We start from the raw sequence: 59,380 nt of genomic DNA on the forward strand, positions 1-59,380 counted from the left end.
CAAGTGTCAAGTCTAATATTATTCCATATTAATCTTTTGCACAATTCAAAACACACCCTACACAAACTCAAACTTAACAAACTTAACTTGTAAACATCCTTTTTTCCTAAAGGTTTTGTTCGGTACCCGACAACTAGTTTCCAACAATTTACCAGCCAACCAAATTAAAATAAAACCCAATGTACAACACCAAGCATGCCATATACACTAGTCTAAGAGAGTTGGTGAAGAGCATGTGTTAGAAAATAGTAGTTTTTGTTTTTGGTATTAATTATTATTTAATGAGAAAGATTAGAGATGATTTTATATGAAAGCAGGAATGAGAGGGGAATAGTGGAGCGTAGCAGGTCACTGAAGTGGACTGACCACACAGAGACACGAAGGAAAATAACAATAAAAAAATAAAAATAAAAATAATGGCTTAGGCTTTTTCTTGGTGGCAGTCGCATGGCATAACTATTAATTAGTGCCACAAATGATGCCACGTCAGATGTGGCTTGTTGAAATGGAAGGTGCTTAGCTGGACATTAATGGGGTTGATCACTGCTTACATTTTCTAATTAAGATCCCCATGTATTAGCTAGGGTCTTATCTTCTTAATAATCAGCCACGCTGTTGTTGGGATCCGAGTTGGATTAGTCCTCGTCCTCTCCTTTATAAACCAATGGAATAGTACTTTAATTTCATGTCATTTAATATATTCAATATAATAGGGTGGTTTCGTAAAATCAATTTTTTAAAAAAATTAAGTTAGACAACATTTCAATTTTGTTTGTATTGATATGGAGAAATTTTTCCTCTCGGAATCCCACCAAATTCACACAAATTGTTAATAATGACGAGAACGGATGTCCACCTGTAAAACAAATAGCATTGAACACCGGTGTGGGTGCTAGCCACACAAGCTCCAATGTCTAAGTTTTTTTTATACAACACGTGGGGTGGGGATCGAACTCACAACCTCATGGTTGGAGGTATATGCTAATCACCGTTGAACTATGCTCACTTTGCTCCAATGCCTAAAAGTTGGAATAAGAAATTTGTCGAGTATTGAGAATAAGATTTTCAACATACTTTTAGGGTGCTAGCTAGCCACACAAAAAACCCTGGACCTAGCTAGTCATACCCTGAATCTGGTCATGTTTTAGGCCTGGTCATGCATTAAATCTAGTCATGTCTTGGATCTGGTCATGTTTTGGGACATGGACCCATAATGTAGCTCGTCTGTTCGGTCTAGTTTTGTCTTCCCATAACAATTAAGATAATTTTAAAAGTTTCAATTTGATTCTTAAGATTTTGATTTAGTTTCAATTTGATTCCTATAATTTATTCAAATCTCATAAATCATATTTTATGGATAAAAGATATTTTGAGAAATGATTCGTGAGATTTAACTAAACTGTACCTTGAACCTTAATTTGGCTCGAATCATATGAATCAAATTCCCAATCTAAAATTTTTTAAAGAGTAAAGTTATAATTAGGGATGACTGCAAATTTAGCATTCTTGCAAAATACGAAAGGTAGCCCAACAAATGGAATTATAAAGAACATTTATTCATGATTAAATCAAGAGAATACAATATTCGAGTTTATTTCTTCTGAATCATTTGTTTGAACCAATAAGCCGACATCTTAGGAATTCTCTTGAGATCGTCTTTATAATCAACATATATAATTCCGAATCTCGAAGTGTAACCTGATAGCCATTCAAAATTATCAACCAACGACCATGCAAAGTAACCCGTCACATTAGCTCCCTTATCAATAGCTTTCTTCATATTCTGCAAATAAGTTTTATAGTAATGTATTCTCGTTGTGTCATTTAATCCTTCTGGAAGAGGGATATCAGGAGTATCCATACCTATCATTTGAAAATAATTAAAAATTATTAAAATCACAACATAGAGTATTTAGATTGAGTAAATCAATTTAACAATGATAAATTTTACCATTTTCTGAAACAATTACGTTTGGGTTTCCATACTGCTCTTTCACATACATCAAAGCTTTGTACATTCCCCACCGTACTTGGTAGAGCCAACCAGAATGAGCCTGAAATAGAAGATAATTGTAAACTTGTCAACCATCAAAATTGATTAAAATTACAAGTTTAAGTTCATTCATTTTAGTATTGGTATCTATTTAGTCCCTTGAATTAAAAAAATTTCAATTACATTCTTAATCAAACTATAAATTTTATATAGTTTCTATCTTCAACATCGTTAACTGAATGATAATGTGATGTATCTTTTTAAACGAAGCGTTAGCTAATTTGACATGACTACAAAAGAAAGTTGACCGTTAGAGAAAACGTTAATTAAATTATTTGACATGACATGACTACTATCTTCCGTCGTATATATTTCCCGCATATAGTGCTAAATTAACCAAATATTATGCTCGTCTATTAGGGATCTCACATTGAAAAGAAAATGGACCTAACAAAAGTATTTATAATAAGATATGGGCTACTCCTCTCATTGCCAATTGGTTTTGAGATGGAACCCCACGAATATTAATATGGTATTAGAGTCAGAGCTCAAACGAGTATTCGATTCAAAAATGGGATCCAACCAAGATCGATTTGTCAAAAGAGCCACAACCTTGAAGGGGCATGTTAAGGATCACACATTGAGAAGAAAAGGGACCTAACAAAGTTTATAATAGACATGAGCTACTCCTCTCATTGTCAATTGGTTTTAAGATGAAACTCATGAATATTAATATTGTCTAGTTTAATGGACAGTATTAACAATGAGAACCTATATAAAATCACAATCCCAAGTCCAAAAAATGTAATTAAAACTTCTTAAAGTTGATAGCTTAAATAAACACCACCATCATATTCAAAAACTAAATTTGTAAGTTTAATCCGTCTTGAAACGCGCTTACCCGTGGACCAATTGGTTTTCCATTCTTCTCATCTGTAAGAATAAAAAACTTAAACACAATGAGAAACCATGTATAGTAAATTAACAGAGGAGAGAGATAAATTATTTGAAGTGAGAAATATGGTGAATCTTACAAGCATAGCCAACATTCCAATCTGATTGATAGCTAGGAATGGTAGGTTTTGGCCAAGTTGGATTGAACATATAGAATGTGGTGTATTGATTAACACCCACAAAATCCACTGACCCTTTTACCAATTTAACCTCTTCATCACTGAATTTTGGTAGCCTTTCTTTCACAATTTCTTGCATTGTTCTTGGATATTCACCGTATGTAAAAGGATGCAAAAACCTAATCAACAGCATTTTGGAAATTTAATTTGATAATGAGATTTTTTTTAGACCTTAATTAAACTTGAATAAATTGTGTTTGATTCTATGATACCAACCAGCCAATGTGAAAATCTCTTGCTCTTTGAGCTGCATAGTTGTCTTCTTTTCCTTTGGTAAGAGGCTCATAATATACAAAGTCCAATAGAATTCCAACTCTTCCTCCTTGTTTAGCCTGAAACGCTTCTATACTTGAGATAGTCAAAAGGCAAAATGAGATTTCGGTTCATAGCCGACTTACTTGAAACTTTTTTCGATATCTATCCACAGTTGTAGCGTGGGAGAGAATTAAATTGTGGGCTACAATGTAAGGTTCAGTTCCAGAGTTTCCAATTGTGCAATTTCCATATTCTTTCGAACACCTTGAAGGAGGCATTATACCGCTGTTGAAACCCACATCAGCGATATAACTCTTGGCTCGTTAAAGGTCATCCAATTCTTAACTCTATCTCCAAACTGTTTGAAACAGAATTCGGCATAATTTACAAAATCAATCCTGCATACGACCATATAAATATTATCTCATAAGTTTTAATAAAATTAAGAAAATATCTTCATCTATACAAAGTCCTTTGAACTAAAAGAAAAACATAAAAATATAGAGATAAAACATAGCCTAAAAACACAAATAAACCATCAATTTGATGTATGGATAAAAGTTCATCAAAAGTGATAAATTTATATCAACTATGAATACTAATTTGATCAAACTTACACAATTTGCTTGCCAAGTAACCCTCCATATCTCTCTTGAAGTGCCAAGGGAAGATCATAATGGTAAAGATTTGCATAGGGTATGATTCCTGCAAGTTTTTAATTAAATGGAAAAATAATCAATTTCATTTGAAAAGAAAAGGTAAATCATTCAACAGATCAAAGTAACAGTCAAAACAAGTATGGCTCAGCGGTAATTTGCATATACCTCATGCTAACTCGAGAATAGATTGAGGTTTTTTTAACAAATGTATCGAGTAAAACTGTAAAAGTGAAAAAAAAAATCTAATGAATTGGTGTAAATTGAATTACCTCGTTCGATCAGGTAGTCGATTAATCTATTATAGTAAGCAACTCCTTTCCAATTCACTTCTCCCGTTCCATCTATGAAAAAGAAGTTTTGAAACAAAGATTATATGCAACTATATATAGATTGATTTTTAATTAACTTAAAAAAGTAAAAGTAAGAGAGAATTTTAGATTGTACTTGGAAATATCCTCGACCAGGAAATTGAAAATCGATAAGCATCAAAATTTAACATTTCCATGTTATCAATGTCTTCCTATCACAAACAAGAAATCATATTACAAATAAGATGAAAATCTCATCACTGAAACATTAGCGTGACAATGTCTATTTGATAAATTTAATTAGCTCAATTAGTGTCATGTGACAGATGGATAATTAAACAACTTTCACTTTAATAATTTGATTCATTTGCCAATATTCAATACCCAAAAAAAAAAAAATTAATCTAATAGACATATTATATTAATAGTCTGTTAATTAAGAAAATGTCAAATTAAACGTAATAATGTCGTCCAAATTACACAATTCTTACATACCCTATATCGATGATATTGATCTACGGCAACATCTGCAGTACCATTGCCGGCAATCTTTCCTGTTCAAACACGTTTCATAGAAATTAAAAGAAAAAAAAAATGATGAAAGGTTAAAATTTTATTTTGATGCTGTCTATACACGTGTAGTACATTGGTCTACATAAGATGATATTTTTTGTAACATTATCGTTTTTTATTTTTATTTGAAATTTTTTAATATCCATTAATTCAATAATAATAAAATAATAATTTTATATTTACATCTAAGAACAAATTGGAAATGTAAAAAAGAAAAAAAAAACTTATTTTCAATTTTAAGAATGCATTTAAAAAAGAAACGATAACAGTAAATGTCTAGTACTTATTGAGATGTTTTGAAAGATTTAACCAACTGCGAGGAAAAAAATTGAACTTTTTGAAACTACGAGAATAAAATTAAAACTAATCGCAAATCAAAACACTGAAAATACCCGGGAGTTTAACGAAGGGATCCCAAATGCTTTGGCCTCGGCCATCTTTATCGGCCATTCCTTCTACTTGATAGGCCGAAGTTGCAGTGCCAAACACAAAGCCATCTGGAAATGCAGCTCTGCTGAGTCCTCCGGTGTCGAAACTGACACCGGAGAAATCGTAAGCTCCCGCCGAGCCAAGCCTGGGAATGAGACACAGCAGAAGGAAGAAGCAGTAGATTTTCATAGCTTTTTATGTTATGAGAAAGAAGAGAAGGGAAGGAAAATATTTGAAATTTGGATCTTACTTTCAAAAAGTAAGCACTACAAAAAATGTTGAAAGAAAAAGGAGTAGAGATAATGAATTTATTGAAAGTTGCAGTGGACAGAATCAGAAAGCTGTAGAAGAAAACAAATGGACCTTATCCGAAGTAAATTCACGGATGTCACTTTTTTTGTCACTTCAATTATTAGGCTTAATCCTACAAAATATCTTTTATATATATAATGAATTTTACCTTTGATCTGTTAATTTATTTATAAAAATTATTCATTAGGAGTTTTTTGTTAAAATACCTAACAAAATTAACAAATTTGGGGTAGAATCTACCATACTTAGAATATTAAAATGCAAAAATCGAAATTATACCAACTAAATTGTAGTTTGTTTCAATTTTACCTCTAAAGTTTTAAAACTTTGAATTTTACCTCCCATATTTTTAATTTCATTTAAGCATTTTAACAAAAGTAAAAATTTGCTTTTATTTTGATTTTTAATTCGAGGGTACCCACATATGAAAACTTAGAATTTGTTTGGAAGCTATATTCAAAGTAGACAAACGTTTTACTAGTTTATTTTATTTATTTATATTTGGAACAAGATAAGCAAGAATTTCTAGAGAAAAATTATTGGTGAGGACAAAAAATTTTACTATAGTTTTCTCCATTTCTCTCTGTATTTGTCTCTCTTTTTGTAGACATCTAACTAGAGTTGTTTTACTATAGTTAGCTACTTACTAGCTTTCTTCAAACAATTAATATATATGTACATATAGTAGCTACTTAACAGTAAAAATATACGGTAAAAATCAAAATAAAAGCAATTTTTTACTTTTGTTCACCGTTCCAAATCCATACTTTGACAAGGTGCACATCTTAGAATGGCACCAAAAATAGCAGCATTGTCATTATTGTAGCAGGTTAAAATACTATTTTAGTCTGTAATTTCAATTTCGGTCAAAGTGAGCATAACTTAACGGTTATTGATACATATCTCCAACCCGAGTCTGTAATTTCAATTTTGATTTATTTTGGTCCATATTCCTATAATTTTAGATTTTTGGACTCTTAAAATGTTCGCATGGGTTATTTTACTTTTAAAAAGTGATTATTTCTGTCTCTTTTTATAAAAATATAAAGTCATGATTATATTTCAAAAAATACATTGATTATAGTGTTGTGTTGAAATTATGATAGAAAAAAAATGAGATTAAAAATAAAATCAGTGGACAAAAATGGTTAGTATAAGGATGAACTAAAGTAGAAAGTATATGAATTAAAATGAACATTTTGAAAGTCGAAGAGACCAAAATGAATCAAAATTGAGATTGGGATTACAAATATCCATTGCAAGGAATTCAATTCTTACAAATAAATGCTTAATACCCAAGTCGGCTTGTAAAGTTGATCATGTTGAAGTGCTTTCTGGGTCATCTCAGACCTTGCGATTGGGTTTTAACCCCCAAAAATATTGATACTTTTTACCTCAAAAAGATTTATTTGTTACTAATAGAGTCTAACCTGTGTTCAATCTCTTCCATCTCTGCCTCACTCGTTGTCATCTATGTTGAAGAAAGGTGTCTATTACATTGACCAAAATAGTATTTTAACCTATTAATTATAAAATCCAAAATCTAAATCTTTTAACCTTATTTCGGATCATTTGTTTGAATCAATAGGTAGGCATCTTAGGAACTCTCTTGAGATTGTTTTTATAATCAACATTTATAATGTCGAATCTTGAAGTGTACCTTGATTTCCATGCGAAGCTATCGAACAGCGACCATGTGGAGTTAACATGTCACATATTGACATAGCTCCACTACCAGTAACATGTCTCATATTTTGTAAATAAATCTTCTAGCAATATAATATCGTCATATCATTTAATTCTTCAAGAAGCTTCGAATTTTCATTGCCTTTTTTTTTTTTTAACAATTCCTCGAATGAATACCTATTAGAAAGTAAAAATACTATATATATATTTATTTATTTATTTTGAATATTACAACATTTATTCAAATTTAGAGTTGAATTTCATAAAATAAAAAATTTAGGGTTGAAAATAAATATTTGCTAGTATAAAAATTTAATAGTATTATCAAAACAAATCGGATTCTTTCCATAATTAATAACAAATATTTATTATATTCATATTCTAATTTACTTCAGACTCGGAGCAGTCCGCCGAAACCTGGATTCTTCGCAAACTGTTCTCTGTGTGTTCTTCTGAAGCTGCTCTCCAATGGAGGGAACCGACAAAACCACCAAAAGAAAGCTGGTGAAGAAATCTGAAAACAAGGTCGACAAGAAACTCAAGAAGGAACTCGACGGTCCCGTTTCCCCCCTACAATTTCATCCACAAGACGACGGCTCCGACTCCGACTTGGAGGATCTTCCCAAACTTCTCGAGCCCTTCTCCAAGTCCCAACTAATCGAGTTCATTTGCTCCACCGCTCTCAAAGACCCCAATCTTCAAGCCCAAATTCGAGCCGCTGCCGACCGCGATGTCACGCACCGCAAAATCTTCGTCCATGGCCTCGGTTGGGACACCACGCGAGAAACCCTAACCTCGGTTTTTGAATCTTTTGGTGAAATTGAAGATTGCAATGTAGTTATGGACAAAAACACGGGCAAGGCTAAAGGGTACGGGTTTATTCTGTTCAAATCCCGGCAGGGCGCGACTAAGGCGTTGAAGGAACCTAGGAAGAAGATTAATAACCGGATGACTTCGTGTCAATTGGCTTCTCTGGGTTCAGTGCCGCCGCCGCAAAGCCAAGAGGTTGGGCCGCGGAAGATTTATGTGGCTAACGTGCAGCATAACGTGGATGCTGAGAGACTTAGGGCGTTCTTTGCGAAGTTCGGAGAGTTAGAGATGGGTCCGATTGGGTTCGATCAGGAAACAGGAAAATCGAGGGGTTATGCAATTTTTATTTATAAAACGAATGAAGGTGCGAAGAAGGTTCTTGAGGAACCATACAAGATGTTCGAAGGGAACAAATTGCATTGCCAGAGGGCGTCTGAGGGGAAGAACAAGAATCAAAATTCCACGCAGGCAGCGCAAAGCTTGGCGCAGACTCAGCAGCCGGTTATGACGGCCATGGCAGCAGCTCCTAATTTGCAGTTGTTCGCTCAACATCCGAGTCTTAACCCTGTCTATGGTGGATTTGGGAGTCCGGCTTTGGGAGCTGGAATATTGAACCAGGGAGTAGTTCCCATGAGTCAAGTCGGTCTGGTTGGTAGTTCAGTCGGGGCTGGGATAGGATTGAGCGGTTACAGTGGCGGGTCATATGGCTTAAGCCAATTAGGTGCCGGTGGTTCATCACTTCTAGGCTCTTACGGACCCGGTGCGTCATCATTGAAGGGTTTGCCGCATATGTACACGAGCACAATGCTTGGGAAGACAGTTTCTGACCAGGGTCAGGCGGCTGCTGGTGGGTCTCTCGGTGGATACACGTCACATTTGTGGTATGAGATATTTCATATTGTTTTTATTTACCGCACTTTAAGAAGTCTATCATTCCTCTGTTTTAACTTTTCATTCTCTTTTATATATTTAAGAATATAACCACATGTTCTATGTTAAAGACTTATGTGATTGGGAATTCAAATTACTAGCTGAAACTAGATGATTTTGCAGTGTTGAAGTAAATGTTGCTCTAGAGTCTAGATACCTCGATCATATCTTCTCTAACTGTGAATTTGCCCTCATATGGGGGAATTTTTGCTTAAAACATTTAGTAACCGATAGCGCTTTCCCGGAACAATCAAAGAAACACTTGATCAAGCCTGATGTGGGCACCTGTTAAAGGAAAGAAAAATATTAGGTGGACGGATGCTATTAAAGCTCTTCTTTGGGAACTTTGGCTTGAAAGAAGTAGCATAGGTTTTTAAGATTTATTTGTTGATAAATGATTTGTTTTGGAAAATGGGGAATGGTCTAGCTTATTGGTGTCAATTGGAGTGTTTTTATGTAAGCTCTAAGCATTTTGTGAGGATGTCTTATGGGATCCCCTCTTTTGAATTTTTTCATAGCTGCTGAAGAAAGGCTTTTCATCTTATCATGCTAGGTCAACTATTGGTGAGAGGGAATAGTTGGAAGAGATGAAGTTCACATTACTTATTTGTTGTTTGCAAATTACCGTACAATTTATTTTGACATATATCATGTCAAGATAAAAGAGTTCAGCTGAGGAATCCATAATCATTATTCGACTTGTTTGTTTTTTAGGATGATTCTGTAGAGTCTGTTAGGACTGAATAGCCAGGAGGAGATAAATTTGGTTGCCTGGGTGAATAATATTTATTTAGGTAATTGGTCTATAAAATATCTATGGCTGTCATTAGGTGGTTATTTCAAGAATTTATAATTATTGGAATTCTCTAATTCATTAGGTGGTTATCTTTAAAAATGGAAAAAGATGCCCTTTTCAAATGGCAGTCATGAACAGATGAACTTTGGCCAAGACAGTTTTATCTAATACTCCCTACATATTATCTCTATATTTAGGATGGCTAGTAGAACACCAAAGAAATTAGGATGGCTGTAGCAAATTCTTTTGTAATTACTCGCCCTCCACGATCCTTCTTAATTGGATGGCTTTCTTGTGTTAGTTCCTTGGGGGCTCTCTCTTCCCCTGCCCCTAGCTTGTACTTTTTGTGACTAATACAAGTCTTATGTTTCTTTATTAGAAAAAAAAAAAACTTCGACGGGTATAAAAACAATACTGTTCAAAGCTACTTTAATAATCTGCATGAAACTCATGAGCATCTAATTGTCTCAAGGGTCCTAGATTGGATGCTATAGCCAATATTTATATTTGGCTCACAATTCATTTAGAACACCAAAGAAATTAAGACATATAAGTCATAGGGTTTTCGTACTGATGATAGTGACTAGAGTAAAATTAAATGAATTTGAGATAAGGTTCTGTATTGTTACTGTATTAGTAGGCCAAATGATTTTTAGATCTTTAAAGACTTCGAGAGTGTTTTGAAGGAATAAGGTATCCTTAGTGAATTACTTTTTCCTTCCATAGCTAGAGTGATACTTTGTTGCAAGATGGTGGTTAGATGTCCGAGAAAAAACAATTCTTTGTGGCTTATAATCATCTTAACATGGGAGTCAAGATTTGGGATCGTTAAATAGTGCTCTTTTAGGACCTTGAATCGTTGGACTTTCTATTACAACATGCATTGCGATAATTTATTGATTGATCTAAACGTTGTGCTGGTAGTGGTACATCCATCAGATATACGAGGAAGATGTTTGATGTGGTGTTAGTACCTTTTGCCTTTTATTCCCTTGACTCAAAACCCTTTTCTTATTATCGGAAAGATACCATCAAAATTTGCTAGAAGAATAGTGAGTCTGAGAGTAGCAACGGCTTTACTTTTTTGATTACCAAAATAATGTGTACTTAAGGGAGCCCTTTGTCTTTATAGACTAGGGTCAAGGGAAACGGGCATTACTTGTATTAGTTGCCACCTAAGTAAGTAATAGATCACCTTAGGTAATATGAAACAACTAAGAAATAAAACAAAAGGTAATAACAATTTAATCCCCTAGGCCCTAACAACCTACATCAAGCTGAGAGAGTAGGGCTAGAGAGATATGTATTTGGGCCTTGCTGCTGTTGGGTGGTGAGCAACCGAGAATGAGTGAGAGGGTGGTTGGTTCTTGCTTTAAGTGCGGTGATGCAAACCGTTGAAACTGCTATGCCTGTGGTGAATCTGGACTCTTTTTTATTTTTATTTTATTTTCTTTTTAAGTTATTTTACAAAGTTAGATATCGATGGAGGCATCAACACGATCTTAGTATTAGCTGGAGAAAAGAGAAGGGGATGGCGTACTTTATACTACCTCATTATTAATCTTCCCCCTGCTATGAACCCCATTGCCCTTAAATACCTCCCCCTCAAAAACTGCCCCTACCATTAATGAATCACCAACCTCTTATCGCGAAATTCTTAACCACAAAGGTAATACTGCCCAACAAGCACCATCTTGTTTCTAGGGGTGTTTTATTTGGTGTTTCCTTCACTTTTGTTCTCAGTTTTAATCTAATGGGTCTGTAAGGCGGGCCTGTAAGGTGGTTCTGTTAGGTATTCTTAAAAAGGATTAAGTAACTCTCTTTATGGATTTATCTTGGGTTATGATGTCTGAATTAGGGATATTTTATCAGTGATCCTTAGAACAAGATGATTGATGGGGCTGAGAAACAAAAGGACGTTTCAAGATAGGAAGAGGTATTGGGAGGAGGTTCAAAGTTTTATCAACACTAATAAGTTGTTCCGCGAGCTTCCTCCTTTTGATTATCAACAATCGGAGCTCTTTTTTCCAGTGTTGTTTTGGTAGCCCCTTTTTTATTGGTTTGACCTTTTCGTTCTTTCCTTCTTTTTTTGATATTTTTTTAAAATTATTTTTGGGTCTTTACTGCCTCTCCTTGTTCTTTCAACTTCCTTACCGAAAGCCAGTTTCCAATCAAAAAGAAAAGAACAGTGGAAAATGGAAACAAGGGAATTCCAGTTTCTTCTCTTGTAAGTCAGCAGATTCCCAAAAGAGACATATTTTTTCTGTTTTTCAGAAAAATAAGGATCCGGCAAAGTTTTAGTGGGGTCCTTGATGAGCACCTAAGTTTTATTCGTTTTTTTTTACTTCTATCGGCCAGAAAGCAATTAATCAACTTTTATTTTTTATTTTATTTTTTTTGTTTTTATGTATTTCTCTGTGGTCACCAATACTTAAATCGATCTCATTACATGTTGGTTTTCTTTTAATTTTGAGCCAGCTTGATTTCGTCTTTTTATTGCTTGACTTAGTCGCTGCCCATCTTTTCAATTATTTCTCTCGGATTATTTTCAACACACTTCATCAACCTTTGTTTTTATGCTTTCCTTTGATGATCGTTCTTTTGTTATGCTTCTTTTGATTGTAACTATTTGGGGAACTGTTTATTTTTTCCTGTATTTCAGGTCATAATAGTGTTCTTGATGTAATTTTGCCCATTTGATTTTCGATTTTTTTTCGCGAATTTCTTTATTTCGATTTTCTTATTTGAATCTTCAACTTCATTGTTTTGATGAGTGTATTCATTTGACAGGCCAGATTATTAGTTTCCATTATCTTATTTCTTTTTAGATGCTTGGGAATCCATATTTCCGTTTGAGGTGCTGCTGAACTTGTGGATGAATGATCCTGTACTTTGGGAGAGTTTATGTTAAGAGCTTCGTTTGGGCTGATTTGGATTTGACATCTTTTTCCTACAAACTCTTTTCGTTTCCTTTTACTTCTTTTTTTCCCCTTTTCTTCTTTGCTCGTTCCTCTTTCTTTTTATTTTATTTTAAATTTCATGTAGTAAGAACCTGATGGGCAACCGTATGATTTACCTCACCTTTGTTGATATTATCACTTTTACTTTTTTAAGTTTTTAAATATTTTTATTATTATATATAATTTTTTGTTGTAATGTTCTTTTTTTTCCCCTCAAGAACCTCCATTTTAATCGTGGGCTCCCCACTTATAATCTTTCCTCACCCATTAGGTGATTTTGGAGGTAATGTTTTAAAAGGCTTTTTAGGCTCGAGGTTCGTCTCGAGACAAGACTCTAATTTTGTTGCCTGAAGACTTAGCGCCTTGTTTGGACTATAAGATGTTTATGCCTCTCCTAGGGGATGAAGCTTAGTCTTCACACATCACGAATGATTAGAACAATAATATTAATTTTTCTCAATTCTTAAAAAATATAAAAGTTTCTTTTGTGTATGAAATGCTAATACATCAGTTGTGACAAAATAATCTATTACTATTTTACAACATGGGCTTTAAAAACATTGAAGACAAAAATTTAAAGAACAAGTCAATCTTTATTAGTGATAATAGTAGGGATGTAAAACGTCCTTATTTAAGTGGCAAGATGGTTTTTATACTTTCATATAACTATCATGTTTAGCAATACTTGATCACACAAATTTAGGTTTGGTATACTTTTTTAATCAAATTGAGGCTTACGCCTCATACAGAGGTTCACGCCAAAAAGCCTAAGACCGCTTTTGGCCTTTTAAAATATTTTGCTTGGAGGTTGCTAGTGCAAGCGATCATTCTGTTCCTTTTAACATGGGTTTAATCTTTAGGATCTGCTAATCTTATCAAAGAATCCAAGGTTCGGAAGGGCAATGATAAGATACTCATTATTCTTCTGCTAATTTTCTAGAATGTAAAATAATCTTTCTGTGATGCCAGTTCAGAATTTGCAGTGGAAGATCTTTTGTAACGCAGGTCTATTTCTTCCTTTGCTTTGATAGCTGCAACATTTTGTCATCTTCATCATTTTTGCCTCTACCCCATTCTCATCTTATCCCCCATTCGGTTTTTTGCCTTCGTAATTCTTGTATTCATATTCTCCATTTTCATCTTTCCCAACCATTTCATTGAATCGCTTCTTACAACTGTCGGGGTTGTCAATATACTATAATCCTTGCCTGCTCCGTTTTTCATCTCGGAGTCGTGACATTCATTTGCTTGTTTGATTCTCCAAGTTTTTCAGTTGGGAACAAGTGATTGTGAAATGGTAGTTCACAAGATTGTGTAGGTCTACAGAAGCAGGTGAAGGACGCAGCCGTAATGAGCCAACATGGGATATTATTATATTGGCCTCATTCTCATTTAAAGGATGCGTAAGGTATGGCCATAAATATTTTGCGTTCTTTCAAATTAACCCTCTTGATGCTTCCATTAAAAATAAATAAGTTTGAAAGCTGTTGTGGTTTATGAATCTGCAAATCATGTCATTCTCTAAAGGAAGTGATTGCTTGATTTTGTAAAATGTCTAAATCCTATTTTGGTTTTTAGAATTTTTATGTATAATTTGATTTAGTCTTTGAACTTGAGAACAAAATTATGACTTTGGCCTTTACCATTATTTTTGGATAGCATAACTTCAATGCGGGTAAGTATTATAGAGTTCAAGGATTAGAATTAAACTTTTTGAAAGTTCAGGGACCAAAATGAAATATTTTTTAAAAAACGAATTGGGGTGTCATTTGAAAAAAAAAAAGAAGGAAAAGTTAGTGGGTGTAAGTCGCAGTTTTGACTTTATCGTCTGGGCTTCATAGTGAGTCCAAACATCATTCTGGGCCTCCGGCAAGCCCAACCAGTATCAAGGGTAGATAGAACGACATGTCGGACGTCATCTTCTTATGGAATGTATGTATATACTCTTTTTTTTTTTTTTCTTTTGGGTGATTCATTTTTTAAAAGAATGTTAATAATTGTGGCTACATTTTCATGTTAATTATTGACTTTCTGTTGAAGATGTTAGGATTTTCTTTATGCTGAGAATGAGGCTGGTGAAAGAAAGAGTTCAAGTTTTTGTTTTTGTTGTGCATAAATTTTTATCTACATGTCACCAATTCAATTGACATTTTCGTATCTCCATAGGCTCGATGTTGATAAAAAGGTTAAATCAACTTTTTATAGTATTGCAAAGAATAAATTAAATATAAAAAATACAAACTAAATATCACATTACTTTTAATTTATTTGAAAAATGGTAAAATGTTGATTTGTTTATTGAAATACTTTTAACAATTTTTTTTTTAATTTTTATAACTTATCTAGAAATATTCATTGACATTTTATTATATTTTTATCTGTATTTCCACAAAATTAATGTCTATTGATTTTCGTGTACTAAAACTTCGAATACTTCCAAGATTCTTACACGAGTAGAAATAGAAGTAAAATTCAGTAGGACAACAAATTTTTGATTCAAACAAGCCTACCTGAAATATCCATTTTCAGAGAGCTTGTGTAAAATTCATTTTTAAAAGCAAAGTAAAAACGGAAAGTAAATTGTGCTTCATTTTCTTTTTCTCTTAAACTAGCTCACTGCTCCAAACCTTTGGAGAAAAAAAAAAAAATCAGTGCTTGATAAATCTTGTATCATCCTACATATATAAATATGAAGACGGCATGCAACCAAGTATTGGATATTCAAATTTCCCCACTCCTCAAAAAATAAAAATAAAATAAAATAAAAAATAAAACATAAACAAAGTATTATACTTTTTGTTTATACTTTTATAGTTGAACTTAGAAGTTAGAAGTCAACATGGACGTAACTTAACGAGTAAGGACTCTTTCATTAAGATTGAAAGTTTGATCTTTCATTCCTATATTTATTTTATTAATAATTATCAGTGATAAAAATTAAAATCCTATGTAAGATGGAAGTAGCATAGAATTTTCATAAAGAATTCTTCTCTAAACATTACAAATTTTCTCTAAACAAATTACCTCCACACCAAACATGAATTCCACTATATATATATATATATATAATCTATAATAAAAATTGATAAATATTTGTACGGAATATTCGAAAAATGAAAATGTCATGTAATGACATCTATGGCCATTGGCCTCCATAGTCTTTTCACCACCTCTCCTCTCTCTATCGTCAACTTTTTTTTCCATTATATTGGAATTTGTCTCACCAGAACGGAACTCAAATTGCCTTAAATAGAAATCCATATTTCCCCTCTAAAATCCGAATATTTGCCGACCAACGCAACGAATTTTCTTTTAAAAATACAAAATTTCTTAATTAATGAACTGCTCTTTTTGACCACTATTTATAAATCCTACATGTTTCTAGAAATTCTTTTATCATATATATTTCTGCCAAACGTCGGTTGAGGTTGATCCAACACTCTGACACACAAACTAATTTAATTTGATCTTAGAATTGGAATTGAGTTAGAATGCAGTAAATAGTTGCAGAATAGTGCCCTCTATTTACAGGTTTCGATATTCGATAGGGACCTGATTGATGGTTGAGAGTGTCGGGTTGAAGGTCTACCTATCGGGTGTGTACGCCTGGTTAAGTAGCGCACATCGTTCCCTGGATGGGAACGAACATCTGAGACTGACTTGATGGTCTGTCCACTCTCTATCCTCCACATGGGAGTGTCAATACTCCAACAATATAGACAATTCGATTTTTTTCTTTTTTACTTATGTATTTAACTAATTATAGAATTCCCAACTTTTGAGAAAACTATTGAGAAAAGATGATTGAAATTTGATGAATAGAAAGTTATTAAGGATAATTGATGTTGCATCAGAAAGAGTTTAATTGGTAAGATGGATCATTAGTATAACTTTTTTGAATTAAGTTCTCCTGTACTTAATTGTACGATTGTCAAAGTGAAAAAGAAAAGGAAGGAAATATATTTTAAAATATAAATAAATAAATAAAGCTAAACAGCGCATGTTAGCGTCGGGGTACGCGTGACGCTAACTGAAGCGTGGCTTGTCTCCATCTCTGCCCACCGTTGGATCTGTATCCAAAAGTTTCGACAGCCGTTGATTAGTTTAATGCGCACTGATTTGGACTAGGAAATAGGGGTGTTCTCAAATGACGGAAAATCTGCAAATTCTTTTATGAAATTAAAAGTTTTAAATTCTTTATTAATTTCTTGTTTTTCCAACACTCCCTCACCCATTCTCTTTTTCATATAGTATAAATACTAATTTTTTATATATAAAATAAAACTTTAATACAAGTATTGATATTTAATTATTTTTATATATTTTTAAAAATATAATGAACCTAGAATTTTACCTTGGAATCTCCTCTATCCAACTTCTTTTTCACTTTAAGTCCCTAGATTAACAAATGGGGTAGAATATCCCCATGAAGTTAGAGACAAGAAAAATGTTGTTTGGATTCGCAAGGGCACGAATGGTCACACTTAATATAATAATAGTAGATTATCATAGGAATGAAAAGTTTCTAATTACCAACTCCAGTACTTCAATTTTATCTAAACGTCGAAAGTTTAATAGAAGCATAGATAAAAAAAAAAATTTAAGATTAAGTCAATAAAAGATGAAAACAACCCAACTATCAATAAGCAAGAGTAAATTTATAGAGATCAAACTCTAGAGCACAACTTTATTGGTATAGCCTTTTAACTCTTCGGCCTACAATTTTAATTGAAACTTTTCTCAATCAAAGTTGTCTGCGGATTCTACCTTATTGAATAGAAATTCTTTCTCAAGCAATAATGACTTTATTTGAAAAGTAGAATATCTATATCTATATGACTACTCTAACAATTCAAAATAATTAAGCACATAGAACCAAAAAATGCCACAAAACTTACAAAATATCTCTATCTCTTTGCTTTAATTAGGGAATAGTCTAGTCAATAAAATCATGTTTCTCAACCTAAATTTATGACAAAGAATCAATCCAAAGATTGATCAGATTCAAACATTACATTGAGAGCAGAAAAGTTCTCACAAACAACACAAATTTAGAAGAGAAATTGACTAAAACGAAAGAGTATAGTTAGATAGACAGTTACATGAATGCTCTAGAAACAACTATTTAGCTCATACTTGAATCTAAATTGAAAATCTTAATCAACAACATTGAATAAAGTTAAAGAAAAGTAATCGAAACTAGGCATAATAGGTGAGCATAAATTTCACTTATTGGAAAAGCACTCTCAATTCTGCCCTACCTTATTGTTATCCCCAATGAGAAAATAGAGCTTAAAACATGTGTTGATGCTACAACAAGCCACGATGCTAAGATGGTAGTGTAGCTATTCTGTTTCAAATCAAGAAACGTTAAATTTTTGTAGCATTGAGACACTGAAAAAGGCGTGTCAATCTTGGTCCTTTTATCAACCATCTTTTTTATTCAAGTGTAAAAGAGCAGCTATTGCCCAACCTCTCCATTTAAGAGTTTTGAAAGAGCATGTAGAGTAATTCATGAATCTTTTCATTCATAAGAGAAATGAGAGACTGTACAGAGATTGTAAGCTTTGGTAATAATTCTTTCTAATATTTTAGTAGATTCTTCAACAGTAGTAGAGAATTAGAATAATTCACATTAAGTGAACCAGTATAAACCCGATTCGGTCTCCTATATATTACTTTAATTTTATTATTCTTATTGCTTAAAAGTTTAGGTTAGTTTATCTATCCTTTCTAAGTTTGATGTGATTGGAATCGAAATCTGAGTCATGCATGACATAATATATAATATTAATAATATATTTTACATTTAGTATTAGATAACATACCGCGATTCCTACTATAAATACAACTCATTACCCCTTTTGTCTCCTTTTCCTCAACCACTAATGATGGTGTCAACTTTATTGAGATTTTGAAAAACTCCAAATAAAAATACAAAACATTTTTATTATTTTTGCCTAAATTTGTTAAGCTTGAAATTAAGAGATCTAGAAGTTCGAGTTGGTTAACTTTAGAAAAATAATAAGTTTTAAAAAAATTTAATTGGTTTGACATGTGCTTAGATTGTTAGATATTCATCATTTAACATAAAAATAATTAAGTTAAAATTACTATAATAATTTGCTTATAAATTTAGTAGGTAATATATTCTTTTCATTCCTACATTTTAAAACACAACAATTTTATTTCTAACATTAGTCACAGTAGAAGCAAAATAATCATATCACAAGCAAAATAAATATTTCCTTAATCAATAAATTCATTCTTTTCTAATAAACTAAACTAATTTAAATAAACTTATGATCCAACCAATTTACATAATTTAGATTGGATCGATACGATTAGATAGGTCATCTTTTTTTTTTTTGGTTAATAAATAACTCATTTCCTCGAACAATGTACTTCTTGTGATATTTATATAAAGTAGATAATAAAATCTTAATAAGATTCAAAGTTACTCTACATAACTTAGATATGAGTATTTAAAAAGAAAGCAAAAAGGCTGACAAAATATCAAAATTGCACATTTTTTTGGTAGAACAACAGAAAAAAAATTTAAGAGAGAGAAAAAAGAGTAGCAGCTTTACACCTATGTGATTGATCTATTTTATCCAAATAATGAAATATCAAAAGAAAAAAAAAACAATTTTCTTTAATCTAAAAAAAAAGTAAATAAATTTGTTTAAACCTATTTTGGATCTTGTTTTATTTTTGTCATTAAATTTTTAAATGTTTTGTACCTCTGAATCAAAATATAAGATTACATTAGTTTTTAAAAATAGAAAGATAAAATTATTATGAAATGAGTGCAAGATTTAGAAAGGCAAAGCAATTTTGGTAGTTAGTTAATTCTAAAATTTTATTCATTGGAATTTTGGTAGCTACAAATAATAAGTAAGCTATTTCAAACTATAAATTAATTATATATATTTAATTCAAACTCTTGAAACTATAAAGAATGTCATATCATTTCGATATTCCAACTTTGCAACTTCTTTCAAGAAACAATTATGTCATCTTACCCATAAACTAATTAATTGTCACATCATGATCATATTAGATAAACAAACACACTATATATTATATTATTTATAATAACAACTGTGATGGTGGTATTATAATAGTAGAGCATTAAATTAGATTTATTTGACATGTCATTATTTTATTTGTGAGATTATAAATTGAATTACTTTTAGAAAGCCTTTCACTCAAGGCTACAACAAATACTTAAATATTGATATCGACACAGCTGTCAAAACTCTCAAATGTGTAGAAATACGAATCAAATCTTGATATCAAATAAATTATAAACTTATGAAAAAAAAAATGTAAAAGTATTTAAATTATACATTTTTCATTCTACTTTCAACGATGTGTATATTTAGTTTATAAATTTTAAAATGTTATAGAATTATGTTTCCATTTAATTTTTCACTTAACCCCCTTTAACTTATTCACTTACACTGAAATTTTATCTCACAGACATGTTACATGAACATTATGTTAATCAACATAGATTAAATATAAGCATAATCGACACTTTTATAAGATTTAAAAATTATAAAAATATAAGATTAAAATACTATTTTAGCCTATGTACTTTCAAAATGTTCATTTTGATTAATGCACTTTCAACTTTTATCTATTTTAGTCCATATAGTTTCAAAAATTTCTTTTTTCCCTTGATCTTATTCTTTATCCCATTTCTCGATCAGAATTTAAATACGACACTACACTCAATATATTTCTTGAAATGTAGCCATAACTTTATATTAAATAGTTTCCATTGTGTATATAATTATTGAAATTTTGCAAACGGAAACTAAAATTGTCACTTTTTAAAAGTACAGGTACCAAAATGAATCTCTAAAAAGTATAGAAAATAAAACGAACCAAAGTTAATCAACCTGAACATATAGCTCAACAGGTTTATTGGGAAAATTTTCTCACAATTTGTCAATGAAAACTAAATCACACAATACTAAGAAAAATAGGGAAAGTACAGAAAACGACACAAGCAATTTATATTTCCTTCACCCCAACTATGGGCTACGTCCAGTTTTTGACAACATGGTTAAAACACCAATGTCCGACCAAAAGGCCGTGAATTCGATCCCCCACCCCCATATGTTGTACTTTATAAAAAAATTAACCAAAGTTTGAAATACAGAGATCATAATGAAATCTATAATAGCTTATGTGAGTTTAATTCTACTGTTATCACATTTTACCGATTCTCTAAATATCATAGATTCAATTCCTCATCCCACATATATATATATATATATATATATAAAAATGTGACTATATGGATGAAAAGCTTAGAGATCCATTTGGTTAATAAAGAATTAAAGGATAAAGTGAAGAAATATTTTAAGGTTAGTTTCATTTTCCAACAGCCATGTTTTGAAGTGGCTTTTGGAAGTCACAAAACGACCTCAAAAAGAAAACAAATCTTGCCCAATATTTTTATGGAATAGTTTAAGAAGCACCACGTCAAAATTGTTAATTTACAACTCCAATGCACTATTTTTGGATAATTATATTTATGACCCAATTTTTTTATGTGTCGAAATCCTATTGGATCGAAGAAGGAAACGAAATCTTATTGGTAGACAAGCATATAGGCTTTTTTAATTTTTATCATATAATAATAATAATTAGCTTGAGTTATGGCTTCCTTGTATTGTAACCCCAAAGGGCCTCAACTTTCTCTCTCTCTTTTCTTTTGGAAAAATCCTTTTTTTTTAATTGTTAACTTAATTATATTTCTTCATTTTTTTTATTGTTCATACAAACATAAAAAAAAAAAAAAAGTAAAAACTGATATTGTAAAAAAAGAAAAAAAAAAATCTTAACTACCATCACCATGCAAATGAGAATATATTCATTAGCTAAGTCTTTTTTTCTCTTTAGATATTTTTAAATGGAGGGCTTCTCTCAGCTCTCCTCCCTCACATCAAGCATAATTATATATGAATCTTGCTTTAATATATTCTTATTTTAGATGTATTTGAATATCTTTCTTTTTTTCCATTTTTAATATTCTAAATTGTGTAATTGTTTAAGTTGATTTAGATTTTCGATTAAAAAGGTATTTGGATAAAATTGGTATATCATACTACGCCTGATTTATTTGAATAACACATGCTATAGAGATTAAGCTAATTTCAATTTTTAACTTAGTGAGTTAAAAATGATTGTCACATGCTCATTTATTGATAAAATTCATTAACTCAATAATTATATGAGATTACTTAATGTTTTGACTAGATGACCACCTCTAACAACTTACTTGACTTTGAAAATGATTGCTTTAACGTAGAAAATACACTCATTAAAAATATAATTCTTACCATTTAAGCCACCTCATCTAGTAACATACCATTTTCAAATTCACACCGAAAAACTTAATACATAATAAATGAATCTGAGCATAACATAGCTCAACTGACACCTATATTTGACCAAAAAGTCGTAAGTTTGAATCCTCACAACTTATATATTGTACTCAAATAATATATATATTTGAATACAACAAAATATACGCGTTGAGGTGGAGATTTGAACTTACGACCTTTTAATCATATATATATATATATACTTTAATTATACTACAAAAAAGGGCATTCAGCACTGAAGCAGTATTTTACGTGGTTTGTCACTGAAGAGATATCGTTAGTAGTCTTCACTGACGAAAATTGCACATCAGTTAAACTAAACTATGCTCAAGTTGACTCGAGAGAAAGTAATATATATAGTTTAGAATTAATATACATTGAAAATGGCATCCTAGCCGAGTTGAAAATGACTTGGAATCTAAATTCTCATTATTGTTTATGAATCTCAGAGAGAGAGAGAGAGAGAGAGAGAGAGAGAGGCCACTGTAAGTGGGAAGGCACTTTATAAACGCACTTAGAGAGTAATAAGAGAGAGAAAAATAGGTGACGTTCCATACAAATTTTAATAACTAAGAGAATATAATAAAGGAAAAAAAATACCACTATAGAATCCGATCACCCAACCCAACCATGCATTAAAATAAATCCCAATTGCCTCCCACTTTCCTCCCTTTACTTTATACACATACCATTCCTCCATCACGCCTAATTATTCATTTTTTTCTTTTATGCTTATCCCATTTCTTTCCCTCCTTTTAATACATTATCCATCACGCTCTTTTCATTTCCGTGCGAAGAACTACTTTCATTCTAAGATACAAGTCGTCTTAAAAACAACACTTATCGAACCGTTCTTAAAGACATGCTTGTGAAACTGCCTTTTAAGAACTAATTACGAGTGAACGATCTATAAAGATGTTGAATATTGAAAAGGCATTTAGTTGCCTAAAAATATTTTTCAAAAATGACATGTTTAGTTGTGATGAAGTTCAGAATCTTAAAAAGTATTTTTCGACGAATCACTTAATTGGTACTTCTTTCGCAGTGTTAAAAGAAAGCATTATTATAAAAGAAAAAAAAAGTAATTCTAAGGTCGCTTTAAAATTAATCTCATAAGCTCATATGATTTGAGTTTATTATTATTATAATGAGTTTTTTTTTTTTTTTTTTTTTGAGAAATATTATTATAATGAGTTATTAAGCACTGGAAGTCTCTTCAGAAAAACACTATGGGAAGCATGAAAGTGGGAGATGCTATTTGGGGAATTGGTTGGCCCCAATCTCCACATACACATTCCCCCCACATTCTTGCACAAGTTTGGAAAATAAATTTGGGAGTTTCTGTTCCCTGTCTCTCTCTCTTAGGATGATGTGCTACAATTGCTTATAAAAAAAAAAAAAAAAAAAAGGAAGAAGAATATTTTGATCTTTTTCTATTATTCATGACCAATAGTATTCGAAATTTTTGAACGAGAAGTTGACGTGGTAGAATCTGAAACGACGTGACATTTAACGTTCTAATTTTACCATACAAATATTCTTCATCCATTGCTATGCAATAAATACTACCTACCCAATTTTGAAAAGTATAGGTTCTTCTACCTTTTCTCTCTTCTCAGACTTAATTTAATTCAAACAAACTTCCACGCTAATATTTATGTCTTCCTAGATTCTTCCGCCTCAACTTTCAACGGATGCTTGTTCAAAGGTATTTTTGAAACGTTTATAAAAGATATCAAATGTATTATTGAAACTTTTTAAGAGGATGACAAAATTTGTTGGTATTTTTTGTAATTTAGTCATTTCCCCTCATCTTTATATATAAAAATGAAATAAAATCATTCTTATTAATTATCATACATAAAATTAATAAACCCTTAATTAATTTAGCAAAACGACATCTAATTTGCTAAAATAAAGTAGGATCCAGGTAGTTTTTCCATTCTATTGGTTATTTTAATTGCAAAGTTTGAAATAAGGAAGCAAATCTACACGATCAATCAGATAAGGATAGACTTTATATACATCAAAAAAATTAATCAGAGACATTGATTACGGCAAAAATGTTTGATATCATCAAGTAGTAATAAAAATGTATATATAAATACAATTCCAATTTCTAATCACCAATGGATTGAGAGAGAGACAGAACTTTAATCAACCAAATTATCATAAACAATAAAAAATATGACATCATATAATAATCAAATTAAAACCACAGCCATGAAAACCCAATCATATTGAACCTTGACCCACTTCAAAACTAAGCCTATCCCATATATAAAATGAAAAGAAAAAAAAAGAAAAATTTTTCAGCTTAGAGAGAAGGAGGAAGGGAGAGAAAAATTGGTGGGACCAAAAATTCTAAGGGGACAAAATTTTGGCTACTAACTTATATATATAATATTTGTTAAATTAAAAAAAGAAAGAAAAAAATCTATCATTTAAAAAATTTTAATATAGAAACTTGTTTGAATTAAGTCTGGAAAGAGAAAAAATGTGGAAGAATTTATCGTTTTTAATAGAGTAATTAAGACAAAATTGAGTAGATAACGAGAAGAGCAAACTTTCTTAACCATCGAAGAATTCGAAGACTTTTAAAGTAAAATTAGGAGGTTAATTGCAAAGTTAAAAATAAATTTCAGGATTCTTTTTATTTTAAATTAGTCTATAATATTTAACGAAAAAGCTTTAAAATCTTAATTTTTATATAATATTTTGAATATAAAACAAATTAGAGATAAATGTCCTTTCCTCTCTTATCAACATTCTTCAAAATTATTGGAGTAGATCACTACCAAATAACTGATAATTTTACACTGAGAAAACGTGAAGATTTTCAAATATACATAATCTCACAATTAATAAATAATCTTGCAACAGCCACCAAATAACCGATAGTTTTACACCGATCAATAAATGAGAAAAAACATGAAGATTTTCAAATATACATTATTCCCCTATTAATAAATAACCTTACCACAATCTCATTCAATAATTTTTCAGTTTCAAAATTGGATTGGAAGATTGAGAGACAGGAGAGAGAAAGTACAAAAAGAAGAAATAAGAGGGGAGAGAGAGAAAGAGAGAGATACAAAATCAGAAATCAGAGAGAGAGAGAGAGAGAGAGAGAGAAAAGGCAGAAAGAAAAGAAAAAAGCAGAGGTCAGTTAGGATGGTGGCTGGCAAGTATATGGGAAACAGAAGTTGAATTTCATGGCAACTGATCCAAGAAATTGATCAAACAAAATCTCCATGGAGGATGTTTAAAGCCACTTTTGCCCCTCCAGAACTCCCAACGGCCACCGATTCCATCAATTTCTTCTCCTCTCTCCAGGTTCACCTTCCTTCCTCTAACTTTCTCTTCCATCCATTTTCCCGGAAAATTTCAAATCCAATTCTTCCTCTGCGTTGATTTTTACTTTTCTACTCCGATTCGTTCATCGGCGCTGCGTTTTTCACCGTTTTGTTCCAGTTAATCGCCGGTTTCGGCTGTTTGGTTGCGGGGAAAATTCCAACACGATTTTCCGGGAAAATAACCAATGCCCTTGTTGATTTTGATGAGTTGCTGTTAGCTTTTTCCCACTTGACAAGAATATCTGGTGGGATTTGGAAATTGGGATTTTTTAAAAAAATAAAAATAAAGAAATTAGTGCCAGCTTATTAGCATTATTTTTTTTTAATTTTTATTGGTTTATTTGTATTGTATTGCACTTAGTTTTCAATCCCATCTTATTGTTATATCTCTTTTGTTTTATTGATTTTGATTTATTTTTATGTTAATTCCATCCTAACGTATGAGTTAATATGTCCCTTTCCTTCTCTATCTCCAAAGTTTCAAATGGAAAATCAGATTAGAAATATTCTAAGTCCAATATGTTTTAATGAAAAATAGAAGTAGTAGGCCTTTGTTTATTTCTAATACCCATTTATTTCTTCTTTTCTTCCTTTTGTCAATTACTACGAAATTAAAAACTGTTAAAAAAAATTACTGTGAACAAAACTCGTTTTTGTATAAAAGAAACGAACTCAAATCAATATGTAATCTTTTCCATTATTTTTTTCTTTGAGATATAATATTTTCTTGTAAATAGCCTTTTTGGTATAGAAATTTAAAAATATGATTGATTTTAGTCAATACACTAGTTAACAAATCATATTAAAAAAATCATCCATAAATCAAATTCACTGCCAATTTGAACATAGTTTAATAGGTTAAAAATATTTGTACAAAATCGGGAGGTCGTGAGTAAAAATTTAATACTATAAATAATATATGCAGTAAATATTTGAATTAATGAATAATTAAGTAGTGCATGAAGTATTATTTAGATTTCAATGCAATCATTGATGGTATTTTGTAATTGGGTCACAATTTTCTAGCATTGTTATTATTTTGATTGTTATTGTTGATGTTAATATTATTATTATTATTATGGCTTTTATATTAAAAGGGTTAGGTGGGGAAGATAGCAATGAACTCATCATCCACTAAATTTTACAATCCAGGAAGGATGGGATTGTATGAACCGATCCATCAGATTGGAATGTGGGGAGAAACCTTTAAAATCAATGCCAATTTAGATACACCACCATCTCTCGTTATCCAAGCTGAAACCAAGCTAGAAAATCAGGTTACCATTTCGTAACGTTTTCGTTTTTTTTTTCTTTTGATTTTTGGTGTCGAGAAAACAAGTTCAAATTCGCTCACTTCAGCCTTTACTCTTTTATATTTTTCAGTCAGATGATGCCTCTCTCGGCTCACTCGGAGATCCTCACATGTATGACCAAGAAGATACCAGACGCATTGATAAGGTACATATGGTTAAAGTTTTTTTTTTTTTTTTGTTTTCTTTTCAAATGTATTCAATAGAACTATGAATATTTGAAATAGTAATATATACTTTATCCACTTAAATTAGGCTGAATTGACATTAGAATATTTTATTTTGTATAAATTAAAAATCTAATTCGAAATTCCAAATCTTTACCTTTACCTTTTTAATGACATAACCTAATAGTTTTTTACCACCTATAATTTTTTAAAATACTATTTCAATTAAAAATTTTCATTATTTTCTTTACTTTTCTAACCACCTTTGTCACTATTGTATATTTAAGTATGTCTCGCTTGGAGTATTAATAAATTTAGGTTTGTTAAGCTTAAAGTTGAGAAATTTGAATTTGTCTAAATATTTAGATACTTTTAAATTAAATAAAACAAATAGTTATATAAAATTTAATTTGTGTATCTATGTTTGGCCCTTTTTTTTTTTTTGAAGCATCAATGTTTGCCTTGTGATCTACAATTTAAAAAAAAAATTAGCATGTAATATAAATATAAAGTATCATGGGTTTGAATTTTTGCAACTTCAATTTTATAACCATTCAAATTATCAAACTCGTCTCTTTTTTTTTCTTTTTTTAGGAAAAGCAAATTCGTTAAGTGTACATCATTATAGCTTAAATAATTTAAAATAAGTAATTAAAAAATAATTAAAATAAAAGATTAGTTATATTATATTAGGTTAGATATATCAAACTCATCCACTTAAGCTTCTTAAGTGAGGGTTTCATCTTTTACATATTCTTTTATTAAATATTCTCTTTAATCCTATAGCAGCATTGTTTAAATAAGAGGTTTTGCCCTATTTTTCCTTATTTGTAAGGTAATATTCTAAAAATCTATAAAGATTTCAATATATATAAATAAAAGTAAGTCTAGCTTTTATTAAATAATTTAATTTTAAATACTATTTTTGTATATTTTGATCGAATGTTCAATCTTCATCTCCTTATTTGTTGTAATAATTGGAAAAAAAAAACTTTAGTTCATTATTTTCTATGTGTTTGTAAAAGGTTCATTTTAAATTTCAACTTTTGTTCATATTTTTAGAACGTCTATTTTGATTACTTTTTAAAAAAGGATCAATTTAGTCTCAATATAAACAAATTTTATACACAAAACTTCTTTAATACACAGTTGTAAGTGTACAATTTGAAATTAGTAAATAGTATTTTGACCAATAATTTTTTAAAAAAATGGTTCATGACTAAAATTAATTACTTGTTTTAATGCAAATTTGAAGAACTATGACTGATAAACTGATAAGTAGTTTCATTTTCTCCCTCAAGAACCATTATACTCAAAAACTCAATTGCAGATTCAAAGACGTCTCGCCCAAAATCGGGAAGCAGCTCGTAAAAGTCGCCTACGAAAGAAGGTAATGAGGCAGAAATTTTACTTTCTAAGCAAAAAAGTTTTTCAATTGCAACCACAGAACAGTGTAATGAACAACTAACGCAAATTCCTTTCAGGCCTATATCAAGCAATTGGAAACAAGCCGCTTGAAACTCATTCAATTAGAGCAAGAGCTTGAAAAAGCGCGACATCAAGTACGAACAATACTTGCCTCTATTCGAATCTTTTTAGCCCTTATTGAGCTTAATCCAATGTTTCACCCTGTCTTTTCTTCAGGGTCTGTTTTCTGGCTCCCGATTTGATGCTAACCAGTTGGGTTTCTCTGGAACCACAAATTCAGGTTGGTTTTTGCTTTTTAGTGACTATCGCTCTTTCTTTTTGACCATTTTTTTTCTCTTTGATGCTCCACTGTCTTGTCAATAGTATGGAATCCTCAGTTTTTGGTATGGTAATTGAATGCTAAGCCACAGGATGTGAAATTAATCGGAATCGTGTTCTTATGGGAAGTGATCAGTGGCTAAAATTTTTGCAGGTCATGTGTTTGTCGTATTGTCAACTATGAATTTAACGTCTAAAGTCTTTTAACCCAACATGTGGGCCATCCTAAACTTTTGTCGGAACATTTTTTTAGAATGATATAAATATTCGCAAAGATTATCCAAATACCTGATGTGTGGTAAAGGCAGTTTCTCCCATTGGAGGTTACATTATCTCATCATTGCTTTAACAAAAGTTGAACTTTTATTTCTTTTTCCTCTTGTTAGTCTTCATATTTTTTTCGTTTAGATTGACAAGTCCTCCCAACAACTTATCATTGGTTTTGTTGATGTGATCTATTTTCATCTATTTTGTACAATTTTCCGTCTCTTTGGAGATAGATCTTATATTTGTAGGAGATGGTGACAAATAATTGGTGCCTAAAATGCTAGTGAGGTAGGGGACGAGGGGTGCCCGTAAGAGTTTGGGATATTTGAAGATATCCTCTAAGGTATAAGTTTAAGCCCTCGAGTTAAGAACTCAATGACTTAGTGCCCTTGTTGTCTCCCGAAGCTAGCTTTGGATGGGTAAAACCTCCTGGGAAATAAGTAGAGTGAGGCTTTCCATACCACAATTATTAAAAAAAAATGTTTAGAAGACTGTTTTCTTTTTTAGTACATGTGGAGGTGGGGCTTCGAACTTTTAACCTCATGGTTGGATACATGTGCCTTAATCTGTTGAGTGAATGTTATGGAAGTTGTAAGGAAGAGAACACTTGTGAATTTGGCTACCCATATGAAATTCTTTTTGTCTACTTGTATCATTCTGCAAATCTGTTTCTTGGGCTTTTATTGGCTAAATCTCAATACCCATTTACATTCATTTAATCATCAGGTCTTTCTTCTTTTTACTTGCAATTACCTTCATCTTTAGTATTCTTATCTTCTGAATATATCCCCACTATTTGTTTTGTAGGCATCTCTGCCTTTGAATCAGAGTACGAGCAATGGGTAGAAGAGCAGAACAGGCAGATTAGTGATCTGAAGACTGCTGTGCATGCTAATATTACCGATATCGAGCTTCGAATACTTGTAGAGAATGCAATGAGACACTACTTTAAATTTTTTCGCATGAAAACGAAAGCTGCAAAAGCCGACGTCTCTTACATAATGTCAGGCATGTGGAAATCATCAGCCGAAAGACTTTTCTTATGGATCGGAGGATTTCGCCCTTCAGAACTGCTTAAGGTATGTTGTTATTTGATATGTTTGGTGAATCACAGTAAAACGTTTACATCAAAGAAATCGACAATCTCCCAATCAGACTTGAAGTTGGCTCTATTTTTCAATTATAAATCTCCATACACAGAGCCTCAACTGCGTGGCTTAATATAGAGTTCATAAGATCTTGAATTGACCTCCGTTAATAATTGTACATAGCTCCATGGACCACCCCCTTGAAGGAATTAGAGCTTTATATAAGCTCTTACAATGTTCTTGTTTATTTCATGTATTGTAGTGGATTTTATTGACATTTACCCGTACTATGTTCTTGCAAATTATCTTCTCTCAAATATCCTGCACTTTTATTTTTTATATGGTAAAATCACTTGCTTTCTTTGAACCAAAATTTCAATATTCAAGGACAAGAACACTGAGAGGATATATATGAACGCATAACCACTTTTGTTTAATGTTGATCACAGAGTTACGATATATGATGCAGGTTTTAATACCTCAGCTGGACACGTTAACTGAACAACAAATTTCAGAAACTGGTAGTCTTAGGAAATCGTGTCTACAAGCAGAAGATGCTCTAAGACAAGGTATGGAAAAACTCCAGCAAAATCTATTTGAGAGCGTGGTGGCTGGTCAGCTGGCTGAAGGAAGTTATCCCCTACAGATGACTGCTGCAATGGAGAGATTAGAAGCACTCGTTAGCTTTGTGAACCAGGTAAGAGCTCAAGTTCACAAGTCAAATGAGATATAGTGTGTTCTTTTAACATCTCCAGTCTCCTTACCTCCCATGTCCTAAGTCGGGGCGTTAGAGAGCGGAGAGTTAACTTTCTTGCCTCTTGATGTCTATGGAGTTGGGTTTAGGGTCGGTAGGTCTACCTTGAGATGGAGTTTTGTACTGGGAATACGATTAAAGTTTCTCATGTGCTAGTAAAGAGAAAGATGTATGATATATAAGTGAAAAACAACATTTCTATGGATACAAAGCTTTTTGAGTGAACCAAAATCAAATGCATGGAGGTGTAGGCTCACAGTGGCAACAACATACCATTTAAAAAATATGGGGAGAGTTGGTTGTCCTGAGAAGTTGGACCCAAATATCTCGATTACTAGAAGTAAAAAGTTAATCTCTTTGATAACATTGGTCATTCATCCTCTAAGCATAGAACTTGATCAATGAATTCCTTTGGACCAGTAGCATTTAGATTATAATTTATCTACTTGTGATCCAGAGTTATATTTGTTTTCTAGAGAATTTCATCAACATCATCAATCTCTTTTCCGTTGTCTCTCTTTTCTAATGCCCAAATAGGCTGACCATCTACGACAGGAAACATTGCAACAGATGTACAAAATTCTAACGACTCGGCAGTCTGCTCAAGGGCTTCTTACACTAGGAGAGTTTTTCCAACGACTCCGAGCATTGAGCTCGCTTTGGGGCAACCGTCCTTGTGAGCCTGCATAGTCCACCATCAACAATTGCCAAGCTCAAAGTTGCTTCAACCCATCATGTCTATTATCCTCGAGATCTGCAAGGTGCTTATGTTGGTAGTATACTGGTAAAGCATTTATAATCAAAGATGCATAGTCTCTTTTACCACTGTGCAAGCGCCCTACAACACCCGTTTGTAAATACCGAGAAAATTTGTAAGTATGATTAATTTTTGAAATCTATTGTAACGCCAAAGTTGTCTTGAAAGTAATCCTATTTAGGGTCGATATAATCAATCCTCAGATTGAACATTTTTGTGATGTGATGTAAAATTATTTTGGTGAACTGATTACACTCATAAATGTTTGTGCATATTGTAGTCTCTTTAGTTTCTAGTAGTTGGTTCAAATTGGAACTGTTTTTCTTAATGGTTTTTTAAACTTACATTTCTGCTTGGATCATAAGCAATGGGTTGGTGGTATTGTAATATTTCAACTCTCAATTTTGCTACTGTTTCAGAAGTAGAATAGTTTAATTCCATGGACTCGACCATCAAATTAGCTATTTTCCTAATTTTATTTGTGTGAGAGATCGTTTTAGTTATGATAAATGTGGTTCTAAATAATGGAATGTACCATCAGTCATACAATGATTTGCATAATAGAAAAAATCTTCGAGATGTTTGATTAATGTTGATATTTTCGGGTCTTAGGTAAGGTTTCAGAAAATGTCGAGATCTGAAGACAAATTGAGTGAAAAGAGATCAGAAATAGTAAGCGCAGTATCTATCCATGCCATATTGCACTCAAAGCATCTCGTAAGGAGCTAAAACCTTTCATTGTAGCGGATATCGAGTTTCATGAAAATATCATAAAATATCATACGTGTTTGAGAGTTTAAAAATGAATAATGATATTATGTTCGTATTGATATTTTGTAGTAGATATTTCTTATATTTTATGAATTTAATGAACAACTTGTGAGAAAATATGCTTCAGAGAATTTATATTTTTGAAAATAAAACAATATATTTTGACATATATTCCTTAAATATTCGTATTCTTGTGCACAAATGAGTTAATTTTAACTGTGAGTTCCATCTACCTCGACTAGATTGTGAATTATTATTTGTGAGAATCAAACAAATTTTTTGGAGAAAACTTCGTCCTCACCATTCATGAGCATTGTATTCCTTACCCTCGCGTGGTCCTATAGTAAAATGACAAGGATTAATTATTCCTTTATTTTAATTATTTTATCAAAACTCATAATCTCATCAAAATATCTTCTAGATTTTTTAAAAAGTGTTTCATTCTTCCATTTTTCTCTTATAAAAAATACATATCTACAATTTAAAGTTACAAACACACACATGTCCACATTGATTTTTAATTTTCATAGTTTTAAATAATTGTGGACATTATATCATTTTTTTCTCTGTTCTATTATTTTGCTTCGCATCTCATGGTCTTCTGATTTAAATGAGACGCTGCATAAGTGAAAAAATGCATACCAATAAGTGAGAAAATGAAGGATACCAATAAGTGAGAAAAAAGAGTCGAGATGGTGTAGGGAGAGAAAAATGGTAGAATGAATCGTTTTAAAAAATCTAAAAGATATTTTGATGGGATTATGAATTTTGATAAAATAATTAAAATAAAGGAATAACCCTCCCTTGTCATTTTACTATAGGACCACCTTGTCATTTTACTATAGGACCACATGAGGGTAAAGAGTACAATGCTCCTGAACAGTGAAAGTTTTCTCCAAAAAATTTGTTTGATTCTCACAAATAATACCGAGAATTGGTCGAGGTAGATGTAACTCGCAGTTAAAACTAACTCACTTGTGCACAAGAATACCAATATTTAAGGAATATATTGTCAAAATATATTGTTTTATTTTTAAAAATATAAATTCTCTAAAGCATGTTTTCCTCACAAGTTGTTCCTTTTTTTCTTTTTTTTTTTGGTGCTCACAAATCACATATTACAACCAAAAAAAAATCCTTTCAAAATTTGTGAATCCCGATTTTGATGGGCATGATCTACTAACTTCTATATAGTATTTTCTTTTCAGAAAAAAAAAAACTTCTATAAGTATTTCCATCAAAATTTCGAAAAACGACTTTGGAAGGAAAAAAAAAACAATAATTTTCAAAATAGTTCCGAAGAACCACTCCATAATTTTCAAAAGAAAAACAAAGTAGAAAACTATTTTCCAAAGAATCCTCTAATCCCCTAAATTTTAGACATTTGACAGAGGCATAGACTTAAGCTACATGTGGAGCTTCTAATAGTTTAGTTTGTTCTTGGAAGTTTTGAAAGTGTCTTTGTACAAGCAAACTTCTAACATTGAATAATAATACACCAAGTGAGAGCTGCTACTACAAACCAGAATTACATAATTTATTTGAAATACATAGAAGTGAAAGAACACTGCATATGGCTTCCTTACCAGACTAAAGCTTTACATCTTTGACATGGCATAGTCCAAAGCATCAACAAGAAAATCTGCACATAACAGAGGGAAAGGAGTATCTCAGTAAAACACATCTTCCTTAGAAACTCCTAAAATCTTCTTCATTTTCGGAACAGACTGTGTATAAGATGTTGCTTTATTATTTTCAATGGGAAATTTACAGTATACCTGCATCGTCTTTGGTGAAACACATAGGAGGCTTTATTCGAAATACGTTGCCGTGGAGACCCCCTTTCCCGACGAGAACGCCCAGTTCTTTGATCAGGAAGAAACGAGTTGTTAGAACAGAAGCCATAAGTTACTTTCAATTGAACTTTATTTTCTTTGGAAATCAGAGAATAGCGGTGTACCTCTTAGTTTCTCAAACAATACTGCAGTTTCGGTCTTTGCTGGGGTCTTGTCTTTACGGTCGGTCACAAGTTCTACTCCTACCATTAATCCCCTTCCTCGGACATCTCCTATGACTGGAAAAAAAATACATTGATCAGATGAGGTGATGATTTCTTGCTTCGTGTGGTTCAAAAGACCAGGAATTGGAAGGAATGCAAAGATATAGATTAAATTAGTTTTGATGCTGTTCCAAAGCTTTGAAAAATTCCATTGTAAGAAGTATTAGAGGGAAGTGGACTTGTGAAGGTAAAGCCATAAAGAGACCAAATCAAAGAGAACTTACTTTCGTATTTTTCCTGGAGAGCTCTCAATCGTTCCAACAAGTGTGAACCGACATTTGCACAATGTGCTTGACGCTTCTCTTTGTCAATAACTCTTAGAACTGCAAGTCCCCCAGCAGAGCAAACTGGGTTCCCCCCAAAAGTGTTGAACTGAATTTTTTGAGCCATTGTGCTTGCTATTTCAGGCGTTGTCACCACTGCTCCCAATGGTAAACCATTTCCAATACCCTGAAAAGTTCATTACTTAAGAATTGCTGGGAATAAGTTTCAAGGTATAAACCAACGAGAAGAATGATTTTCTTGAAAGAATCGTTTGAATTTAGGAATTTAAACATTTTCCAATAGGGACTCCATGATAGCGATAAATACATTATGCCGAAGGCCAAGTATATTTCATGTAGACAACTATTAGAAATCCTAACAGGAGAAATACCTTTGCCATGGTTACTATATCCGGAATGACACCCTGTGTTTCAAAGCCCCAATAGTGGCTTCCTGTACGACCAAAGCCAGTTTGAACTTCATCGGCAATGCAAACACCACCAGCCTTGCGAACAATGTCATAAACAAGTTTCAAGTATCCAGGTGCCAATTCAACAGCTCCTCCAACACCCTGAGATAAACGTAAACCAAATGTACCTTCAATTTTGTTGTAGAATAAGTATCGTGATATCATGTTAAATTTCAGACATCAGAAAAACAAACCTGAATTGTTTCAGCTATAAATCCAGCAACTCTTCCTGAACTACCATAATCTATGTGATCCTGAACATCTTTGACATAACTGCCAGCATCTGACCCAAATATTCCACGATATGGATCTGGATTAATAACATGATGAATTTCACCCTGCACAGCACCACGAGAATTTTACAGATGAGCCAAAATATTTGGATCGAACTGCCCTGCCAATCACAGAAAATGTAGCTGCAGACTAGAACCAGCAATGTATTGCATATGTCGAACAATTACATCACATGTGAAAGCTCTGTCTTGCAACATAGATCAGATGCACCCTTGATTTTACAATTAGCAATTGCAAAAGAAAAAACAGTAGATATGTATACTTCAAGTAGTTACTTGATCCGTGTTTATAATATTGCTGAAGTGATTCATTTAAATTCAAAGATGCTGCAAGACTAGATCAAACTAATAGTAAACCAGACGGCAATGTTGGTTCTATCTCTAACATACAGGCAACCAAACGAACAATTACACCGGAGATTAAGTTCTGGGTAGGAAAACCTGAGGTATAGGGTACTTCCACGTGTTCAAAGCTGTCAGACCAATTGTGTTGGAACTTCCTCCATGGTATGCATTTCTCAATGAAATCATACCTAGGTTACCACTGTATAGACGGGCCATAAGCATTGCTAGTTCATTTGCTTCTGTCCCAGAGTTCACAAAATACACAACCTGCATAATCAAGCGAAATAAGCAAAAGTTTGAGGCAATACAAAAGTAGGATGTTGATTAAAAAGGGGTAATAAGAAGAATCAAGAGTGATGAGGTGACAATTCAACCACAACAAAGATCCTCCAGTTCTAGGAGATCAGTATCTTATCCCACAACAAAGAAATATGCACCGCTATCTCTAAATGAATGTCCAAATACAAGTTCAATGTTGTACAGAGCCTAAGTTTAGAAAGGAAAAAACACCTTCAAGTTTCCAGGCATTTTGGCTGCCAATGCTTCGGCAAAATCAGCTATTGCATGGTGTAGGTATATAGTTGTGGCATGCTGTAGAAGCTTGTTCTGCTCATTAACTGCAGCTAAAACATCAGGATGGCAATGCCCACAAGATACTGTAACTATTCCAGCAAAAGCATCAAGGTAGCGCCTTCCATTCTCATCAAATAAATATTGCATTTTTCCTTCTACAATGTTGAGCTGTTAAAATAAGAAAGTAAGATCAACAAATCAGTTTCTGAAGAATATCCGGAATTGAAGGGCTTCCATCAAAAACACATAATAGTTACTTTAAATCAAATTTCTCTGACAATGGACATGTGACAGCTTAAATCAAAGTACCAAAATGGCAAGGCAATAATCATATTTAATTACCAGTGAGAATAGTTTCAACTCTCAAGCTTAAGTGAAAAGCTGTACAGAGTTCTGATTCATTTCAAAATCTCGAAGATTGGATCACATTTACTTTTCCATACCAAAGTAATCTGATAAAAAGATTGATAATATTTTAGATTGCACGAATATTTCTATAAAAGTAACTAAAACAACACGATTCTCCCATGGCTTGAAAACTTGGTATGTAAACCTTCCAGACCTGGATTGCAGCAAGAGAGTACTTTTTTTTTTCCTAAATAACTTTTCACGAAAATGATGCGTGCTCTCCTACTCAATTCCGATTAAGAGTATCCTAAATTTTTCATAAAGTAGAAAATCTTCATTTCCAAAATTGTAGAGGAATTTTCCATGCAAAACTTTTTTCGCCGCTGATAAAGTCGACATGCACATACCATTAGAAGTAGAAATTCAATTTAATGACCAATGTTTAAACAAAAAGAGAGAGAGAGAGAGAGAGAGAGAGAGAGAGAGAGAGAATCATGCTTAATTGCAAAAACAATCAACAGTTTCGCCTGTGTCTGTCATATCACAAAGCAATCGAACAGGAAAAGCGGCAAAATTAACCAAAATCATACTTAATTGCAGACAAAACACTAGAGAAACGAACAGCTAGAATTTCCTTGCAATCTCTAACACAACACCACATCAAAATCAACAATGCAGAAAAACCAATCTCTCGAGTGAAGAAAAAGTGGAGATCAGAGAGATTACAGGCTTCTGATAGTAGTGGAAAAGCGAAGGGCCAAGAAACTTCTTCCGCTTCTGGAAAATTTCATCGGCAAGAGGTCCTTTGTAAGGCTTCGGCTCGTAATCAAACGGCGGAAGCACAGGTTTGGCATCGGCATCGGACGCAGCCGCAGCAGCAGTAGAAGGAGAAGAAATCGAAGAAAAGGAACTGCAAAATGCTAGCCTATAACGGCCATTTTTAGCCTCTGGTAGAGCCTTCTTCAGAAGTTGCCTCTGCAACGCCATGGCCGATTACTCTCTGCTCCGAAGAGACGGCGGCTCTGTCACAGCTGTGTACAAAATTTTATGCAGATTTTGGAATTTGGAAAGAATCAAGGAGTTCATAAGAAATTCTAGGAATCTGCTGACGTGGCTTTTCAAAATTCTATATATATATTTTTTTCTTAATGGATGTTGATGACTAGATGCTGATCATGCTGATCTATACGGTTTAATCAACTTGATACTGATGAAATGATGGCGGTTCCAGAAAAAAGGAATAACAACTGGGAAAATTAATTATAAAACATTTCTGGTGGGCCCACCATAATAATCTAAGTGAGAGAAGAGATTCGAAGCCATTAGATAAAAAAAAAAAATCGAACTCACCATTTCTAGTAGGAAATAGGTGCAAATGTTTGTTTTTTTTAATAATATTTTGATCGGAAATAAGTGCTATCTTCAAATAGACAGATGCTCAAGTTGCCAACTATAAAAATTAGATACTATCTTTAAAATCTTTTTTAATTTTATCCCTATTCTTTTAAAACATTTAATTTTACTTTTAAAAAATATATATTTGAAAAAATAGGATACAAAATTGTGATTTATTTTTCTAAACAATGTACTCATTGAGGGACCAAAGAACTAACTCCCATGGAGAATATTTGATGAATAATCTACCGTAGGTGAAAAACACGATACATTTAGTATAATAATATCGATTATTCTATTGATAATCTAACATAAACTTTTTGATAATATAAATTCATCTTATTTTGGCAATCCATTTTAATTCTATCTCACCATAGATTTGATTGTATTTTAAGTCCCCACATATTACAATGAAGAGATAAAGTAAAGGAAATTTTTGAAAATTCTAAAAAATGGGGATGAAATTTAAAATTTTCTAAAAGAGATAATCTAATTTATTATTTTTGCAAATTTTGTAGTTACTGTACCTTTAAGTTTGTCCATTTGATATAATTTAATTTTACTGTTTAAGTATAATTCATTATTCAACTAATTAAGTTTTTGATAACTCATCTTTAAAATTGTAATTCAATTTTCTTTTTTAGTCTCTAAAAACAAAAGAAAAATCATAATTAATGGGTTCAATAAGATAGTAATTGAAATATTATTTCAAAATTAATCTAAACTATTCACTTCATATATATAAAAAGATAAAAGAGAGTCAATTACGTCATATCCAAAATGGCGCCATGAAAATTATTTTCCAAGCTTATGTTGTTTTCTTTTGACGAAAATTACAAATAAGAAACTTAGAAAAATGGAAAAATGCAGCTAAGAATCCTCTTTAATAATTGTACTTTTTAGCCAGCCCCTCTGAAAAATAAATATTACAAGTACATAATAATAATAATATAAATTAAGTACACATTTAAGTCAATTAATATATTTGTCATTTTTTAACTTCGTTGTTAATATTTTTTCTTTTATGTATTAAAAATTTTCATTCAAGTATATTAAAGAACATAGTGTAAAATTGTCAAAACGAACATATGTCAGTGGTAATGAGAGGTGGTAAGTTCCATCCTCACTCCACATGTTGTACTTAAAAAAAGAATATAATGTAAAAATAGCACATATATATTAATACTAAATTATTATTTTATAATCCTAGCAGTTGATTCTAAAATTTACATAAATGACATAATAGAAAATAATTTCTTTTTAGTACAAATAGGGTGGGAATTCGAACCCACCATATTTTGATCGAAGATATATACCTTAATCGGTAAATTTATGTGATTGAGAATAAAAAATAAATTTTATAACAACTCACATATCATGTTTGAAACGGAAATAAATGTTTTTAATTATTCTGTTTTGGTTTTCTACTCTAGATTCAATCAAGTCAATAAAAATATTTTTTTAAAAGTGAGAAATTTAGGAGAAAAAAAAAGTAAAATTCAAATCAAAAGGAAATGAAACTCGCGAAAATTAAATGCTACTAAACCAACTTAAATTTTAAAAAAATATAAAACTAATATCAAAACCATAAAATAATGTACTTACAAATACCTTTTAATTTACTTTTTTCTAGTAAAATCATCCATTCATCCTACAATTTACCTAAATAACATAAAATAAATACGTATTTTCAAATATAACATGAAGTTTAATATTTTAAAAAACAATATAATTCAAATCAAAGTCAAGTTCAAAAGTAATATAAACCTGTCAAGAAAAAAAAAATCTATGCTATATTTAAAAAAAATGAAAAGCTGCTACATTTGAAAAAATCATATTTTGGCTAAGAGTAAAATCTCTCTAAAATTCATTTAAATAATCTATCCAATTGACACAACCCTTATAAAAAATTAATAGTAATGTTTGCTTTAAAAAGCCTGGTAAACCCTATTATAACTATTCAAATCCTTTTGTCATAATAATTGGTAGTTGGGTAATAAATTATTTTTCATACACTATTCCATTTTAATAAATTTATATGTTCGTGAATCGGAGCATAATTCAACATATTAAGACACATGTATTAAACGATGAAATTAAGAGTTCGAATTCTCACCACACATGTTACACTCAAAAGAAAAAAAGGTTCATATGTTCCAAAAATCAATATATGGGTTGCATTCACCTCCACATGAAAAATGTATTTTAAAATTTTGGAAAAATATTTGTAAAGTACTTTTAATATTTATAATATTAATTATTAATTATAATATCAAACGGAGATAAGAAAACATAAAATACAATGTGAAATAATCAAAAAAGAAAAAGCCACAATTAAATATTACTGATTTAAAGAAAATTTTTAAGAAGATCCATAGAAAAATGGTTTATCTAATGAATTTAAAAAAAAATAAAATGCACTTTGAAATAATCGAGAAAGAAAAAAGCTGTAATTAAATATGACTGATTTAAAGAAAAAAATTAAAAAAATATATATCCATATAAAAATGGGACTTATCTAATGAATAAAAAGAGAAATAAAATACACTTTGAAATAATCGAGAAAGAAAATCGGACGCGCTAAAAAAATGAAAGAAAAAAGATTTTTGAACCCGACGTGAATCGATCACGCGATCTGGAGTCAAACGCACTACGGATCCACTTGTTTAATAAGAGTCATATGATTTTATTTATATTATAATAGAAATATACAGGAGAAGGAAATTGGGAATATACATGTGAAAAACAGAAAAGAGAACCCGACGTGAATCGAACACGCAACCTTCTGATTTAGAGTCAGACGAACTACCATTGCACCACGGATCCAATTCATGTTACTCAAATAAAAATAAGAGTTTTAAAGCTAATTATTTGTTTACTTTCTTATGCAATTCGTTATTTACTTCTTCTATTATCGAATTTATTATTTTATATTGTCCTCAAGATGGAATATATATATATTCAGAAACCTATTTTTTGGACCTTTTTCCAGGGAAATTTTAACTTTTAGTTATACCCGAATCGAGACTATTTTAACTTCAAAATTTTGAAATTATCACTTTGAATCCTAAATTGAAATAAATGATAAAAGTAATACTTATATTTAGTCAACAATGTCAACGAGGATAACTACATATAGTTATGATTCGAAGTTTGAAAGCATAATTAAAAATTTGAAAGTAAAGGGATAAAGAGATGCAAATCAAAGTTGCAGTCACTAAGATTTTATTTTACTTTTGAAATAGTGAGTTATTGTATAAAAAGCTTGAAATTAGAAATTAAATTAAAGAGGCGAAATTTTAATGTAACTATTCAAATGGCGAGGTCCCAATTGGCATACTTCTAATAGTATTAAAAGTGCAACACAGCTAAAAGTGAAGACAAATGATAACGATGGTAATGAAGCATTTGTGGTAAGGCATACATGGTCTGGTCCTCTTTAGGAATATGTTTTCTTGCAAACCTTTATTTATATTAACGTTATAATTAGTAAAGAAACACGTTCAAGTCAATTTGACCAAGATATTACTTATCTCTGCTAAAATTCAACGATTCAAATCCCTCCTGTTCGTTGAACTGAAAAAACAAGAAGAGACATGTTCAGCTATTTCCATGTTTAGTGCCATATTATGAATGTCATCCTACTGTAAGAGAGGAACAACAAGAATCACCTGCCAAAATCCAGTCATTTGGCCCAATTGAGACCCTGCAACTGCAAAGTAACCTCAAAAACTCAAAACATGGAACTAAAAGATGAAGAGTTGGAAAAATGTAATTGAATTTGAGGCTATGCTACCATAGTCAAGAATAAAACATGAACATAAAAACATGTCCTACACAAAATCTCTCTACCAAAGATGGAGAGAACCCCTAAAACAAAAGTCCACAAAACGTCTAATAAATATCAAGAGCGTCTTGATACATGTCGGATAGGAACACGTTACGCAAATTAAAATGCTGGTGGTCATTGTTATTGTGTATATCTTCGAAGGAATTTGATCTTCTCACTGTCAAATAAACAAGCCAAAGTCTTAAGAAGTGCTATGTCACACAAGTACAAAGCTATGTCTCATGTAACAACGTACATTATTTGGAGTGTCCCTCTTTGAAAGAAACCAAAGTTCATATGGCAAAAGGCCATACAACTTGGTTCAAATCCGGTGCACAAAGCCCGAACAAAGCACATCGAAAATCGATACACACTTCATACAGGCAACCAGATGTTAGATCAAATTAGCTCTCTGATTCTGGCCCGTCTTTGTGCTGCTAACTCTTTACGTCGCAATGCATCCACACATTGGCCACTATACGCCACCAACAGATCTTCCACATTATCTGGAAACCTATACACGAATTTATCAAAGAAATCCTCTTCAGAAATCCCCAATGTATCAACCAATTCTGGGTTCTTCCTCGTTAGCCTCTTCGACTTCACAACTTGTAAAACTCTATACCGAGGGAGCACCCTCCCCTGCATGCTGTGCATCAAACTAGTGGGTCTTCGAACAATAAGTGATCTGCTAACTTTTGCCTCATTCATAAAGAATTCTATACCAGTCTTTAGCTTAGCAATGGAGGTTCTTATCAAAACAGGAGCAGAAGTGAACATTTTCATACATTCTTTCTCAGTAAATCCAAAGCTGCAAATCAGCTCCACTTTTTTCTTAAAGGTTGCATTACTTACACTACTGATGGCATGAAGTCCGTGAACAAACATTTTGGTATTCGTAGAAAAACCAGTCTCCACAGCCATGGAGACAAGATCTCTAACTCGAGATTCTCGCCTACCAAAAAGTACAGGTTGCCTCTTCAGTAACATAGAGAGTTGAGAATCAACAATCCCACAACTTCGAAAGTAATTAATGTTTACAAGCAACCTAGACTCCGGGCATCTCATAAGAATATCAGAACATCGCCTCATAACTTGCAGGAGGTTGCTATTATCCTCATCCTTGGGGAAAACATTCTTGAGAATCTCAACACTAGGCCTCAATTTATTCTTCAAACTAACAGTCAAAAGCGAAGAATGGTTGGAAATGAACTTACCCAAATCGGAGCCGACCAGGCCAAGATTCTGGAAGAACTCGATCTTCGGCTTCAGAGTCTTTTCAACGCTAGAAAACGCGATTTGCGGCGAGATGCGGATCGCGGATTGAATGTGGGCGTCGGAGAATCCGAGCTCTGAAAGATATTTGCAAACGGATCGAGGCTTTTCGGTTGATTCAACGCCCTTGCGGCAGCTCATAATCGCCAGCGCTCTGGCTGTGGACAAATTAAAGTTGTCGACAAGGTATTGAACGACGATGGCATTTGCAGCAGAGGCTTCGCGGCGGGAAGAAGAAGAAGAGAAAAAATAGCACAAGGGCGGATCGATTGGATGGCAATGGCGAGCAGAAAGAGAGAAAATTGATCTCAGAGCGTACATTTAAAACCTCAGAGACATAGAAATTCTAGGGTTTATGAGCTGATTTCAGACGGCGGCGTCTCTGAGCAATTGAAGATAATTTCTGACCGCCCGCGCTCCGGCTTCGGCGGTTCAACATTTTCTATTACATCAACCCCGGACGGAATAATTGTCAAAAAAAGAAGAAAAAAAAAAAAAACCAGACGCACTAAAAAAATGAAAGAAAAAAAGGATTTTTGAACCCGACGTGAATCGAACACGCAACCTTCTGATCTGGAGTCAGACGCGCTACCGTTGCGCCACGGATCCAATCGATAATGCACTTATTTATTAATATAAATAACTAGAAGAAGCAAATTAAGAAAAATACATGTAAAAATAGAAAACTTGAACCCGACGTGAATCGAACACGCAACCTTCCGATCTGGAGTCAGACGCGCTACCATTGCGCCACGGATCCATTTGTTGACAACGGTTACCGAGTAAATTAATATAATTTAACATTATAATTTTGATATTTACTTATTTAATTTTTTGATGCACTTCATTTTTCATTTCTTTTATTATCGATTTTATTATTTTATGTTGCCCTTAAAACTGAAATAATAAATAACGAATTTATATTTTAGTTTTCAAATAACAAATTATTGTAATAGAAGGTTGAAATTAGGAATTAGATTAGAGAAGGAACTTTTATTGTAGTGTAACTACTGAAAAGAGTATGGCAAGATCCCAATTGCCACAATTCTTATAGTGGCAAGACATACATCATCTTTAGGAATATATTTTCCAGCAAAATTTCATTTATATTAATGTTATAATTGGTAAAGAAATATGTTCAAGTCAAATATGAGTATATAGCTTAATTCACCAAGGTATTATTTATTTAAATTATATTATTTTTAATACAATAATATGTAAGGATGAGAATTTGAACCTATTACCTTTTGTTAGAGATATATGTCTTAATCAGTTAAAAAAAAATCGATCAGTTAAAAAAAAATCAATAAAAATCAATTATGATTTATTCGGAGTTTGCATGAGTGTTTGAAAAAATTCAGTCACGATTTTAAAAAGGAACTCTTTTACGTAATATTGTAAACTATAAATAACTTTGACTATTACTCTTATTCTCTAGGCATAGTCTCATCGACCAAATTGAGAAATCAAACCACGTTGAAAAAATGTGTTTTTGGAAACTCAGCTATGTATACGCTACATATTTTGCTCAAAGAAGGTTCCTATACACATGTTTTGTGAAGCAAATCAAGAAGTGAGCACTCTAAATCAAAGAAGAAAAAAAAGTTCTGTGTATGAAACTGTAATTCACCTAGGACCCGATAATTCAAAAGCACGAACATTTTCTGTAGAATCGATCATCCATTCAGAAGTTTGAGAAGAAGCCAATTCTGTTTCATGGTACACCACCTCCACTCTCTGCCATTCCTCCCATCTCTCCGTCAGCCCGTCTCCGTCGAGCATTCTCACGACATCCGACATCTTCGGCCGCTCCATGGGCGAGCTCTGCGTGCAGAGAAGAGCTACTTGGATTATTTGCTCAACTTCAATTTCGTCGTAATTTTCCTTCAGATCAGGATCAACCAACATCTCCAACTTCTTCTCTTTCAGAAGCCCTTTCACCTGCAATGTAATCAAAATGAGAGAGGAGCAAGAAACAAGAAATAAGATTTTGCAAAAGACTGCTGAGTCCATACCCAATCAAGCAGCATTACGTCTTCATCGTTTGCTAGTCGAGCGAGATCGAAAGCTCTCTGTCCAGTTATGAGCTCCAACAGCATAATGCCATAACCAAAAACATCGGTCTTTTCCGACGACTTCCCAGTGGAGAGATACTCCGGGGCTATATGCCCAATGGTACCCCGTACCGCTGTTGTAACGTGTGTATCCTTGTAGTCCATTAGTTTTGCCAGACCAAAATCGCCAACGATTGCCTCGAACTCCTCATCCAATAGAATGTTTGCAGCTTTCACATCGCGATGGATGATTTTCGGATCACATCCGTCATGTAGATAAGATAGCCCCCTTGCAGAGCCTAGTGCAACTTTCTTTCGAGTTGGCCAGTCGAGAGGAGGTTCGGATTGCGGACGCTCTATGAAAACATACCAGTTTCCTTGTGAGTTCATCATAATACAAGTGCCTTTTCCAGTTAGAAAAGAGGTGCATTGGAGTAAATGGCATGATGAAACGAGATTCACTTGAAGAGTTATAAACTTGAACTCGGCATGGTTAACATTTACGATGAAAGAAAAAGAAACTGTACCCCTTAAACATGAAGCAACACTTCCATTAGCCATATAGGGATAAACAAGAAGGCGTTCGGTTGATGTTGTACAAAATCCGTGTAGTCGCAGAAGATTCCGATGCACAGCCATGCTAATCATCTCTACTTCGGTTTGGAACTGCAACTCTCCACCTGGTGTACGCTCTTCTTTGAGCCTTTTTACTGCTACTAATGAGCCATCAGCCAGGCGTCCCCTGTACACTTTACCAAATCCACCTCGGCCGAGAATGTTTTTGTTACTGAAGTTATCTGTGGCAACTTGCAAGTCTCTAAGAGGAAACCTTTTGAGCTGCCCCAAGCTGATCTCTGAATCTTCTTCAGCTGCATAAACGAAAGCCATGGTATGATGACTTAAGCTAAAAAAGGTAGAAGTCTGTGAATCTTTTGCAACAGAAACAAACCGGGGACATCGAAGAATAGTTCTTGTGATCTCCTCCGATGCCAATAGGCAAATATAATTGCTGGAGTCGCGAAAAGTAATGCAGCACCGGCAGCCACTCCTCCAACAATCACTCCGTTTGAATTGTTTACTTCTGTAGAGTAATCACACATGTTTCAAACTTGCTTAAATATATGCCGAGTGCCACAATGGCGAAGTTACCTTATGCAACCAAAAAGACAAAAAAAGTTGAGGGTCTGTACATGATTTCAATTTCGTTCTTATGGTTTTAAAAGTCCCACTTTGGTTCTTATAGTTTAATTAATCTTAAAACCATCTCCGTTGTTACCAAATATGAATGATTTTCTTCTCAACTCACATACCTCGCTCTTCTATTTCAAAGGAACACATATCATATAAGAAAGCTGTTAACTTCAGTAATGGCAAAGATGTTGTAGGAGATTTAACCAAATCACAGAGAAAATTGAAACCAAGTATAAATCATATAGACTAAAATGTTATTTTATCTCATTATTATTAGTTTTAACAACCACAATGTAAATTTGAACCTAACTGCAATTATTGAGAGGTCAATGATAAGCTTACAAATGGTGAGATGAAATATTCAAATAGTACTATAGTTGAAGAATACTAGAACAATGCCTATTTCAATAATCTTTCTAACCAGATAATACCATGGGAAGAAAATGTTGACTGTGGAACAAAGGGTGGCGGTGGAGAAAAAGGAGGAGACCCAGGGCAGGGTTTCCCAGTTACCAAACCACATAGATCCAAGTTATTGGCGAAACTACGAACAGAAAGACAGGAATCAGTAGAGGATCGGGTAACATTGATTGAGAAGAAAGTTCATGTGATTTATCAGCAAAATACCTGATGGGAGTAAATAGTGAAAATGAGCCATTATTTGGAACTTTTCCGGATAAAAGGTTGTTTGATAGATCCCTGTGATCAGCATTTAAACTATGTTCATAACCACACTATTTTCACTCGAAATTTAAGATGAGAAAAGATGTGATTCAGAGACTTACAAGACTTGTAGGGTAGAAAGATTGGTCAAGGACATCGGTATCGATCCAGATAGGTGGTTGTCGTTGAGCCGACTATCCTTACAAAGATATACCAACAGAAACACCCATAAGTTTCATAAAAGGGAAGCAATTGTTTGGTACAAAGAGAATCGCATATGCACACACAATGAATAGATAGCAGACCTCTAGGGAAGCATGAGTCTTATTCAATGAAAGGAAAATCACAGAAGATGTCAAGTAATGATATCGCAAGTTATATAGCAGAGGATGAATATTCATACAGGAAACGCAATTGTGTGAGCTTGCCCAACGTGTCTGGAATCGAGCCAGTTAAACCGTTCAAGTAAAGGTCTAGGCTCACCAAGTTTTCCAGACTCCCAAGATCATCAGGAATCTCTCCACTTATGTTGTTGCCATAAAGCTCCCTGTAACTCACACCTCAATTTACTCAATTAAAATACAACGTTTGTAATGAAAAACGACGTAAAATCATTAAGGAAAGTGGCAAAACAGCACATGTTGGTGAAATGCACCACAAACAACCACTTATGCAATAGGAACTCAAGTATAAAGCTCTGAGTGAATTGAGTATGAGGTAAAAAATTACTTACAAGTATTGAAGACTTTTGAGTTGACCAAGCTGTGGTACCAATTTACCAGACAATCCAGCATTTCCAAGGTCGCTGCAGAGAATGCCAAAACCATAAAGTTTTGTATAACATCAACCAAAGTTTACAAATTCAATAGTCTGAGAAGAACGAATGAATGATAACAGGAAAGGAGGCTTCTTACACTCTTATAATGTTATTTTCATTGTTGCAGGTGACATGAAACCAAGTACATGGATTAACGAGGGTGGGGTCCCAACTCTGCAGAACATTGTTCGGATCTTCTAAATTTGTTCGAAAAATATGTAGAGCAGTAGCTGATTAGAATAGAAAGAACACATTGTCAAACTTAACCGAAACTGAACAAGAGAAAAGAAACCACAACCAGAACTTCATAGAATTGTACAATATAACAATGAGACAGAAATGTCTACCAGTGAATTCAATAATGCACTTAAAGCAAACGAAAGAAGAGTTTTATTTTCAAAGTTAGAACAATTTCTATTGCTTTGTTCTCATTATATTTCCCATGCATTCATAAATGTAACGGTTAAGTCTCTAGATCTAGTTCTAGACATATTTGAACTCTTGAAATTCAATCATTGCATGATTACAGAGACAAAAAATATGCCAACCTGAGCTAGTCGTGGGCTCGAATCTCCACCCCCACTTGTACTAAAAAAAGTAGACAAAAATGTGCTTCAAGTTTCAACCTATTTTAAATTATGACAACACATTAAGCTCTCAAAACCACCATTGAACTTAGAATATGTGAAGACATTATTGATCAAGAGGAATCCCAAGTAAACTGCCCTAGATGAATTTAGTCCCAAAACTTCGATGATTTCTGGTTCTGCACCATTTCCATCCACCCAAATCAACAAAGCAACATCAGTAAAAAAAAAAAAAAAAAAAAAGGAAAATTCGTCTTCAGAAAAGGTGACAGAAATGGAAATCACCTTCTACAGTTGCAGAGGCATTGGCAAACAATTGGCCCACCGCGATGAACCAGAGCAAGACCAGAGCCCCATTGAGCCGCTTCATCTCCGCCGCTGCTCCCTCCAAAACCTGAGGCGATTTCACCGACCTTCACTACACCAAACCCCCACACCCACATTACAGAAATTACCAAATCTCACCCACTCACTCCCCGCGGCGGAAAGAATCCAATCGAAGCGGAACCAAGAGCAGAGATGAACCGTCAGTCCGCCATTAGAGGGAAAAACAAGCTGGGTCGGGAGCTGTTTTGATTGAGATGCAGTAAATTGGGGGAGTTTCAGGAAAAACGGAACCCAGAAAGCAAAATCAAAATGGATTGCTTTGTTTGAATTGCTTTTTGAGAATCAAAGGGAAAGAGAGTGAGAGTGAGAGTGAGATTGAGAGGGAATCATTGGCAGGTGTGATTTTGGTTAGCGGGACCCGGCGCGGCCATGGCAGCACACCGATAAAGAAAAAGAAACCGCTAAATTTGTTTTTTAGTCAACGGTGAGAGGAACCACAGTGGACCCCACTTTGCCAGCTCGGATTCCGTTAAAAACTTCTATACAAGGCCAATGTTGTCTCTTAGGATACATCTTTTAGGATTTTATTTTTAATTTTTATAATACTTTTTAGGAGAAAAGTATCAATTATTACTCTAAAATTTCAATTTCCATCAAATTAAGATTTTGAAATTAAACAATTCTTATAATTTTTTCATTTAAATTTTAATAAGTGTGGTAATTTTTACCTTTTCATACATTTTTGTCTAAGTATCACTAAAAAAATGTGCTCATTTGTATTGGATGAATTATAAAACATATATTTAGTACAATGACGTTTTATAGAAAAACAACACTAAAACTAGAATTTTTTTTTTATTTATAAGTTTTTGGAAAGATTGATTCAATGGTGGATCATGAGAATTGATTGAGCTTAATCTTGTGTAAGATTTCGTTTTCTATCTTAGTGAGTTTGGGAAGAGAATAACAAATTATATAAGAGATGAAATTTATATATGTATATATAATTTAAGAAGGGATAGACTCAAATCTTTAACCATTCAACCTTTAGAGAATGGAAGTTACCGGAGTTTTAACCAAATCATCAACTATTAGGGTTTAGAGAGAGGAAGTTACTGAAATTTTAACCAAATCATCAATTATTAGGGTTACAAAGGTGTGCAAATAAAGTTTCAAATTGACTAAAGAAGGGAATGATTGTAGACAATATAAAAGATGACAATTATTTCTATTGTTATTATATCTTTTGGGTGAAATAAAAAATAAAGTCGTGAGAGTTATGCTCAAAACGGACATTATCATACCATTGTAGATATACTTAGAGTATTTGGGTACCATTGTTTTTAACAAGTGGCATTAGAGTGGAGACGACAATTATCTTCATTAATATAAGACATTTCAAGTTAAACCAAAAAATAAAGTCGTGAGAATTATGTTCAAAACGAACAATACCATGCAATTGTGGAGATAATTGAAATACTCCCTTTACCCGTTCAGCTACATTTAAAGTCAATGAAAAAATGAGCTTCACTATTTTGATTCATGCTTTTCAATATTTTTAAGAGCCCATAAAGTAATTTTGTTCTCTTTTTTCTTTTTATTTTTCCATGTATGAAATTAAAAAAGGGTGAAAAAAAGGGGTGAGAGAAAGACTTTGGGGCCGAAAAAGAGTGAAAAGAAGTAAAGGAAAAACGTAAGCATGCGCTTAAAATATTTGACCATCCTACTCCTACTCCTACTCCTCCTCCTCCTCCTCCTTATTTTCTTTCATTTTCAAACACATTCATGATGGATTGCTAATCATGCCCACCAAAGTGGGTCCCCACTACTCATGGGACAATTTTTAGTGCTTTTTTTGGCTCCACTTCCTTCAAATCTTCACGCCTAACCTCTCCTTTTTGTGCCTAATGAAACTTTTTGGTGGATATCTATGTCTAGGACTAGGTCGGGTGTCCTTTTTCATCCTCAAATTTGCAAAGGGAAAACAACAAGAGTTCCATTCCTATCTTTGTCTAACTGATTTGAAGATTCATCGTCTAATGGTATTAGATTACTTGTTTTTTTATTGTTCTGATGTCTACTTCTATACTAATACTAAATCAACTCGTTGTTCAATAAATATACAATGCGTGTTTAGTTTGTAATGTTAGTGATGTGAACTATATAAAGTTAAAATTCAACGTATTAAAGATGTGACTAAAACTTTTTTGAACGGCAGAGACAAAGAGTAATATTTGTAACTTCTATTTTTACGTTATTTTTCGACTATATATTATAACAGCTCGAATAAATAATTTTAGCACACTGGGTCAACCTATGGGCCTCCAAGCTTTTGACTGGATGAATAATGGCAAAAAGTTGACATGGAGGCCAATGATGATGTTAGTTTCTCACACTCTTTTATTGTAACTTTTGTTCATATTCCTATAAAAATCTACATTACCAATGTATTATCTTAATTTCTTTCTCATTCTAGCATTATATGTGGATATTAATTAAATATATGCAAATATAATCACTAAAATTAAACATGTTGTATTATTAATAACTATAATTCGAACCTTCTTTTTATCTCACTCCCATAATATTTGGCAACAAAATAAAAATTAAAAAGAAGAAATTGGGGAGGGAGGAAAATATACCTAGTCAACTCAAGATCTTTATGCTTTATTTTCTCTATATTTTAATTGTAAAGAAAACTAAAATACAAAAATAGTTCAAAAAAAAGATAATTAATTACTTTGCACAATATACAGTACTCTTTTCTATCCATCAAAGCTGCTTGTTTTAATAGTAATGGGTTGGGCTAATAAAGTCAAGAAACTTTAGTTAAGTTCAGATATTGCAATTTAATTAGTAATTCCATTAGTTATTAGAATCGTCGTAATGATTGATTGTTAAATTCTGATGTTATGGAAGATTGTTACATTCAATTTAGGTTTAAAGTGTTTAACAAACAGGGTAGAAAACTGATTATATACAACCACTCAAATTATAAGACAAACAAAGACAAACACAGACTTCCCCTGTTGAACTGTGTGGTGCAGGAACTTCTTGTGCAGGAGGGAGTCAAGTTGAAATAGCTATACGACTTCAAAATGATTATGGAAATGTATATTGATTGAACTAATGAGTGAGAAGTAGTCAATGACTAAAAGACAAGTCCGACGACAAGAGGTCTTGTGTCATACATCTTTTGAGTCCAAAAGATCTATCCAACGATATAATCCTATAGGTTGAACTATGAGGCCTAACTATCGGAAGTTGAGTCGGCTTAACCTAGCTAGACTTAAACTGAGGATAGAGCTAAATCAAACTTCAACCTCTATTTCTTTAAGTTGTGTCACCTCGTACTAATGATGTGGTTGAAAAGCAAAATCATAGTTCATCAATAACGTTTTTGATAATTTCTTTTCTCCTATCTCACTAAAAAGAAAAAAAATTCAAATCTTATTTTGACCACAAAATTTTTATGCTTAATTTGTTTTGGTCTATAATCTTTCAAATATTTATTTTAGTCCTTCAACTTTAAATAAAGTAATTTCAACTATGATCTATAATATTTTAAATTTATTTAGCAAAAGCTTGCCGTACTAAAAAATGATAATAATAGAGAAAAAAAAAGAAGAAGAAGAAGAAGCCCTTGTTGTGTCGAGTTTTTCATTTGTTGTTAGATAAAACTAATTATAATGAGTCAAATGCCGGGTTTTTAAATGAACTAAGATTTGTCTGTTAAAGAATTAATGACAATGGTTAAATAATTCTGATGCAAAGTTTAATAATGAAAAGAAAATAGTTGTACTCAACAAAAAATAATGAAAATAAAGTATTTAAAAATTCTAAATATTAAAATAAAGAAAATAAGAAAGTCTATAAATTAAAATAAAATTAAAATTGGGCCGGAGTCATGTGTTCACACATGACACTAAAATAAGCCGGCAATTATACATTTAAAAAAGGAAAACTTCGTACTACCATTGATTTGATGGTTGATTATCAATTAATATTATTTTATTTTCTTATAGAAATACATTCCAGAATTTACTAAATAAAATAATAAAGGTGTATTTTAGAAATAAATCTAGTTTCAAATCAACTTGCATGAACAGCTTTAAATTAAAAACAAAAACAAAAACAAAAAAATAAAAATAGAGGAAGGCCTGCAGTTCTAGATGATTTCTTGAATGGAATGAATATGGAATTATTTATAAAATAATTTTCAAATTTTATTGTATGTGTTACAAATAAATTAATTTTATTTTTTAATCTATTTTTACAAAGATTATAAATTGCGTAAAATAGCCGAGTATATCTTGCCTTTTGTTGCCTTTTGTTTTAATATTTTGAAGCTATTGTTTATTGTATTTAATTTTTAAAATAGCATGGAGAAATATCTGTTTTATTTTTATTTATTTTTATATTATTTTAAAGTAAAACGCATTTAAATCAAATTAGACATATAAAATAATTAATAGTCACATATAAATAAAAATTTTAAAACATGAAAGATATTATATAAAACTAGCCAAACATTTTTTAAGAGGAAGTAAATACTTTAATTAACCGCTAAAATTGAGCTGTAGACATGTTGTCATCAAAATTTTGTTTTAGGCTGACAAATAAGTTTTCAATTATTATTGAGGGTTTTTTTTTCTAAAGAATATATACTTTTAACAAAGGAGGGCAACTAAAAATTTTATTGATTAGAGGTTCAAAAATTAGATCTTATATAAAAAATAATAGTCGATAAGATTGTTTATGATAGTTAAATTTACAATAGCGACTAAAATCATATGAGTATAGTTGGATGAAAATTTTTTTTATCTGCTCGACTTTGTTGCTAGGTTCAAGTATTTTCATAGTTGAGTTTGAGCTTTTTTTTATGTTAGATAATTTTAGTGATATATTTGTTGAATGTTGCGTGATTTATTAATTAATTCGTGAATACTTTTCTAATTTAATTTTGAAAAATTAATAATGTCACCCGCCTAATTAAATTTAAGATTCAATGTTTAAATTTAAAATGAACTCTTCCATAAAAAAAATTAAAATGAACTCACCAATCACTAAATTAATTATATTATGGGTGAATTTGGGGTGAGATTTTTGGCAAAAGTGCTTTGAGAGGGAGTTATCATTCATTTTCATAGTGTTTGAGGTGATTTTAAAAATCTCAATAATACTTAAAAATACTTTATAAAGTGCTTCTCTTTTCGAGAATAGTCAACTTATTTACGAAGTGATTAAAGAAAAAATGTTTCAACTTAAAAAATGCTTCTTTTGGAAGTCATCTCCAACTCGTTCTAAAGGTGTGTTTGACATTCCTTCTTAAAAGAAATATATTTTTTCATGAATCACTTGTCGTATAAACACGTCGGGAGGAAAATTAGTTAAATACTTCATTTAAATGTACTTTTAAGTGCTTTTTTTAAAAATATATTTCTAAAATTTCTCAAACCACTCTTAATTATCAAAAACTTGAAAAATTGCTCTTAATTAATTACACTATAAATTAAAAAAAAAACAATTGAGAAGGATGTCAAACACAGATAAAAATGAAGTTTCTCCGACCCTAAACTAAAAAATATCTTTTTAAATGAACCAATTCAGTCAAATAGCATTTGAAAATATATATATATATATATATATATATATATATATATATTTTTGTGATATCTCGATGCAAATAATGCGTTATACCTTAAATCAATTAAATTATGTCGAGCTAAATTTTAATAACGTAATTATTAGTTAATTCCAATCATATTGAGTCAATATTATTGACTTCCAAAACTTTCCCATCCTTTGTCAAACCCAAAGTTTTGTAATTTTCTTATGGAAATATATGTAGAGGGGAAATCAAATTGACCTTTCTGTACATTAAAATAAGGGGAAGAAAATTGCGGATTTATAATTATAATAGTAATATATTTAAAAAAAAAAAACAGAAAGGAAGAGACAAATTCGGAATTTATTTGGTCGTTATATTACTTAAATGATTAAAACAGTGCTATGAATTAGTAAATGAAGTTGCTAAATGTTGCCATCTGTCACAAGGCTCTTTTTCACCCCCTTAATTTAATTGATATTAGACTTTTGTTCATTTTTTTATATAAAGAAAATATTTGATATCAAGCAAAAATGGAACGTTAGTTAGCATATATCTTCAATTAACAAGGTGTGATTTCGATCTTCTATTCCACCTGTTATACTGAAAAAAAAAACTAATATTAATTTTTATTATTATTTTTTTAAGAATAACTTTTACGACTTTTCATCTACTAAGTACTATGTTGTACTAAAAAAAGGAAAAAAACCAACTAATATTAATTTTTTATGATTTTTTTTTTTGAAGAATAACTTTTATGACTTTTCATCTACTAAGCACTTAAATTAATGAGGTATTTGATAAGAAAATTAGGGTAAGTTTGGAAACATTTTTATTTTAAATGTATGCATTTGGTATACTTTTTTACTTGTAAAATGAAAAATTAGTATAACATAATATTTTTAAGTGTTTATTTTTCAAGTCAGACTATAAATTTTAATTTGATTTTTAAAAGACAAAAAATGAAAATTTAGGTACTAAATACATTTTTGCTTAATTTACACGAAGAAAGAAAACCAAAACTAAACTAAATTAGAAAAGGTAAAAGAAACAGAAACAAATAAGTTGTTATTATTATTAGTATTTTGAACAAAAGAAACAAAGAAGTTATCGAATGGCCTTTTATTGTTTGGTTTTACAATATTTAGTATTAAAATTTTAATAAAATACATAATAGTTTTAGATAAAATAATATATTCAATATGATCAAATGTCTCTTCCTCCGGTATTTGTTGAACAAAAAGAATCAAAGATAATAAAATGACTAGTAAATCTGATTAAAAAAGAAAAAAAAAACTTAATGTATTAAATTACTATTAAAGGAAATTAAACATTGTTAAAATATATACATGTTTGATTAATGGATATTAAGAATCTAGAAGCGAATAAACAAGTACAAAAGTATTAAATGATGTTTATCTAACTAAGAATTATATGCTTCATTAAGAAGACGCTATGTTTAATGAAGAAATTTTATTGTGTGGCCTTATCTTTTTAAATATATTTTCATGGTATAATAAATATAAATTAGTTGGACATAACTTATTGATCATCATCATAAGATATATATCTAATCTCTTACTAAGTATTTATATTTATTTTTTTTTTGGTTTTAAATCATATGCTTGAAGAAATCTATTAAATTTTTATATGCTATATTTTATTCCCTTAATTTTTAATTTTTTTTAGACAATCCTTAATTTTTAATTATGTCTTCATTATCTCGAGTTTTGAACTATATTTCAAAATTTCACATTTAACTTACTATATAATATGACTTCAAATATTTTTCTATATAATAATCATCAGATAAACAAAGAAAATTTTTCTATATTATATTTCAATTAAATAATTCACACAAAAAAACAAACAAAAAAATATTATACAAAAATAGTGGCCTAAAACAGGAATAAAAAATGAAATTAACATAAAAGTTTATAAATTAAAACCTTACTAAATAGCTCCAACAAGGCTTCCTCCAATAACTCTCTGACAACACGAGAATCGCGACATGTTGTTGTGGATGGTGTTTGAATTTTGTGTCTGTGGAAGTACAATCGATTCAGCTAATAACTCAGTCGTCCGAGATATAAATTTGGACTTAGCTCGACTGATGGCTTACGCGGCCGAGATATGAGACTTCAGTTGGCTTGACATACGAAACATGATCTCGACTATCTCAACCTATTAGTTCGACCCGATCTTTATAGGTCTGAGACTATGGTCTCTTTTACATATGAGAGTCACTATGTTGACTCATCATCATTAAGTAGATCAAATGTCGACACGTGAATGGTGAGAAATTCTCTCCAACAGTCAACATGGGCATCTTTAGAGTACTAGTCGAAAGCCCTAAATATATGTTTACAATTTTGCATATTTGTTATAATTTTATAGAAAAGAAAAAATGGAAGAAAGTGAAGCACATGCAATTGGGGGAGTGTCTGTGTTCTTTAATTTGTATCCTCCTTTTTTGGACCGTACAAAGTTCATTTATACCATTCCATATTGCCATTGGTACAATTTAAATTACGCCCAAACCAAAAGCCCTTTACTAAAATATCCCAATGTCTCCAAAAGGACAGAATTAGCATGTAAGTATTTTTAAGTACACCCATTATTTAGCTCCCAATTCAATGTTTTGGTCAAGGTTCCTTCTCTATCTTCTCCTCTTTTCTTCAAAAAGAATAGTAAACATTATCTTTTTCTTATAGAAATAAATCTTCGATTCGATTTTGGGTTTTGTTTTTGTTCTCTAGGATCAACTAGGACGACAAAAGTGACAAGTTACCGACCATCTCGATACTCAAATTTCTTATTTCTGAAAAGTGAGGTATTTGCTGCAATCAGAAAAAAAAAAAGGGAAATCCCATACAGCTTTAGTTGCTGGTTGGGCGAAAGACAGCTCGCTTGAAGAAAACTCTTTTAGAGCCTGGTACAAGCCAAGTCCGGAGAAAGAAAAGGACCTCCTTTGAAAAAAAAAGGAACTCGCTTAACTCGCTGCATTGAATCCCTTACAGACTAATGAATGTAAACAAATAGCACGTCTTTCCACTAAAATAGGTTGGAAGGCCTGGATATACAATCTTTTGGATTTATAGTTACTGATATGATTACTACATTAACGCATACGATTGTCAAGGATCGCATGGATCAAGACGAACGAAGAACCTGTTTAGTCTACCTAATTATCCACTTGTTTCTTTCATGTATTTGTCGTGTTGTATCAAACCAGCCTATATATATTTAGTACATGTGAAATATTCATTATTATTTCGAAGTTTACAAACTAAATAGACATGTCGAGTCTAGAAAATAAATTTATAGATTAATAATATAAAGATTTTATCTCAAATTCTAAAAGGGATTTTCTAATAAAGAGTAGTGAGTGGTTTTAAAAAGTTTCACTTAGAGCATCATAGTAAAAATTAAGATAACCTCCATTTTAATCTTAAACTTTCAACTTTATAAATCCTAAATTTGAACGAGTTGTGAAACTAATACATATTCTTAAAATTAAATTAGAAAATATCTCAGCAATAATTGGTATATATCTCCCACCAAGATAGTGTGAATTCGATCTCCCACTTTCAGATGTTATAATAAAAAAAGAAAAACAGAAAATTATCCCATAACAAATTGATAAGTTACACCACGAAATTACACCTAAACGCAGCTTGAGAAGAATATCACTACTTACATAAATAGCCTTATCCAACCGCAATTAACCACAGGCTTTGCTTAATCCCATGATTTAATTTGATGTGAAAGTTTAATTATAACTTTAAGGTTAAGCAAATGAGAAACCTTTCTCTAAACATAATTCTAGAGGCATATTATAAGATAAAAAGAGGAATTGTCATTTCAAACCCTCGGTGTATAAATAATCTCCAAGAAGGCAAAGTTAGGCGAACCATTTGAGTTGATTATAGGAATTTTAATTTCGGCCCCCACCAATTTGGATGAACAATTTGGATCCATCAAACTTGTCACCAAAAAGTGAATCCCTTTGACATTTCGCTTTTAATTAACCTAAATCTCATATCATATATTACTCGTATCTTCATATTTTAATATATATATTTTTTAATATTCTACCTTTTTAGTTATTATCATTATTATTACTGCAAATCCTCATCCTCACTTCTACCTTTGTAATGTTTTGTTTAAAAAGAAAAAAATGTACTATAATTTGTATACAAGTTATATCAAAAAGAAATAAACACGACGTATGAGTCGAGTCAATTTATATTTTTTTCTCAAAAAGGAGTGGTTGTTTCAAGTTAGTTAAAATTTTCATGATTGCGTTTGTTTAATTTCCAAACATATCAAAGTTTTATTTATATTTAGTAATTATGGGAATATAGGAATTTGAAGCTCCAATCTCTGAGAAACAAGTTACATAAGTTATACTAATATTGGCTTATAACAAATTATTGTTATTTAAATGTTGATGTGACCAACTAATTAAGATAACACACAAAAATTTTAGATAAATTAAGGTGGTAAAGTCAATTCAACATTTTATTAAAAAAAGTTGATAAAATTTATACATACCTCAATTTATTATGACATATATCTTTGATAAAAAGTTGAAATTTCGAATCTTCATTTCAGTGATCTGAAAAATTAAAAAAAAAAATGGTTAATTTTGTTAGGAAGAAATGGAAAAAAAGAAAACCAAGATAAGGAGGAGAAGTGGACGTGCAGAGGGGAGGTTTTGGTCAAAAGATAACCTTTTTATTATTCCACTTTTTTACGATATGTTTTATCATTTATGTGACTTCCCTTAGTTTACTTCCATGGAAATATAAATCTC

General features: G+C 31.8%; 5 protein-coding genes, 2 non-coding genes and 1 pseudogene across 16 annotated transcripts; 2 read left to right on the forward strand and 6 right to left on the reverse strand.

Moving 5' to 3' along the window:
• Positions 1-2,557: 2,557 nt before the first annotated feature.
• Positions 2,558-5,646, reverse strand: LOC111008103 (beta-glucosidase 44-like; annotated as a pseudogene). The gene is made up of 9 exons (XR_015787441.1): positions 5,314-5,646; positions 4,844-4,902; positions 4,485-4,560; positions 4,310-4,381; positions 3,999-4,086; positions 3,525-3,779; positions 3,343-3,458; positions 3,028-3,245; positions 2,558-2,926 (listed from the first exon to the last, which is right to left on the reverse strand). The product of XR_015787441.1 is annotated as a beta-glucosidase 44-like (transcript).
• A 2,076-nt stretch (positions 5,647-7,722) lies between these two features.
• LOC111008206 (UBP1-associated protein 2B) lies at positions 7,723-14,946 on the forward strand. 4 transcript variants are annotated; one of them, XM_022280833.2, is made up of 2 exons: positions 7,723-9,039; positions 14,110-14,946. In XM_022280833.2, exons 1-2 carry the CDS (start codon positions 7,817-7,819, stop codon positions 14,129-14,131), a joined length of 1,245 nt encoding a protein of 414 aa, XP_022136525.1. In that variant the 5' UTR covers positions 7,723-7,816; the 3' UTR covers positions 14,132-14,946. The 4 variants fall into 4 exon arrangements, with proteins under 4 accessions (XP_022136525.1, XP_022136527.1, XP_022136528.1 ...); XM_022280835.2 differs by lacking the exon at positions 14,110-14,946 and adding an exon at positions 12,675-12,979; XM_022280836.2 differs by lacking the exon at positions 14,110-14,946 and adding an exon at positions 12,713-12,979.
• Positions 14,947-25,250: 10,304 nt separating this feature from the next.
• Positions 25,251-31,965, forward strand: LOC111008513 (transcription factor TGA1). Of its 3 annotated transcripts, none has more exons than XM_022281249.2 (9): positions 25,251-25,584; positions 26,702-26,881; positions 26,988-27,062; positions 28,412-28,471; positions 28,566-28,643; positions 28,726-28,789; positions 29,902-30,173; positions 30,652-30,879; positions 31,492-31,965. In XM_022281249.2, the coding sequence occupies exons 2-9, from the start codon at positions 26,723-26,725 to the stop codon at positions 31,624-31,626; spliced, it is 1,071 nt and encodes a 356-aa protein (XP_022136941.1). In that variant the 5' UTR covers positions 25,251-25,584; positions 26,702-26,722; the 3' UTR covers positions 31,627-31,965. The 3 variants fall into 3 exon arrangements, with proteins under 3 accessions (XP_022136941.1, XP_022136940.1, XP_022136942.1); XM_022281248.2 differs by having other exon boundaries at positions 25,254-25,584; positions 31,474-31,965; XM_022281250.2 differs by having other exon boundaries at positions 25,254-25,584; positions 26,757-26,881; positions 31,474-31,965.
• Positions 31,966-33,877: 1,912 nt separating this feature from the next.
• On the reverse strand, positions 33,878-37,902 carry AGT2 (alanine:glyoxylate aminotransferase 2). Its single transcript, XM_022281073.2, has 9 exons — positions 37,542-37,902; positions 36,405-36,635; positions 35,991-36,161; positions 35,451-35,594; positions 35,179-35,358; positions 34,748-34,973; positions 34,425-34,538; positions 34,243-34,329; positions 33,878-34,106 (listed from the first exon to the last, which is right to left on the reverse strand). The coding sequence occupies exons 1-9, from the start codon at positions 37,800-37,802 to the stop codon at positions 34,063-34,065; spliced, it is 1,458 nt and encodes a 485-aa protein (XP_022136765.1). The 5' UTR covers positions 37,803-37,902; the 3' UTR covers positions 33,878-34,062.
• A 3,683-nt stretch (positions 37,903-41,585) lies between these two features.
• Positions 41,586-43,801, reverse strand: LOC111008506 (Mitochondrial transcription termination factor family protein). 2 transcript variants are annotated; one of them, XM_022281242.2, is made up of 3 exons: positions 43,257-43,801; positions 41,882-41,922; positions 41,586-41,786 (listed from the first exon to the last, which is right to left on the reverse strand). In XM_022281242.2, exons 1-3 carry the CDS (start codon positions 43,633-43,635, stop codon positions 41,736-41,738), a joined length of 471 nt encoding a protein of 156 aa, XP_022136934.1. In that variant the 5' UTR covers positions 43,636-43,801; the 3' UTR covers positions 41,586-41,735. The 2 variants fall into 2 exon arrangements, with proteins under 2 accessions (XP_022136934.1, XP_022136933.1); XM_022281241.2 differs by lacking the exons at positions 41,586-41,786; positions 41,882-41,922 and adding an exon at positions 41,972-42,217 and having other exon boundaries at positions 42,296-43,795.
• Positions 43,802-43,851: 50 nt separating this feature from the next.
• On the reverse strand, positions 43,852-43,923 carry TRNAW-CCA (transfer RNA tryptophan (anticodon CCA)). Its single transcript has one exon. It is a non-coding gene; the product is annotated as a tRNA-Trp (tRNA).
• A 79-nt stretch (positions 43,924-44,002) lies between these two features.
• Positions 44,003-44,074, reverse strand: TRNAW-CCA (transfer RNA tryptophan (anticodon CCA)). The gene has a single exon. It is a non-coding gene; the product is annotated as a tRNA-Trp (tRNA).
• Positions 44,075-44,772: 698 nt separating this feature from the next.
• Positions 44,773-49,361, reverse strand: LOC111008397 (somatic embryogenesis receptor kinase 2). Of its 3 annotated transcripts, none has more exons than XM_088119009.1 (12): positions 49,100-49,361; positions 48,912-49,020; positions 48,137-48,269; positions 47,956-48,027; positions 47,626-47,769; positions 47,345-47,416; positions 47,187-47,258; positions 46,991-47,103; positions 46,318-46,449; positions 45,896-46,237; positions 45,330-45,724; positions 44,773-45,255 (listed from the first exon to the last, which is right to left on the reverse strand). In XM_088119009.1, exons 2-12 carry the CDS (start codon positions 48,994-48,996, stop codon positions 44,941-44,943), a joined length of 1,875 nt encoding a protein of 624 aa, XP_087975135.1. In that variant the 5' UTR covers positions 48,997-49,020; positions 49,100-49,361; the 3' UTR covers positions 44,773-44,940. The 3 variants fall into 3 exon arrangements, with proteins under 3 accessions (XP_087975135.1, XP_087975134.1, XP_087975133.1); XM_088119008.1 differs by having other exon boundaries at positions 49,092-49,361; XM_088119007.1 differs by having other exon boundaries at positions 48,912-49,361.
• Between the last annotated feature and the right edge of the window lie 10,019 nt (positions 49,362-59,380).

The sequence above is a fragment of the Momordica charantia genome, assembly GCF_013281855.1.
Source record: "Momordica charantia cultivar OHB3-1 chromosome 10 unlocalized genomic scaffold, Mcharantia_2.0 BLBB01000010.1, whole genome shotgun sequence".
NCBI classification, from domain to species: domain Eukaryota; kingdom Viridiplantae; phylum Streptophyta; class Magnoliopsida; order Cucurbitales; family Cucurbitaceae; genus Momordica; species Momordica charantia.

Coding starts and splice junctions, on each gene's coding strand:
- LOC111008206 (XM_088118119.1), top strand. CDS start 7,817: ATGGAGGGAACCGACAAAACCACCAAAAGAAAGCTGGTGAAGAAATCT. Junction 9,040..9,641: donor GGATACACGTCACATTTGTG/GTATGAGATATT, acceptor TTATCATGCTAG/GTCAACTATTGGTGAGAGGG.
- LOC111008513 (XM_022281248.2), top strand. CDS start 26,723: ATGAACTCATCATCCACTAAATTTTACAATCCAGGAAGGATGGGATTG. Junction 26,882..26,987: donor AAACCAAGCTAGAAAATCAG/GTTACCATTTCG, acceptor TATATTTTTCAG/TCAGATGATGCCTCTCTCGG. Junction 30,880..31,473: donor TCGTTAGCTTTGTGAACCAG/GTAAGAGCTCAA, acceptor ATGCCCAAATAG/GCTGACCATCTACGACAGGA.
- AGT2 (XM_022281073.2), bottom strand. CDS start 37,802: ATGGCGTTGCAGAGGCAACTTCTGAAGAAGGCTCTACCAGAGGCTAAA. Junction 36,162..36,404: donor AAATGCCTGGAAACTTGAAG/GTGTTTTTTCCT, acceptor TTGATTATGCAG/GTTGTGTATTTTGTGAACTC. Junction 34,330..34,424: donor ATTGTTTGAGAAACTAAGAG/GTACACCGCTAT, acceptor TCCTGATCAAAG/AACTGGGCGTTCTCGTCGGG.
- LOC111008506 (XM_022281241.2), bottom strand. CDS start 43,635: ATGTACGCTCTGAGATCAATTTTCTCTCTTTCTGCTCGCCATTGCCAT.
- LOC111008397 (XM_088119009.1), bottom strand. CDS start 48,996: ATGAAGCGGCTCAATGGGGCTCTGGTCTTGCTCTGGTTCATCGCGGTG. Junction 47,770..47,955: donor CTCAAAAGTCTTCAATACTT/GTAAGTAATTTT, acceptor TGTGAGTTACAG/GGAGCTTTATGGCAACAACA. Junction 47,259..47,344: donor CTTTCTACCCTACAAGTCTT/GTAAGTCTCTGA, acceptor TGCTGATCACAG/GGATCTATCAAACAACCTTT.